This window comes from Manis pentadactyla, chromosome 17 (genome assembly GCF_030020395.1).
Source record: "Manis pentadactyla isolate mManPen7 chromosome 17, mManPen7.hap1, whole genome shotgun sequence".
NCBI lineage: Eukaryota > Metazoa > Chordata > Mammalia > Pholidota > Manidae > Manis > Manis pentadactyla.
The window spans coordinates 1,978,130-2,050,218 of record NC_080035.1 but is presented as its reverse complement, the minus strand read 5'-3'; positions in this window follow the sequence as shown (position 1 = coordinate 2,050,218).

The window sequence follows — 72,089 nt, the reverse complement described above, 5'->3', positions numbered from 1 at the left end:
ATTCCACAGCATTGCACTCCATACCCCAGCACTCCACCGTGTTCAATCGTGTTCCATTCTGCAAAGGAAGGCTCCACTCTTATCCCAAACAATCAGGAACTGTCTCTTGCATCAGATTACATTACATTACATTACACTGTATTCCACAACTCTTCACTTCATTTAGCTACATTCCACTGTAGTCTTTTCCATTCCATTCCTACAAAGAAGACTCCATTCTCTTCCCACCCTTTAAGGACGGTCTGTTGCATCATATCAAATGAAATTCCACTACATTCTACAAGATTCTACAAAATTTCACCACGTTATATATTGCATTCCATTCTTTCAAATAAGGCTCCGTTCCTTTCCAAAAGAATGAGGAACACTCTACTGCATCACATTATGCACTATTCCAGTCCATTTAACATTGCACGCCTTTCCTGAACATCTCACCATGTTCTGTGGCTTTCCATTCCACCCAGGAGAGCTGCATTTGCTTCGAGACCACTCAGGACATCTATATTGTTTCACAGTACACGCGATTCTACACGAATCTACAAAATTGCACTGAACTCCACAAAATTCCACCACGTCCTATAGCGTTCTGTTGTTTCAAAGAAGGCTCCATTCGTTTCCAAAACAATCTGTAACACTCTATGGCATAACATAACACTACATTCTGCTCCATTCCACAACATTTCACTCCATTCCCCAATATGCCAGCACATTCATTTGCTTTACTCTCCGGCAAAGGAGGCACCATTCGCTTCCAAACAAGTCTGGAGACATTTATTATGTCACATTACAGCCGATTCCACTCCATTCCACAACATTGCCCTCCATTAGACAACATTATACCACGTTCTATTGCGTTCCATTATGCCAAAGAAAGTTGCATTTGGTTCCAAGAAATCCACGAACTTCATGTTGTGTCACTTCGCAAGCCATTTCTCCCAATTCCACAATATTCTACTCTATTCCCCAACAATCCAGCAAGTTCTACTGAGTTCCATTTTGACAAAGTAGGAAGCATTCTTATCAAGCAACCCAAACAACCCAGGAACTCTCTGTTGCATCACAGAAAACCACTTTCTACTCAATAAAACAGCATTGCACTCCATTGGGCAACATTCCACCACATTAAATTGCATTACATTGTGTAAAAGAAGGCCCCATTGCTTCCAAGACATTCAGGGACAGCCTACTGTGTCAATTCACATGCCATCCCACAAGATTCTACTCCATTGCAAACACTCAGAAACACGCGATTCTACACCAATATACAAAATTGCACTGAACTCCACAAAATTCCACCACGTTCTATAGCGCTCTGTTCTCTCAAGGAAGGATCCATTCATTTCCGAAATAATTTGTAACACTCTGTGGCATCAAAATACACTCCATTCCGCTAAATTCCACTATATTTTACTCCATTTCCCAGTATGCCGGCACATTCATCTGCTTTACACTCCGGCAAAGTAGGCACCATTTGTTTCCAAACCAGTCTGGAGACCTTTATTTTCATATTACAGCCGATTCCACTTCATTCCACAACATTATACCACGTTCTACTGCGTTCCATTCTGCCAGGGAATGCTCCATTTGGTTCCAAGCAACTCAGCAACTCCGTATTGTGTCACTTCACATGCCATTCCTCTACATTCCACAGGATTCTACTCTATTCCCCAACAATCCAACAAGTTCTACTGAGTTCCATTGCGACAAAGTAGGAAGCATTCTTATCCAAACAACCCAGGAACTCTCTGCTCCGTCACATAACACCACTTACCCCTCAGTAAAAGAGCATTGCACTCCATTGGGCAACATTCCACCACATTCCATTGCATTCCATTCTGTAAAAGAAGGCCCAATTTCTTTCAATCCATTCAGGAGCAGCCTATTGCATCAATTCCCATGACATTCCACACGATTCCAGAAGATTCTACTCCATTGCAAACATTCCATTGCATTCTGTGGCTTTCTATTTTTACAGAGAAGATATCCTCCTATACAAAATCTCTCAGGATCCCTACTTTGGAACACATTACACCCCATTAGAAACCATTTCACAACCTTCCACTCTATTCTGTAACATTTCACCGCATTCTATTACGTTTGCTTCCATCCACCAAGGCTGCATTTGCTTCCAAATCACTAGGGAACCCTATATTGCATCACATTACAACGGATTCAACACCACTCCACAACATTACACTCCAGACCCCAGCAATCCACCGTGTTCTATCGTGTTCCATTCTACAAAAGAATGCTCCACTCTTTTCCCAATCAGGAACCGTCTCTTGCGTCACATTACACCCGATTACACTGCATTCCACAGCTCTCCACTTCATTTTGCTACATTCCACTGTATTCTTTTGCATTCCATTCCTACAAAGAAACATCGATTCACTTCCAGCGCATTAAGGACGGTCTATTGCATCACATCAAATGCCATTCCACTCCATTCTTCAAGATTCTACTAAACTAAACCACGTTATATTGCATTCCATTCTGTCAAATAAGGCTCCGTTCCTTTCCAAAACAACGAGGAACTCTCCACTGCGTCGCACTACGCACGATTCCAGTCGATTTTACAGCATAGCACTCCATTTGTCAACATCTCGTTGTGTTCTGTAGCTTTCCATCAATTACAAGAGAGCTACATTAGCTTCGAGACCACTCAAGAACTCTATATTGTGTCACATTATATGCGATTCTACACCAATCTAAAAAATTGCACTGCACTCCACAAAATTCCACCACGTTCTGTAGCGTTCTGTTCTGTCAAAGAAGGCTGCATTCTTTTCCAAAACGATCTTTAACACTCTATGGCATCACGTGACACTCCATTCCGCTCCATTCCACAACATTTTACTCCATTCCCAAATACGCCAGCACATTCATTTGCTTTACACTGTGCCAAAGGAGGAACCATTCGCTTCCAAACCACTCTGGAGTCCTTTATTATGTCACAATACAGCAGATTCCACTAGATTACAGAACATTGCCCTTCATTCCACAATATTATACCACGTTCTATTGCTTTTAATTCTGCCAAAGAAAGCTAAATTTGGTTCCAAGCAATTCAAGAACTTTGTATTGCGTCTCTTCAAATGCCATTCCTCTCCATTCCACAAGATTCTACTCTATTCCCTGACAATCCAACAAGTTCTACTGAGTTCCTTTGTGAAAAAGTAGGAAGCCTTTTCATCCAAACAACTCAGGACTCCCTATTGCATCACATAACACCACATTCCACTCAATAAAACTTAGTTGCACTCCATTGGGCAACATTCCACCACATTCCTTTGCATTCCATTCTGAGTAAGAAGGGCCCATTGCTTCCAAACTATTCAGGAACAGCCTATTGCGTCAATTCACATGACATTCCACACGATTCCACTAGATTCTTCTCCCTTCAAAACACTCTAATGCATCCTATGGCACTCCATTGTTAAAAATTACACACCGTTCTCTTCAAAATCACTCAGTATCCCTCTGCAGACCACATTTCACACCATTATACTCAACTTCACAACCTTCCTCTCTATTGCGCAACATTCCACCACGTTCTATTACGTTTGATTCCATCCAGCAAGGTTGCATTCGCTTCCAAATCACAAGGGAACCCTTTATTGCGTCACATTACAATGGATTCAACACAATTCCACAGCATTGCACTCCATACCCCAGCACTCCACCGTGTTCAATCGTGTTCCATTCTGCAAAGGAAGGCTCCACTCTTATCCCAAACAATCAGGAACTGTCTCTTGCATCAGATTACATTACATTACATTACACTGCATTCCACAACTCTTCACTTCATTTAGATACATTCCACTGTAGTCTTTTCCATTCCATTCCTACAAAGAAGACTCCATTCTCTTCCCACCCTTTAAGGACGGTCTGTTGCATCATATCAAATGAAATTCCACTACATTCTACAAGATTCTACAAAATTTCACCACGTTATATATTGCATTCCATTCTTTCAAATAAGGCTCCGTTCCTTTCCAAAAGAATGAGGAACACTCTACTGCATCACATTATGCACTATTCCAGTCCATTTAACATTGCACGCCTTTCCTGAACATCTCACCATGTTCTGTGGCTTTCCATTCCACCCAGGAGAGCTGCATTTGCTTCGAGACCACTCAGGACATCTATATTGTTTCACAGTACACGCGATTCTACACGAATCTACAAAATTGCACTGAACTCCACAAAATTCCACCACGTCCTATAGCGTTCTGTTGTTTCAAAGAAGGCTCCATTCGTTTCCAAAACAATCTGTAACACTCTATGGCATAACATAACACTACATTCTGCTCCATTCCACAACATTTCACTCCATTCCCCAATATGCCAGCACATTCATTTGCTTTACTCTCCGGCAAAGGAGGCACCATTCGCTTCCAAACAAGTCTGGAGACATTTATTATGTCACATTACAGCCGATTCCACTCCATTCCACAACATTGCCCTCCATTAGACAACATTATACCACGTTCTATTGCGTTCCATTCTGCCAAAGAAAGCTGCATTTGGTTCCAAGAAATCCAAGAACTTCATGTTGTGTCACTTCGCAAGCCATTTCTCCCAATTCCACAATATTCTACTCTATTCCCCAACAATCCAGCAAGTTCTACTGAGTTCCATTTTGACAAAGTAGGAAGCATTCTTATCAAGCAACCCAAACAACCCAGGAACTCTCTGTTGCATCACAGAAAACCACTTTCTACTCAATAAAACAGCATTGCACTCCATTGGGCAACATTCCACCACATTAAATTGCATTACATTGTGTAAAAGAAGGCCCCATTGCTTCCAAGACATTCAGGGACAGCCTACTGTGTCAATTCACATGCCATCCCACAAGATTCTACTCCATTGCAAACACTCAGAAACACGCGATTCTACACCAATATACAAAATTGCACTGAACTCCACAAAATTCCACCACGTTCTATAGCGCTCTGTTCTCTCAAGGAAGGATCCATTCATTTCCGAAATAATTTGTAACACTCTGTGGCATCAAAATACACTCCATTCCGCTAAATTCCACTATATTTTACTCCATTTCCCAGTATGCCGGCACATTCATCTGCTTTACACTCCGGCAAAGTAGGCACCATTTGTTTCCAAACCAGTCTGGAGACCTTTATTTTCATATTACAGCCGATTCCACTTCATTCCACAACATTATACCACGTTCTACTGCGTTCCATTCTGCCAGGGAATGCTCCATTTGGTTCCAAGCAACTCAGCAACTCCGTATTGTGTCACTTCACATGCCATTCCTCTACATTCCACAGGATTCTACTCTATTCCCCAACAATCCAACAAGTTCTACTGAGTTCCATTGCGACAAAGTAGGAAGCATTCTTATCCAAACAACCCAGGAACTCTCTGCTCCGTCACATAACACCACTTACCCCTCAGTAAAAGAGCATTGCACTCCATTGGGCAACATTCCACCACATTCCATTGCATTCCATTCTGTAAAAGAAGGCCCAATTTCTTTCAATCCATTCAGGAGCAGCCTATTGCATCAATTCCCATGACATTCCACACGATTCCAGAAGATTCTACTCCATTGCAAACATTCCATTGCATTCTGTGGCTTTCTATTTTTACAGAGAAGATATCCTCCTATACAAAATCTCTCAGGATCCCTACTTTGGAACACATTACACCCCATTAGAAACCATTTCACAACCTTCCACTCTATTCTGTAACATTTCACCGCATTCTATTACGTTTGCTTCCATCCACCAAGGCTGCATTTGCTTCCAAATCACTAGGGAACCCTATATTGCATCACATTACAACGGATTCAACACCACTCCACAACATTACACTCCAGACCCCAGCAATCCACCGTGTTCTATCGTGTTCCATTCTACAAAAGAATGCTCCACTCTTTTCCCAATCAGGAACCGTCTCTTGCGTCACATTACACCCGATTACACTGCATTCCACAGCTCTCCACTTCATTTTGCTACATTCCACTGTATTCTTTTGCATTCCATTCCTACAAAGAAACATCGATTCACTTCCAGCGCATTAAGGACGGTCTATTGCATCACATCAAATGCCATTCCACTCCATTCTTCAAGATTCTACTAAACTAAACCACGTTATATTGCATTCCATTCTGTCAAATAAGGCTCCGTTCCTTTCCAAAACAACGAGGAACTCTCCACTGCGACGCACTACGCACGATTCCAGTCGATTTTACAGCATAGCACTCCATTTGTCAACATCTCGTTGTGTTCTGTAGCTTTCCATCAATTACAAGAGAGCTACATTAGCTTCGAGACCACTCAAGAACTCTATATTGTGTCACATTATATGCGATTCTACACCAATCTAAAAAATTGCACTGCACTCCACAAAATTCCACCACGTTCTGTAGCGTTCTGTTCTGTCAAAGAAGGCTGCATTCTTTTCCAAAACGATCTTTAACACTCTATGGCATCACGTGACACTCCATTCCGCTCCATTCCACAACATTTTACTCCATTCCCAAATACGCCAGCACATTCATTTGCTTTACACTGTGCCAAAGGAGGAACCATTCGCTTCCAAACCACTCTGGAGTCCTTTATTATGTCACAATACAGCAGATTCCACTAGATTACAGAACATTGCCCTTCATTCCACAATATTATACCACGTTCTATTGCTTTTAATTCTGCCAAAGAAAGCTAAATTTGGTTCCAAGCAATTCAAGAACTTTGTATTGCGTCTCTTCAAATGCCATTCCTCTCCATTCCACAAGATTCTACTCTATTCCCTGACAATCCAACAAGTTCTACTGAGTTCCTTTGTGAAAAAGTAGGAAGCCTTTTCATCCAAACAACTCAGGACTCCCTATTGCATCACATAACACCACATTCCACTCAATAAAACTTAGTTGCACTCCATTGGGCAACATTCCACCACATTCCTTTGCATTCCATTCTGAGTAAGAAGGGCCCATTGCTTCCAAACTATTCAGGAACAGCCTATTGCGTCAATTCACATGACATTCCACACGATTCCACTAGATTCTTCTCCCTTCAAAACACTCTAATGCATCCTATGGCACTCCATTGTTAAAAATTACACACCGTTCTCTTCAAAATCACTCAGTATCCCTCTGCAGACCACATTTCACACCATTATACTCAACTTCACAACCTTCCTCTCTATTGCGCAACATTCCACCACGTTCTATTACGTTTGATTCCATCCAGCAAGGTTGCATTCGCTTCCAAATCACAAGGGAACCCTTTATTGCGTCACATTACAATGGATTCAACACAATTCCACAGCATTGCACTCCATACCCCAGCACTCCACCGTGTTCAATCGTGTTCCATTCTGCAAAGGAAGGCTCCACTCTTATCCCAAACAATCAGGAACTGTCTCTTGCATCAGATTACATTACATTACATTACACTGCATTCCACAACTCTTCACTTCATTTAGATACATTCCACTGTAGTCTTTTCCATTCCATTCCTACAAAGAAGACTCCATTCTCTTCCCACCCTTTAAGGACGGTCTGTTGCATCATATCAAATGAAATTCCACTACATTCTACAAGATTCTACAAAATTTCACCACGTTATATATTGCATTCCATTCTTTCAAATAAGGCTCCGTTCCTTTCCAAAAGAATGAGGAACACTCTACTGCATCACATTATGCACTATTCCAGTCCATTTAACATTGCACGCCTTTCCTGAACATCTCACCATGTTCTGTGGCTTTCCATTCCACCCAGGAGAGCTGCATTTGCTTCGAGACCACTCAGGACATCTATATTGTTTCACAGTACACGCGATTCTACACGAATCTACAAAATTGCACTGAACTCCACAAAATTCCACCACGTCCTATAGCGTTCTGTTGTTTCAAAGAAGGCTCCATTCGTTTCCAAAACAATCTGTAACACTCTATGGCATAACATAACACTACATTCTGCTCCATTCCACAACATTTCACTCCATTCCCCAATATGCCAGCACATTCATTTGCTTTACTCTCCGGCAAAGGAGGCACCATTCGCTTCCAAACAAGTCTGGAGACATTTATTATGTCACATTACAGCCGATTCCACTCCATTCCACAACATTGCCCTCCATTAGACAACATTATACCACGTTCTATTGCGTTCCATTCTGCCAAAGAAAGCTGCATTTGGTTCCAAGAAATCCAAGAACTTCATGTTGTGTCACTTCGCAAGCCATTTCTCCCAATTCCACAATATTCTACTCTATTCCCCAACAATCCAGCAAGTTCTACTGAGTTCCATTTTGACAAAGTAGGAAGCATTCTTATCAAGCAACCCAAACAACCCAGGAACTCTCTGTTGCATCACAGAAAACCACTTTCTACTCAATAAAACAGCATTGCACTCCATTGGGCAACATTCCACCACATTAAATTGCATTACATTGTGTAAAAGAAGGCCCCATTGCTTCCAAGACATTCAGGGACAGCCTACTGTGTCAATTCACATGCCATTCCACAAGATTCTACTCCATTGCAAACACTCAGAAACACGCGATTCTACACCAATATACAAAATTGCACTGAACTCCACAAAATTCCACCACGTTCTATAGCGCTCTGTTCTCTCAAGGAAGGATCCATTCATTTCCGAAATAATTTGTAACACTCTGTGGCATCAAAATACACTCCATTCCGCTAAATTCCACTATATTTTACTCCATTTCCCAGTATGCCGGCACATTCATCTGCTTTACACTCCGGCAAAGTAGGCACCATTTGTTTCCAAACCAGTCTGGAGACCTTTATTTTCATATTACAGCCGATTCCACTTCATTCCACAACATTATACCACGTTCTACTGCGTTCCATTCTGCCAGGGAAAGCTCCATTTGGTTCCAAGCAATTCAGCAACTCCGTATTGTGTCACTTCACATGCCATTCCTCTACATTCCACAGGATTCTACTCTATTCCCCAACAATCCAACAAGTTCTACTGAGTTCCATTGCGACAAAGTAGGAAGCATTCTTATCCAAACAACCCAGGAACTCTCTGCTCCGTCACATAACACCACTTACCCCTCAGTAAAAGAGCATTGCACTCCATTGGGCAACATTCCACCACATTCCATTGCATTCCATTCTGTAAAAGAAGGCCCAATTTCTTTCAATCCATTCAGGAGCAGCCTATTGCATCAATTCCCATGACATTCCACACGATTCCAGAAGATTCTACTCCATTGCAAACATTCCATTGCATTCTGTGGCTTTCTATTTTTACAGAGAAGATATCCTCCTATACAAAATCTCTCAGGATCCCTACTTTGGAACACATTACACCCCATTAGAAACCATTTCACAACCTTCCACTCTATTCTGCAACATTTCACCGCATTCTATTACGTTTGCTTCCATCCACCAAGGCTGCATTTGCTTCCAAATCACTAGGGAACCCTATATTGCATCACATTACAACGGATTCAACACCACTCCACAACATTACACTCCAGACCCCAGCAATCCACCGTGTTCTATCGTGTTCCATTCTACAAAAGAATGCTCCACTCTTTTCCCAATCAGGAACCGTCTCTTGCGTCACATTACACCCGATTACACTGCATTCCACAGCTCTCCACTTCCTTTTGCTACATTCCACTGTATTCTTTTGCATTCCATTCCTACAAAGAAACATCGATTCACTTCCAGCGCATTAAGGACGGTCTATTGCATCACATCAAATGCCATTCCACTCCATTCTTCAAGATTCTACTAAACTAAACCACGTTATATTGCATTCCATTCTGTCAAATAAGGCTCCGTTCCTTTCCAAAACAACGAGGAACTCTCCACTGCGTCGCACTACGCACGATTCCAGTCGATTTTACAGCATAGCACTCCATTTGTCAACATCTCATTGTGTTCTGTAGCTTTCCATCAATTACAAGAGAGCTACATTAGCTTCGAGATCACCCAAGAACTCTATATTGTGTCACATTATATGCGATTCTACACCAATCTAAAAAATTGCACTGCACTCCACAAAATTCCACCACGTTCTGTAGCGTTCTGCTCTGTCAAAGAAGGCTGCATTCTTTTCCAAAACGATCTTTAACACTCTATGGCATCACGTGACACTCCATTCCGCTCCATTCCACAACATTTTACTCCATTCCCAAATACGCCAGCACATTCATTTGCTTTACACTGTGCCAAAGGAGGAACCATTCGCTTCCAAACCACTCTGGAGACCTTTATTATGTCACAATACAGCAGATTCCACTAGATTACAGAACATTGCCCTTCATTCCACAATATTATACCACGTTCTATTGCTTTTAATTCTGCCAAAGAAAGCTAAATTTGGTTCCAAGCAATTCACGAACTTCGTATTGCGTCTCTTCAAATGCCATTCCTCTCCATTCCACAAGATTCTACTCTATTCCCTAACAATCCAACAAGTTCTACTGAGTTCCATTGTGAAAAAGTAGGGAGCCTTTTCATCCAAACAACTCAGGACTCCCTATTGCATCACATAACACCACATTCCACTCAATAAAACTTAATTGCACTCCATTGGGCAACATTCCACCACATTCCTTTGCATTCCATTCTGTGTAAGAAGGGCCCATTCCTTCCAAACAATTCAGGAACAGCCTATTGCGTCAATTCACATGACATTCCACACGATTCCACTAGATTCTTCTCCCTTCAAAACATTCTAATGCATCCTATGGCACTCCATTGTTATAAAGAACACACCGTTCTCTACAAAATCACTCAGTATCCCTCTACAGATCACATTTCACACCATTATACTCAACTTCACAACCTTCCTCTCTATTGCGCAACATTCCACCACGTTCTATTACGTTTGATTCCATCCAGCAAGGTTGCATTCGCTTCCAAATCACAAGGGAACCCTTTATTGCGTCACATTACAATGGATTCAACACAATTCCACAGCATTGCACTCCATACCCCAGCACTCCACCGTGTTCAATCGTGTTCCATTCTGCAAAGGAAGGCTCCACTCTTATCCCAAACAATCAGGAACTGTCTCTTGCATCAGATTACATTACATTACATTACACTGTATTCCACAACTCTTCACTTCATTTAGCTACATTCCACTGTAGTCTTTTCCATTCCATTCCTACAAAGAAGACTCCATTCTCTTCCCACCCTTTAAGGACGGTCTGTTGCATCATATCAAATGAAATTCCACTACATTCTACAAGATTCTACAAAATTTCACCACGTTATATATTGCATTCCATTCTTTCAAATAAGGCTCCGTTCCTTTCCAAAAGAATGAGGAACACTCTACTGCATCACATTATGCACTATTCCAGTCCATTTAACATTGCACGCCTTTCCTGAACATCTCACCATGTTCTGTGGCTTTCCATTCCACCCAGGAGAGCTGCATTTGCTTCGAGACCACTCAGGACATCTATATTGTTTCACAGTACACGCGATTCTACACGAATCTACAAAATTGCACTGAACTCCACAAAATTCCACCACGTCCTATAGCGTTCTGTTGTTTCAAAGAAGGCTCCATTCGTTTCCAAAACAATCTGTAACACTCTATGGCATAACATAACACTACATTCTGCTCCATTCCACAACATTTCACTCCATTCCCCAATATGCCAGCACATTCATTTGCTTTACTCTCCGGCAAAGGAGGCACCATTCGCTTCCAAACAAGTCTGGAGACATTTATTATGTCACATTACAGCCGATTCCACTCCATTCCACAACATTGCCCTCCATTAGACAACATTATACCACGTTCTATTGCGTTCCATTATGCCAAAGAAAGTTGCATTTGGTTCCAAGAAATCCACGAACTTCATGTTGTGTCACTTCGCAAGCCATTTCTCCCAATTCCACAATATTCTACTCTATTCCCCAACAATCCAGCAAGTTCTACTGAGTTCCATTTTGACAAAGTAGGAAGCATTCTTATCAAGCAACCCAAACAACCCAGGAACTCTCTGTTGCATCACAGAAAACCACTTTCTACTCAATAAAACAGCATTGCACTCCATTGGGCAACATTCCACCACATTAAATTGCATTACATTGTGTAAAAGAAGGCCCCATTGCTTCCAAGACATTCAGGGACAGCCTACTGTGTCAATTCACATGCCATCCCACAAGATTCTACTCCATTGCAAACACTCAGAAACACGCGATTCTACACCAATATACAAAATTGCACTGAACTCCACAAAATTCCACCACGTTCTATAGCGCTCTGTTCTCTCAAGGAAGGATCCATTCATTTCCGAAATAATTTGTAACACTCTGTGGCATCAAAATACACTCCATTCCGCTAAATTCCACTATATTTTACTCCATTTCCCAGTATGCCGGCACATTCATCTGCTTTACACTCCGGCAAAGTAGGCACCATTTGTTTCCAAACCAGTCTGGAGACCTTTATTTTCATATTACAGCCGATTCCACTTCATTCCACAACATTATACCACGTTCTACTGCGTTCCATTCTGCCAGGGAATGCTCCATTTGGTTCCAAGCAACTCAGCAACTCCGTATTGTGTCACTTCACATGCCATTCCTCTACATTCCACAGGATTCTACTCTATTCCCCAACAATCCAACAAGTTCTACTGAGTTCCATTGCGACAAAGTAGGAAGCATTCTTATCCAAACAACCCAGGAACTCTCTGCTCCGTCACATAACACCACTTACCCCTCAGTAAAAGAGCATTGCACTCCATTGGGCAACATTCCACCACATTCCATTGCATTCCATTCTGTAAAAGAAGGCCCAATTTCTTTCAATCCATTCAGGAGCAGCCTATTGCATCAATTCCCATGACATTCCACACGATTCCAGAAGATTCTACTCCATTGCAAACATTCCATTGCATTCTGTGGCTTTCTATTTTTACAGAGAAGATATCCTCCTATACAAAATCTCTCAGGATCCCTACTTTGGAACACATTACACCCCATTAGAAACCATTTCACAACCTTCCACTCTATTCTGTAACATTTCACCGCATTCTATTACGTTTGCTTCCATCCACCAAGGCTGCATTTGCTTCCAAATCACTAGGGAACCCTATATTGCATCACATTACAACGGATTCAACACCACTCCACAACATTACACTCCAGACCCCAGCAATCCACCGTGTTCTATCGTGTTCCATTCTACAAAAGAATGCTCCACTCTTTTCCCAATCAGGAACCGTCTCTTGCGTCACATTACACCCGATTACACTGCATTCCACAGCTCTCCACTTCATTTTGCTACATTCCACTGTATTCTTTTGCATTCCATTCCTACAAAGAAACATAGATTCACTTCCAGCGCATTAAGGACGGTCTATTGCATCACATCAAATGCCATTCCACTCCAATCTTCAAGATACTACTAAACTAAACCACGTTATATTGCATTCCATTCTGTCAAATAAGGCTCCGTTCCTTTCCAAAACAACGAGGAACTCTCCACTGCGTCGCACTACGCACGATTCCAGTCGATTTTACAGCATAGCACTCCATTTGTCAACATCTCATTGTGTTCTGTAGCTTTCCATCAATTACAAGAGAGCTACATTAGCTTCGAGACCCCTCAAGAACTCTATACTGTGTCACATTATATGCGATTCTACACCAATCTAAAAAATTGCACTGCACTCCACAAAATTCCACCACGTTCTGTAGCGTTCTGCTCTGTCAAAGAAGGCTGCATTCTTTTCCAAAACGATCTTTAACACTCTATGGCATCACGTGACACTCCATTCCGCTCCATTCCACAACATTTTACTCCATTCCCAAATACGCCAGCACATTCATTTGCTTTACACTGTGCCAAAGGAGGAACCATTCGCTTCCAAACCACTCTGGAGACCTTTATTATGTCACAATACAGCAGATTCCACTAGATTACAGAACATTGCCCTTCATTCCACAATATTATACCACGTTCTATTGCTTTTAATTCTGCCAAAGAAAGCTAAATTTGGTTCCAAGCAATTCACGAACTTCGTATTGCGTCTCTTCAAATGCCATTCCTCTCCATTCCACAAGATTCTACTCTATTCCCTAACAATCCAACAAGTTCTACTGAGTTCCATTGTGAAAAAGTAGGGAGCCTTTTCATCCAAACAACTCAGGACTCCCTATTGCATCACATAACACCACATTCCACTCAATAAAACTTAATTGCACTCCATTGGGCAACATTCCACCACATTCCTTTGCATTCCATTCTGTGTAAGAAGGGCCCATTGCTTCCAAACAATTCAGGAACAGCCTATTGCGTCAATTCACATGACATTCCACACGATTCCACTAGATTCTTCTCCCTTCAAAACATTCTAATGCATCCTATGGCACTCCATTGTTATAAAGAACACACCGTTCTCTACAAAATCACTCAGTATCCCTCTACAGATTACATTTCACACCATTATACTCACCTTCACAACCTTCCTCTCTATTGCGCAACATTCCACCACGTTCTATTACGTTTGATTCCATCCAGCAAGGTTGCATTCGCTTCCAAATCACAAGGGAACCCTTTATTGCGTCACATTACAATGGATTCAACACAATTCCACAGCATTGCACTCCATACCCCAGCACTCCACCGTGTTCAATCGTGTTCCATTCTGCAAAGGAAGGCTCCACTCTTATCCCAAACAATCAGGAACTGTCTCTTGCATCAGATTACATTACATTACATTACACTGCATTCCACAACTCTTCACTTCATTTAGCTACATTCCATTGTAGTCTTTTCCATTCCATTCCTACAAAGAAGACTCCATTCTCTTCCCACCCTTTAAGGACGGTCTGTTGCATCATATCAAATGAAATTCCACTACATTCTACAAGATTCTACAAAATTTCACCACGTTATATATTGCATTCCATTCTTTCAAATAAGGCTCCGTTCCTTTCCAAAAGAATGAGGAACACTCTACTGCATCACATTATGCACTATTCCAGTCCATTTAACATTGCACGCCTTTCCTGAACATCTCACCATGTTCTGTGGCTTTCCATTCCACCCAGGAGAGCTGCATTTGCTTCGAGACCACTCAGGACATCTATATTGTTTCACAGTACACGCGATTCTACACGAATCTACAAAATTGCACTGAACTCCACAAAATTCCACCACGTCCTATAGCGTTCTGTTGTTTCAAAGAAGGCTCCATTCGTTTCCAAAACAATCTGTAACACTCTATGGCATAACATAACACTACATTCTGCTCCATTCCACAACATTTCACTCCATTCCCCAATATGCCAGCACATTCATTTGCTTTACTCTCCAGCAAAGGAGGCACCATTCGCTTCCAAACAAGTCTGGAGACATTTATTATGTCACATTACAGCCGATTCCACTCCATTCCACAACATTGCCCTCCATTAGACAACATTATACCACGTTCTATTGCGTTCCATTCTGCCAAAGAAAGCTGCATTTGGTTCCAAGAAATCCAAGAACTTCATGTTGTGTCACTTCGCAAGCCATTTCTCCCAATTCCACAATATTCTACTCTATTCCCCAACAATCCAGCAAGTTCTACTGAGTTCCATTTTGACAAAGTAGGAAGCATTCTTATCAAGCAACCCAAACAACCCAGGAACTCTCTGTTGCATCACAGAAAACCACTTTCTACTCAATAAAACAGCATTGCACTCCATTGGGCAACATTCCACCACATTAAATTGCATTACATTGTGTAAAAGAAGGCCCCATTGCTTCCAAGACATTCAGGGACAGCCTACTGTGTCAATTCACATGCCATCCCACAAGATTCTACTCCATTGCAAACACTCAGAAACACGCGATTCTACACCAATATACAAAATTGCACTGAACTCCACAAAATTCCACCACGTTCTATAGCGCTCTGTTCTCTCAAGGAAGGATCCATTCATTTCCGAAATAATTTGTAACACTCTGTGGCATCAAAATACACTCCATTCCGCTAAATTCCACTATATTTTACTCCATTTCCCAGTATGCCGGCACATTCATCTGCTTTACACTCCGGCAAAGTAGGCACCATTTGTTTCCAAACCAGTCTGGAGACCTTTATTTTCATATTACAGCCGATTCCACTTCATTCCACAACATTATACCACGTTCTACTGCGTTCCATTCTGCCAGGGAATGCTCCATTTGGTTCCAAGCAACTCAGCAACTCCGTATTGTGTCACTTCACATGCCATTCCTCTACATTCCACAGGATTCTACTCTATTCCCCAACAATCCAACAAGTTCTACTGAGTTCCATTGCGACAAAGTAGGAAGCATTCTTATCCAAACAACCCAGGAACTCTCTGCTCCGTCACATAACACCACTTACCCCTCAGTAAAAGAGCATTGCACTCCATTGGGCAACATTCCACCACATTCCATTGCATTCCATTCTGTAAAAGAAGGCCCAATTTCTTTCAATCCATTCAGGAGCAGCCTATTGCATCAATTCCCATGACATTCCACACGATTCCAGAAGATTCTACTCCATTGCAAACATTCCATTGCATTCTGTGGCTTTCTATTTTTACAGAGAAGATATCCTCCTATACAAAATCTCTCAGGATCCCTACTTTGGAACACATTACACCCCATTAGAAACCATTTCACAACCTTCCACTCTATTCTGTAACATTTCACCGCATTCTATTACGTTTGCTTCCATCCACCAAGGCTGCATTTGCTTCCAAATCACTAGGGAACCCTATATTGCATCACATTACAACGGATTCAACACCACTCCACAACATTACACTCCAGACCCCAGCAATCCACCGTGTTCTATCGTGTTCCATTCTACAAAAGAATGCTCCACTCTTTTCCCAATCAGGAACCGTCTCTTGCGTCACATTACACCCGATTACACTGCATTCCACAGCTCTCCACTTCATTTTGCTACATTCCACTGTATTCTTTTGCATTCCATTCCTACAAAGAAACATAGATTCACTTCCAGCGCATTAAGGACGGTCTATTGCATCACATCAAATGCCATTCCACTCCAATCTTCAAGATACTACTAAACTAAACCACGTTATATTGCATTCCATTCTGTCAAATAAGGCTCCGTTCCTTTCCAAAACAACGAGGAACTCTCCACTGCGTCGCACTACGCACGATTCCAGTCGATTTTACAGCATAGCACTCCATTTGTCAACATCTCATTGTGTTCTGTAGCTTTCCATCAATTACAAGAGAGCTACATTAGCTTCGAGACCCCTCAAGAACTCTATACTGTGTCACATTATATGCGATTCTACACCAATCTAAAAAATTGCACTGCACTCCACAAAATTCCACCACGTTCTGTAGCGTTCTGCTCTGTCAAAGAAGGCTGCATTCTTTTCCAAAACGATCTTTAACACTCTATGGCATCACGTGACACTCCATTCCGCTCCATTCCACAACATTTTACTCCATTCCCAAATACGCCAGCACATTCATTTGCTTTACACTGTGCCAAAGGAGGAACCATTCGCTTCCAAACCACTCTGGAGACCTTTATTATGTCACAATACAGCAGATTCCACTAGATTACAGAACATTGCCCTTCATTCCACAATATTATACCACGTTCTATTGCTTTTAATTCTGCCAAAGAAAGCTAAATTTGGTTCCAAGCAATTCACGAACTTCGTATTGCGTCTCTTCAAATGCCATTCCTCTCCATTCCACAAGATTCTACTCTATTCCCTAACAATCCAACAAGTTCTACTGAGTTCCATTGTGAAAAAGTAGGGAGCCTTTTCATCCAAACAACTCAGGACTCCCTATTGCATCACATAACACCACATTCCACTCAATAAAACTTAATTGCACTCCATTGGGCAACATTCCACCACATTCCTTTGCATTCCATTCTGTGTAAGAAGGGCCCATTGCTTCCAAACAATTCAGGAACAGCCTATTGCGTCAATTCACATGACATTCCACACGATTCCACTAGATTCTTCTCCCTTCAAAACATTCTAATGCATCCTATGGCACTCCATTGTTATAAAGAACACACCGTTCTCTACAAAATCACTCAGTATCCCTCTACAGATTACATTTCACACCATTATACTCACCTTCACAACCTTCCTCTCTATTGCGCAACATTCCACCACGTTCTATTACGTTTGATTCCATCCAGCAAGGTTGCATTCGCTTCCAAATCACAAGGGAACCCTTTATTGCGTCACATTACAATGGATTCAACACAATTCCACAGCATTGCACTCCATACCCCAGCACTCCACCGTGTTCAATCGTGTTCCATTCTGCAAAGGAAGGCTCCACTCTTATCCCAAACAATCAGGAACTGTCTCTTGCATCAGATTACATTACATTACATTACACTGCATTCCACAACTCTTCACTTCATTTAGCTACATTCCATTGTAGTCTTTTCCATTCCATTCCTACAAAGAAGACTCCATTCTCTTCCCACCCTTTAAGGACGGTCTGTTGCATCATATCAAATGAAATTCCACTACATTCTACAAGATTCTACAAAATTTCACCACGTTATATATTGCATTCCATTCTTTCAAATAAGGCTCCGTTCCTTTCCAAAAGAATGAGGAACACTCTACTGCATCACATTATGCACTATTCCAGTCCATTTAACATTGCACGCCTTTCCTGAACATCTCACCATGTTCTGTGGCTTTCCATTCCACCCAGGAGAGCTGCATTTGCTTCGAGACCACTCAGGACATCTATATTGTTTCACAGTACACGCGATTCTACACGAATCTACAAAATTGCACTGAACTCCACAAAATTCCACCACGTCCTATAGCGTTCTGTTGTTTCAAAGAAGGCTCCATTCGTTTCCAAAACAATCTGTAACACTCTATGGCATAACATAACACTACATTCTGCTCCATTCCACAACATTTCACTCCATTCCCCAATATGCCAGCACATTCATTTGCTTTACTCTCCAGCAAAGGAGGCACCATTCGCTTCCAAACAAGTCTGGAGACATTTATTATGTCACATTACAGCCGATTCCACTCCATTCCACAACATTGCCCTCCATTAGACAACATTATACCACGTTCTATTGCGTTCCATTCTGCCAAAGAAAGCTGCATTTGGTTCCAAGAAATCCAAGAACTTCATGTTGTGTCACTTCGCAAGCCATTTCTCCCAATTCCACAATATTCTACTCTATTCCCCAACAATCCAGCAAGTTCTACTGAGTTCCATTTTGACAAAGTAGGAAGCATTCTTATCAAGCAACCCAAACAACCCAGGAACTCTCTGTTGCATCACAGAAAACCACTTTCTACTCAATAAAACAGCATTGCACTCCATTGGGCAACATTCCACCACATTAAATTGCATTACATTGTGTAAAAGAAGGCCCCATTGCTTCCAAGACATTCAGGGACAGCCTACTGTGTCAATTCACATGCCATCCCACAAGATTCTACTCCATTGCAAACACTCAGAAACACGCGATTCTACACCAATATACAAAATTGCACTGAACTCCACAAAATTCCACCACGTTCTATAGCGCTCTGTTCTCTCAAGGAAGGATCCATTCATTTCCGAAATAATTTGTAACACTCTGTGGCATCAAAATACACTCCATTCCGCTAAATTCCACTATATTTTACTCCATTTCCCAGTATGCCGGCACATTCATCTGCTTTACACTCCGGCAAAGTAGGCACCATTTGTTTCCAAACCAGTCTGGAGACCTTTATTTTCATATTACAGCCGATTCCACTTCATTCCACAACATTATACCACGTTCTACTGCGTTCCATTCTGCCAGGGAATGCTCCATTTGGTTCCAAGCAACTCAGCAACTCCGTATTGTGTCACTTCACATGCCATTCCTCTACATTCCACAGGATTCTACTCTATTCCCCAACAATCCAACAAGTTCTACTGAGTTCCATTGCGACAAAGTAGGAAGCATTCTTATCCAAACAACCCAGGAACTCTCTGCTCCGTCACATAACACCACTTACCCCTCAGTAAAAGAGCATTGCACTCCATTGGGCAACATTCCACCACATTCCATTGCATTCCATTCTGTAAAAGAAGGCCCAATTTCTTTCAATCCATTCAGGAGCAGCCTATTGCATCAATTCCCATGACATTCCACACGATTCCAGAAGATTCTACTCCATTGCAAACATTCCATTGCATTCTGTGGCTTTCTATTTTTACAGAGAAGATATCCTCCTATACAAAATCTCTCAGGATCCCTACTTTGGAACACATTACACCCCATTAGAAACCATTTCACAACCTTCCACTCTATTCTGTAACATTTCACCGCATTCTATTACGTTTGCTTCCATCCACCAAGGCTGCATTTGCTTCCAAATCACTAGGGAACCCTATATTGCATCACATTACAACGGATTCAACACCACTCCACAACATTACACTCCAGACCCCAGCAATCCACCGTGTTCTATCGTGTTCCATTCTACAAAAGAATGCTCCACTCTTTTCCCAATCAGGAACCGTCTCTTGCGTCACATTACACCCGATTACACTGCATTCCACAGCTCTCCACTTCATTTTGCTACATTCCACTGTATTCTTTTGCATTCCATTCCTACAAAGAAACATAGATTCACTTCCAGCGCATTAAGGACGGTCTATTGCATCACATCAAATGCCATTCCACTCCAATCTTCAAGATACTACTAAACTAAACCACGTTATATTGCATTCCATTCTGTCAAATAAGGCTCCGTTCCTTTCCAAAACAACGAGGAACTCTCCACTGCGTCGCACTACGCACGATTCCAGTCGATTTTACAGCATAGCACTCCATTTGTCAACATCTCATTGTGTTCTGTAGCTTTCCATCAATTACAAGAGAGCTACATTAGCTTCGAGACCCCTCAAGAACTCTATACTGTGTCACATTATATGCGATTCTACACCAATCTAAAAAATTGCACTGCACTCCACAAAATTCCACCACGTTCTGTAGCGTTCTGCTCTGTCAAAGAAGGCTGCATTCTTTTCCAAAACGATCTTTAACACTCTATGGCATCACGTGACACTCCATTCCGCTCCATTCCACAACATTTTACTCCATTCCCAAATACGCCAGCACATTCATTTGCTTTACACTGTGCCAAAGGAGGAACCATTCGCTTCCAAACCACTCTGGAGACCTTTATTATGTCACAATACAGCAGATTCCACTAGATTACAGAACATTGCCCTTCATTCCACAATATTATACCACGTTCTATTGCTTTTAATTCTGCCAAAGAAAGCTAAATTTGGTTCCAAGCAATTCACGAACTTCGTATTGCGTCTCTTCAAATGCCATTCCTCTCCATTCCACAAGATTCTACTCTATTCCCTAACAATCCAACAAGTTCTACTGAGTTCCATTGTGAAAAAGTAGGGAGCCTTTTCATCCAAACAACTCAGGACTCCCTATTGCATCACATAACACCACATTCCACTCAATAAAACTTAATTGCACTCCATTGGGCAACATTCCACCACATTCCTTTGCATTCCATTCTGTGTAAGAAGGGCCCATTGCTTCCAAACAATTCAGGAACAGCCTATTGCGTCAATTCACATGACATTCCACACGATTCCACTAGATTCTTCTCCCTTCAAAACATTCTAATGCATCCTATGGCACTCCATTGTTATAAAGAACACACCGTTCTCTACAAAATCACTCAGTATCCCTCTACAGATTACATTTCACACCATTATACTCACCTTCACAACCTTCCTCTCTATTGCGCAACATTCCACCACGTTCTATTACGTTTGATTCCATCCAGCAAGGTTGCATTCGCTTCCAAATCACAAGGGAACCCTTTATTGCGTCACATTACAATGGATTCAACACAATTCCACAGCATTGCACTCCATACCCCAGCACTCCACCGTGTTCAATCGTGTTCCATTCTGCAAAGGAAGGCTCCACTCTTATCCCAAACAATCAGGAACTGTCTCTTGCATCAGATTACATTACATTACATTACACTGCATTCCACAACTCTTCACTTCATTTAGCTACATTCCATTGTAGTCTTTTCCATTCCATTCCTACAAAGAAGACTCCATTCTCTTCCCACCCTTTAAGGACGGTCTGTTGCATCATATCAAATGAAATTCCACTACATTCTACAAGATTCTACAAAATTTCACCACGTTATATATTGCATTCCATTCTTTCAAATAAGGCTCCGTTCCTTTCCAAAAGAATGAGGAACACTCTACTGCATCACATTATGCACTATTCCAGTCCATTTAACATTGCACGCCTTTCCTGAACATCTCACCATGTTCTGTGGCTTTCCATTCCACCCAGGAGAGCTGCATTTGCTTCGAGACCACTCAGGACATCTATATTGTTTCACAGTACACGCGATTCTACACGAATCTACAAAATTGCACTGAACTCCACAAAATTCCACCACGTCCTATAGCGTTCTGTTGTTTCAAAGAAGGCTCCATTCGTTTCCAAAACAATCTGTAACACTCTATGGCATAACATAACACTACATTCTGCTCCATTCCACAACATTTCACTCCATTCCCCAATATGCCAGCACATTCATTTGCTTTACTCTCCAGCAAAGGAGGCACCATTCGCTTCCAAACAAGTCTGGAGACATTTATTATGTCACATTACAGCCGATTCCACTCCATTCCACAACATTGCCCTCCATTAGACAACATTATACCACGTTCTATTGCGTTCCATTCTGCCAAAGAAAGCTGCATTTGGTTCCAAGAAATCCAAGAACTTCATGTTGTGTCACTTCGCAAGCCATTTCTCCCAATTCCACAAAATTCTACTCTATTCCCCAACAATCCAGCAAGTTCTACTGAGTTCCATTTTGACAAAGTAGGAAGCATTCTTATCAAGCAACCCAAACAACCCAGGAACTCTCTGTTGCATCACAGAAAACCACTTTCTACTCAATAAAACAGCATTGCACTCCATTGGGCAACATTCCACCACATTAAATTGCATTACATTGTGTAAAAGAAGGCCCCATTGCTTCCAAGATATTCAGGGACAGCCTACTGTGTCAATTCACATGCCATCCCACAAGATTCTACTCCATTGCAAACACTCAGAAACACGCGATTCTACACCAATATACAAAATTGCACTGAACTCCACACAATTCCACCACGTTCTATAGCGCTCTGTTCTCTCAAGGAAGGATCCATTCATTTCCGAAATAATTTGTAACACTCTGTGGCATCAAAATACACTCCATTCCGCTAAATTCCACTATATTTTACTCCATTTCCCAGTATGCCGGCACATTCATCTGCTTTACACTCCGGCAAAGTAGGCACCATTTGTTTCCAATCCAGTCTGGAGACCTTTATTTTCATATTACAGCCGATTCCACTTCATTCCACAACATTATACCACGTTCTACTGCGTTCCATTCTGCCAGGGAAAGCTCCATTTGGTTCCAAGCAATTCAGCAACTCCGTATTGTGTCACTTCACATGCCATTCCTCTACATTCCACAGGATTCTACTCTATTCCCCAACAATCCAACAAGTTCTACTGAGTTCCATTGCGACAAAGTAGGAAGCATTCTTATCCAAACAACCCAGGAACTCTCTGCTCCGTCACATAACACCACTTACCCCTCAGTAAAAGAGCATTGCACTCCATTGGGCAACATTCCACCACATTCCATTGCATTCCATTCTGTAAAAGAAGGCCCAATTTCTTTCAATCCATTCAGGAGCAGCCTATTGCATCAATTCCCATGACATTCCACACGATTCCAGAAGATTCTACTCCATTGCAAACATTCCATTGCATTCTGTGGCTTTCTATTTTTACAGAGAAGATATCCTCCTATACAAAATCTCTCAGGATCCCTACTTTGGAACACATTACTCCCCATTAGAAACCATTTCACCACCTTCCACTCTATTCTGCAACATTTCACCGCATTCTATTACGTTTGCTTCCATCCACCAAGGCTGCATTTGCTTCCAAATCACTAGGGAACCCTATATTGCATCACATTACAACGGATTCAACACCACTCCACAACATTACACTCCAGACCCCAGCAATCCACCGTGTTCTATCGTGTTCCATTCTACAAAAGAATGCTCCACTCTTTTCCCAATCAGGAACCGTCTCTTGCATCACATTACACCCGATTACACTGCATTCCACAGCTCTCCACTTCCTTTTGCTACATTCCACTGTATTCTTTTGCATTCCATTCCTACAAAGAAACATCGATTCACTTCCAGCGCATTAAGGACGGTCTATTGCATCACATCAAATGCCATTCCACTCCAATCTTCAAGATACTACTAAACTAAACCACGTTATATTGCATTCCATTCTGTCAAATAAGGCTCCGTTCCTTTCCAAAACAACGAGGAACTCTCCACTGCGTCGCACTACGCACGATTCCAGTCGATTTTACAGCATAGCACTCCATTTGTCAACATCTCGTTGTGTTCTGTAGCTTTCCATCAATTACAAGAGAGCTACATTAGCTTCGAGACCCCTCAAGAACTCTATACTGTGTCACATTATATGCGATTCTACACCAATCTAAAAAATTGCACTGCACTCCACAAAATTCCACCACGTTCTGTAGCGTTCTGCTCTGTCAAAGAAGGCTGCATTCTTTTCCAAAACGATCTTTAACACTCTATGGCATCACGTGACACTCCATTCCGCTCCATTCCACAACATTTTACTCCATTCCCAAATACGCCAGCACATTCATTTGCTTTACACTGTGCCAAAGGAGGAACCATTCGCTTCCAAACCACTCTGGAGACCTTTATTATGTCACAATACAGCAGATTCCACTAGATTACAGAACATTGCCCTTCATTCCACAATATTATACCACGTTCTATTGCTTTTAATTCTGCCAAAGAAAGCTAAATTTGGTTCCAAGCAATTCACGAACTTCGTATTGCGTCTCTTCAAATGCCATTCCTCTCCATTCCACAAGATTCTACTCTATTCCCTAACAATCCAACAAGTTCTACTGAGTTCCATTGTGAAAAAGTAGGGAGCCTTTTCATCCAAACAACTCAGGACTCCCTATTGCATCACATAACACCACATTCCACTCAATAAAACTTAATTGCACTCCATTGGGCAACATTCCACCACATTCCTTTGCATTCCATTCTGTGTAAGAAGGGCCCATTGCTTCCAAACAATTCAGGAACAGCCTATTGCGTCAATTCACATGACATTCCACACGATTCCACTAGATTCTTCTCCCTTCAAAACATTCTAATGCATCCTATGGCACTCCATTGTTATAAAGAACACACCGTTCTCTACAAAATCACTCAGTATCCCTCTACAGATTACATTCACACCATTATACTCACCTTCACAACCTTCCTCTCTATTGCGCAACATTCCACCACGTTCTATTACGTTTGATTCCATCCAGCAAGGTTGCATTCGCTTCCAAATCACAAGGGAACCCTTTATTGCGTCACATTACAATGGATTCAACACAATTCCACAGCATTGCACTCCATACCCCAGCACTCCACCGTGTTCAATCGTGTTCCATTCTGCAAAGGAAGGCTCCACTCTTATCCCAAACAATCAGGAACTGTCTCTTGCATCGGATTACATTACATTACATTACACTGCATTCCACAACTCTTCACTTCATTTAGCTACATTCCACTGTAGTCTTTTCCATTTCATTCCTACAAAGAAGACTCCATTCTCTTCCCGCTCTTTAAGGACGGTCTGTTGCATCATATCAAATGAAATTCCACTACATTCTACAAGATTCTACAAAATTTCACCACGTTATATATTGCATTCCATTCTTTCAAATAAGGCTCCGTTCCTTTCCAAAAGATGAGGAACACTCTACTGCATCACATTATGCACTATTCCAGTCCATTTAACATTGCACGCCTTTCCTGAACATCTCACCATGTTCTGTGGCTTTCCATTCCACTCAGGAGAGTTGCATTTGCTTCGAGACCACTCAGGACATCTATATTGTTTCACAGTACACGCGATTCTACACGAATCCCCAAAAATTGCACTGAACTCCACAAAATTCCACCACGTCCTATAGCATTCTGTTGATTCAAAGAAGGCTCCATTCGTTTCCAAAACAATCTGTAACACTCTATGGCAAAACATAACACTACATTCTGCTCCATTCCACAACATTTCACTCCATTCCCCAATATGCCAGCACATTCATTTGCTTTACTCTCTGGCAAAGGAGGCACCATTCGCTTCCAAACAAGTCTGGAGACATTTATTATGTCACATTACAGCCGATTCCACTCCATTCCACAACATTGCCCTCCATTAGACAACATTATACCACGTTCTATTGCGTTCCATTCTGCCAAAGAAAGTTGCATTTGGTTCCAAGAAATCCACGAACTTCATGTTGTGTCACTTCGCAAGCCATTTCTCCCAATTCCACAAAATTCTACTCTATTCCCCAACAATCCAGCAAGTTCTACAGAGTTCCATTTTGACAAAGTAGGAAGCATTCTTATCAAGCAACCCAAACAACCCAGGAACTCTCTGTTGCATCACAGAAAACCACTTTCTACTCAATAAAACAGCATTGCACTCCATTGGGCAACATTCCACCACATTAAATTGCATTACATTGTGTAAAAGAAGGCCCCATTGCTTCCAAGACATTCAGGGACAGCCTACTGTGTCAATTCACATGCCATTCCACAAGATTCTACTCCATTGCAAACACTCAGAAACACGCGATTCTACACCAATATACAAAATTGCACTGAACTCCACAAAATTCCACCACGTTCTATAGCGCTCTGTTCTCTCAAGGAAGGATCCATTCATTTCCGAAATAATTTGTAACACTCTGTGGCATCAAAATACACTCCATTCCGCTAAATTCCACTATATTTTACTCCATTTCCCAGTATGCCGGCACATTCATCTGCTTTACACTCCGGCAAAGTAGGCACCATTTGTTTCCAAACCAGTCTGGAGACCTTTATTTTCATATTACAGCCGATTCCACTTCATTCCACAACATTATACCACGTTCTACTGCGTTCCATTCTGCCAGAGAAAGCTCCATTTGGTTCCAAGCAACTCAGCAACTCCGTATTGTGTCACTTCACATGCCATTCCTCTACATTCCACAGGATTCTACTCTATTCCCCAACAATCCAACAAGTTCTACTGAGTTCCATTGCGACAAAGTAGGAAGCATTCTTATCCAAACAACCCAGGAACTCTCTGCTCCGTCACATAACACCACTTACCCCTCAGTAAAAGAGCATTGCACTCCATTGGGCAACATTCCACCACATTCCATTGCATTCCATTCTGTAAAAGAAGGCCCAATTTCTTTCAATCCATTCAGGAGCAGCCTATTGCATCAATTCCCATGACATTCCACAGGATTCCAGAAGATTCTACTCCATTGCAAACATTCCATTGCATTCTGTGGCTTTCTATTTTTACAGAGAAGATATCCTCCTATACAAAATCTCTCAGGATCCCTACTTTGGAAAACATTACTCCCCATTAGAAACCATTTCACCACCTTCCACTCTATTCTGCAACATTTCACCGCATTCTATTACGTTTGCTTCCATCCACCAAGGCTGCATTTGCTTCCAAATCACTAGGGAACCCTATATTGCATCACATTACAACGGATTCAACACCACTCCACAACATTACACTCCAGACCCCAGCAATCCACCGTGTTCTATCGTGTTCCATTCTACAAAAGAATGCTCCACTCTTTTCCCAATCAGGAACCGTCTCTTGCGTCACATTACACCCGATTACACTGCATTCCACAGCTCTCCACTTCCTTTTGCTACATTCCACTGTATTCTTTTGCATTCCATTCCTACAAAGAAACATCGATTCACTTCCAGCGCATTAAGGACGGTCTATTGCATCACATCAAATGCCATTCCACTCCAATCTTCAAGATACTACTAAACTAAACCACGTTATATTGCATTCCATTCTGTCAAATAAGGCTCCGTTCCTTTCCAAAACAACGAGGAACTCTCCACTGCGTCGCACTACGCACGATTCCAGTCGATTTTACAGCATAGCACTCCATTTGTCAACATCTCATTGTGTTCTGTAGCTTTCCATCAATTACAAGAGAGCTACATTAGCTTCGAGACCACTCAAGAACTCTATACTGTGTCACATTATATGCGTTTCTACACCAATCTAAAAAATTGCACTGCACTCCACAAAATTCCACCACGTTCTGTAGCGTTCTGCTCTGTCAAAGAAGGCTGCATTCTTTTCCAAAACGATCTTTAACACTCTATGGCATCACGTGACACTCCATTCCGCTCCATTCCACAACATTTTACTCCATTCCCAAATACGCCAGCACATTCATTTGCTTTACACTGTGCCAAAGGAGGAACCATTCGCTTCCAAACCACTCTGGAGACCTTTATTATGTCACAATACAGCAGATTCCACTAGATTACAGAACATTGCCCTTCATTCCACAATATTATACCACGTTCTATTGCTTTTAATTCTGCCAAAGAAAGCTAAATTTGGTTCCAAGCAATTCACGAACTTCGTATTGCGTCTCTTCAAATGCCATTCCTCTCCATTCCACAAGATTCTACTCTATTCCCTAACAATCCAACAAGTTCTACTGAGTTCCATTGTGAAAAAGTAGGGAGCCTTTTCATCCAAACAACTCAGGACTCCCTATTGCATCACATAACACCACATTCCACTCAATAAAACTTAATTGCACTCCATTGGGCAACATTCCACCACATTCCTTTGCATTCCATTCTGTGTAAGAAGGGCCCATTGCTTCCAAACAATTCAGGAACAGCCTATTGCGTCAATTCACATGACATTCCACACGATTCCACTAGATTCTTCTCCCTTCAAAACATTCTAATGCATCCTATGGCACTCCATTGTTATAAAGAACACACCGTTCTCTACAAAATCACTCAGTATCCCTCTACAGATTACATTTCACACCATTATACTCACCTTCACAACCTTCCTCTCTATTGCGCAACATTCCACCACGTTCTATTACGTTTGATTCCATCCAGCAAGGTTGCATTCGCTTCCAAATCACAAGGGAACCCTTTATTGCGTCACATTACAATGGATTCAACACAATTCCACAGCATTGCACTCCATACCCCAGCACTCCACCGTGTTCAATCGTGTTCCATTCTGCAAAGGAAGGCTCCACTCTTATCCCAAACAATCAGGAACTGTCTCTTGCATCAGATTACATTACATTACATTACACTGCATTCCACAACTCTTCACTTCATTTAGCTACATTCCATTGTAGTCTTTTCCATTCCATTCCTACAAAGAAGACTCCATTCTCTTCCCACCCTTTAAGGACGGTCTGTTGCATCATATCAAATGAAATTCCACTACATTCTACAAGATTCTACAAAATTTCACCACGTTATATATTGCATTCCATTCTTTCAAATAAGGCTCCGTTCCTTTCCAAAAGAATGAGGAACACTCTACTGCATCACATTATGCACTATTCCAGTCCATTTAACATTGCACGCCTTTCCTGAACATCTCACCATGTTCTGTGGCTTTCCATTCCACCCAGGAGAGCTGCATTTGCTTCGAGACCACTCAGGACATCTATATTGTTTCACAGTACACGCGATTCTACACGAATCTACAAAATTGCACTGAACTCCACAAAATTCCACCACGTCCTATAGCGTTCTGTTGTTTCAAAGAAGGCTCCATTCGTTTCCAAAACAATCTGTAACACTCTATGGCATAACATAACACTACATTCTGCTCCATTCCACAACATTTCACTAAATACCCCAATATGCCAGCACATTCATTTGTTTTACTCTCCGGCAAAGGAGGCACCATTCGCTTCCAAACAAGTCTGGAGACATTTATTATGTCACATTACAGCCGATTCCACTCCATTCCACAACATTGCCCTCCATTAGACAACATTATACCACGTTCTATTGCGTTCCATTCTGCCAAAGAAAGCTGCATTTGGTTCCAAGAAATCCACGAACTTCATGTTGTGTCACTTCGCAAGCCATTTCTCCCAATTCCACAATATTCTACTCTATTCCCCAACAATCCAGCAAGTTCTACTGAGTTCCATTTTGACAAAGTAGGAAGCATTCTTATCAAGCAACCCAAACAACCCAGGAACTCTCTGTTGCATCACAGAAAACCACTTTCTACTCAATAAAACAGCATTGCACTCCATTGGGCAACATTCCACCACATTAAATTGCATTACATTGTGTAAAAGAAGGCCCCATTGCTTCCAAGACATTCAGGGACAGCCTACTGTGTCAATTCACATGCCATTCCACAAGATTCTACTCCATTGCAAACACTCAGAAACACGCGATTCTACACCAATATACAAAATTGCACTGAACTCCACAAAATTCCACCACGTTCTATAGCGCTCTGTTCTCTCAAGGAAGGATCCATTCATTTCCGAAATAATTTGTAACACTCTGTGGCATCAAAATACACTCCATTCCGCTAAATTCCACTATATTTTACTCCATTTCCCAGTATGCCGGCACATTCATCTGCTTTACACTCCGGCAAAGTAGGCACCATTTGTTTCCAATCCAGTCTGGAGACCTTTATTTTCATATTACAGCCGATTCCACTTCATTCCACAACATTATACCACGTTCTACTGCGTTCCATTCTGCCAGGGAAAGCTCCATTTGGTTCCAAGCAATTCAGCAACTCCGTATTGTGTCACTTCACATGCCATTCCTCTACATTCCACAGGATTCTACTCTATTCCCCAACAATCCAACAAGTTCTACTGAGTTCCATTGCGACAAAGTAGGAAGCATTCTTATCCAAACAACCCAGGAACTCTCTGCTCCGTCACATAACACCACTTACCCCTCAGTAAAAGAGCATTGCACTCCATTGGGCAACATTCCACCACATTCCATTGCATTCCATTCTGTAAAAGAAGGCCCAATTTCTTTCAATCCATTCAGGAGCAGCCTATTGCATCAATTCCCATGACATTCCACACGATTCCAGAAGATTCTACTCCATTGCAAACATTCCATTGCATTCTGTGGCTTTCTATTTTTACAGAGAAGATATCCTCCTATACAAAATCTCTCAGGATCCCTACTTTGGAACACATTACTCCCCATTAGAAACCATTTCACCACCTTCCACTCTATTCTGCAACATTTCACCGCATTCTATTACGTTTGCTTCCATCCACCAAGGCTGCATTTGCTTCCAAATCACTAGGGAACCCTATATTGCATCACATTACAACGGATTCAACACCACTCCACAACATTACACTCCAGACCCCAGCAATCCACCGTGTTCTATCGTGTTCCATTCTACAAAAGAATGCTCCACTCTTTTCCCAATCAGGAACCGTCTCTTGCGTCACATTACACCCGATTACACTGCATTCCACAGCTCTCCACTTCCTTTTGCTACATTCCACTGTATTCTTTTGCATTCCATTCCTACAAAGAAACATCGATTCACTTCCAGCGCATTAAGGACGGTCTATTGCATCACATCAAATGCCATTCCACTCCAATCTTCAAGATACTACTAAACTAAACCACGTTATATTGCATTCCATTCTGTCAAATAAGGCTCCGTTCCTTTCCAAAACAACGAGGAACTCTCCACTGCATCGCACTACGCACGATTCCAGTCGATTTTACAGCATAGCACTCCATTTGTCAACATCTCATTGTGTTCTGTAGCTTTCCATCAATTACAAGAGAGCTACATTAGCTTCGAGACCACTCAAGAACTCTATACTGTGTCACATTATATGCGATTCTACACCAATCTAAAAAATTGCACTGCACTCCACAAAATTCCACCACGTTCTGTAGCGTTCTGCTCTGTCAAAGAAGGCTGCATTCTTTTCCAAAACGATCTTTAACACTCTATGGCATCACGTGACACTCCATTCCGCTCCATTCCACAACATTTTACTCCATTCCCAAATACGCCAGCACATTCGTTTGCTTTACACTGTGCCAAAGGAGGAACCATTCGCTTCCAAACCACTCTGGAGACCTTTATTATGTCACAATACAGCAGATTCCACTAGATTACAGAACATTGCCCTTCATTCCACAATATTATACCACGTTCTATTGCTTTTAATTCTGCCAAAGAAAGCTAAATTTGGTTCCAAGCAATTCACGAACTTCGTATTGCGTCTCTTCAAATGCCATTCCTCTCCATTCCACAAGATTCTACTCTATTCCCTAACAATCCAACAAGTTCTACTGAGTTCCATTGTGAAAAAGTAGGGAGCCTTTTCATCCAAACAACTCAGGACTCCCTATTGCATCACATAACACCACATTCCACTCAATAAAACTTAATTGCACTCCATTGGGCAACATTCCACCACATTCCTTTGCATTCCATTCTGTGTAAGAAGGGCCCATTGCTTCCAAACAATTCAGGAACAGCCTATTGCGTCAATTCACATGACATTCCACACGATTCCACTAGATTCTTCTCCCTTCAAAACATTCTAATGCATCCTATGGCACTCCATTGTTATAAAGAACACACCGTTCTCTACAAAATCACTCAGTATCCCTCTACAGATTACATTCACACCATTATACTCACCTTCACAACCTTCCTCTCTATTGCGCAACATTCCACCACGTTCTATTACGTTTGATTCCATCCAGCAAGGTTGCATTCGCTTCCAAATCACAAGGGAACCCTTTATTGCGTCACATTACAATGGATTCAACACAATTCCACAGCATTGCACTCCATACCCCAGCACTCCACCGTGTTCAATCGTGTTCCATTCTGCAAAGGAAGGCTCCACTCTTATCCCAAACAATCAGGAACTGTCTCTTGCATCGGACTACATTACATTACATTACACTGCATTCCACAACTCTTCACTTCATTTAGCTACATTCCACTGTAGTCTTTTCCATTTCATTCCTACAAAGAAGACTCCATTCTCTTCCCGCTCTTTAAGGACGGTCTGTTGCATCATATCAAATGAAATTCCACTACATTCTACAAGATTCTACAAAATTTCACCACGTTATATATTGCATTCCATTCTTTCAAATAAGGCTCCGTTCCTTTCCAAAAGATGAGGAACACTCTACTGCATCACATTATGCACTATTCCAGGCCATTTAACATTGCACGCCTTTCCTGAACATCTCACCATGTTCTGTGGCTTTCCATTCCACCCAGGAGAGCTGCATTTGCTTCGAGACCACTCAGGACATCTATATTGTTTCACAGTACACGCGATTCTACACGAATCCCCAAAAATTGCACTGAACTCCACAAAATTCCACCACGTCCTATAGCATTCTGTTGATTCAAAGAAGGCTCCATTCGTTTCCAAAACAATCTGTAACACTCTATGGCAAAACGTAACACTACATTCTGCTCCATTCCACAACATTTCACTCCATTCCCCAATATGCCAGCACATTCATTTGCTTTACTCTCTGGCAAAGGAGGCACCATTCGCTTCCAAACAAGTCTGGAGACATTTATTATGTCACATTACAGCCGATTCCACTCCATTCCACAACATTGCCCTCCATTAGACAACATTATACCACGTTCTATTGCGTTCCATTCTGCCAAAGAAAGTTGCATTTGGTTCCAAGAAATCCACGAACTTCATGTTGTGTCACTTCGCAAGCCATTTCTCCCAATTCCACAAAATTCTACTCTATTCCCCAACAATCCAGCAAGTTCTACAGAGTTCCATTTTGACAAAGTAGGAAGCATTCTTATCAAGCAACCCAAACAACCCAGGAACTCTCTGTTGCATCACAGAAAACCACTTTCTACTCAATAAAACAGCATTGCACTCCATTGGGCAACATTCCACCACATTAAATTGCATTACATTGTGTAAAAGAAGGCCCCATTGCTTCCAAGACATTCAGGGACAGCCTACTGTGTCAATTCACATGCCATTCCACAAGATTCTACTCCATTGCAAACACTCAGAAACACGCGATTCTACACCAATATACAAAATTGCACTGAACTCCACAAAATTCCACCACGTTCTATAGCGCTCTGTTCTCTCAAGGAAGGATCCATTCATTTCCGAAATAATTTGTAACACTCTGTGGCATCAAAATACACTCCATTCCGCTAAATTCCACTATATTTTACTCCATTTCCCAGTATGCCGGCACATTCATCTGCTTTACACTCCGGCAAAGTAGGCACCATTTGTTTCCAAACCAGTCTGGAGACCTTTATTTTCATATTACAGCCGATTCCACTTCATTCCACAACATTATACCACGTTCTACTGCGTTCCATTCTGCCAGAGAAAGCTCCATTTGGTTCCAAGCAACTCAGCAACTCCGTATTGTGTCACTTCACATGCCATTCCTCTACATTCCACAGGATTCTACTCTATTCCCCAACAATCCAACAAGTTCTACTGAGTTCCATTGCGACAAAGTAGGAAGCATTCTTATCCAAACAACCCAGGAACTCTCTGCTCCGTCACATAACACCACTTACCCCTCAGTAAAAGAGCATTGCACTCCATTGGGCAACATTCCACCACATTCCATTGCATTCCATTCTGTAAAAGAAGGCCCAATTTCTTTCAATCCATTCAGGAGCAGCCTATTGCATCAATTCCCATGACATTCCACAGGATTCCAGAAGATTCTACTCCATTGCAAACATTCCATTGCATTCTGTGGCTTTCTATTTTTACAGAGAAGATATCCTCCTATACAAAATCTCTCAGGATCCCTACTTTGGAAAACATTACTCCCCATTAGAAACCATTTCACCACCTTCCACTCTATTCTGCAACATTTCACCGCATTCTATTACGTTTGCTTCCATCCACCAAGGCTGCATTTGCTTCCAAATCACTAGGGAACCCTTTATTGCATCACATTACAACGGATTCAACACCACTCCACAACATTACACTCCAGACCCCAGCAATCCACCGTGTTCTATCGTGCTCCATTCTACAAAAGAATGCTCCACTCTTTTCCGAATCAGGAACCGTCTCTTGCGTCACATTACACCCGATTACACTGCATTCCACAGCTCTCCACTTCATTTTGCTACATTCCACTGTATTCTTTTGCATTCCATTCCTACAAAGAAACATCGATTCACTTCCAGCGCATTAAGGACGGTCTATTGCATCACATCAAATGCCATTCCACTCCATTCTTCAAGATTCTACTAAACTAAACCACGTTATATTGCATTCCATTCTGTCAAATAAGGCTCCGTTCCTTTCCAAAACAACGAAGAACTCTCCACTACGTCGCATTACGCACAATTCCAGTCGATTTTACAGCATAGCACTCCATTTGTCAACATCTCATTGTGTTCTGTAGCTTTCCATCAATTACGAGAGCTCCATTAGCTTCGAGACCACTCAAGAACTCTATATTGTGTCACATTATATGCGATTCTACACCAATCTAAAAAATTGCACTGCACTCCACAAAATTCCACCACGTTCTGTAGCGTTCTGTTCTGTCAAAGAAGGCTGCATTCTTTTCCAAAACGATCTTTAACACTCTATGGCATCACGTGACACTCCATTCCGCTCCATTCCACAACATTTTACTCCATTCCCAAATAAGCCAGCACATTCATTTGCTTTACACTGTGCCAAAGGAGGAACCATTCGCTTCCAAACCACTCTGGAGACCTTTATTATGTCACAATACAGCAGATTCCACTAGATTACAGAACATTGCCCTTCATTCCACAATATTATACCACGTTCTATTGCTTTTAATTCTGCCAAAGAAAGCTAAATTTGGTTCCAAGCAATTCAAGAACTTTGTATTGCGTCTCTTCAAATGCCATTCCTCTCCATTCCACAAGATTCTACTCTATTCCCTGACAATCCAACAAGTTCTACTGAGTTCCTTTGTGAAAAAGTAGGAAGCCTTTTCATCCAAACAACTCAGGACTCCCTATTGCATCACATAACACCACATTCCACTCAATAAAACTTAGTTGCACTCCATTGGGCAACATTCCACCACATTCCTTTGCATTCCATTCTGAGTAAGAAGGGCCCATTGCTTCCAAACTATTCAGGAACAGCCTATTGCGTCAATTCACATGACATTCCACACGATTCCACTAGATTCTTCTCCCTTCAAAACACTCTAATGCATCCTATGGCACTCCATTGTTAAAAAGAACACACCGTTCTCTTCAAAATCACTCAGTATCCCTCTGCAGACCACATTTCACACCATTATACTCAACTTCACAACCTTCCTCTCTATTGCGCAACATTCCACCACGTTCTATTACGTTTGATTCCATCCAGCAAGGTTGCATTCGCTTCCAAATCACAAGGGAACCCTTTATTGCGTCACATTACAATGGATTCAACACAATTCCACAGCATTGCACTCCATACCCCAGCACTCCACCGTGTTCAATCGTGTTCCATTCTGCAAAGGAAGGCTCCACTCTTATCCCAAACAATCAGGAACTGTCTCTTGCATCAGATTACATTACATTACATTACACTGCATTCCACAACTCTTCACTTCATTTAGATACATTCCACTGTAGTCTTTTCCATTCCATTCCTACAAAGAAGACTCCATTCTCTTCCCACCCTTTAAGGACGGTCTGTTGCATCATATCAAATGAAATTCCACTACATTCTACAAGATTCTACAAAATTTCACCACGTTATATATTGCATTCCATTCTTTCAAATAAGGCTCCGTTCCTTTCCAAAAGAATGAGGAACACTCTACTGCATCACATTATGCACTATTCCAGTCCATTTAACATTGCACGCCTTTCCTGAACATCTCACCATGTTCTGTGGCTTTCCATTCCACCCAGGAGAGCTGCATTTGCTTCGAGACCACTCAGGACATCTATATTGTTTCACAGTACACGCGATTCTACACGAATCTACAAAATTGCACTGAACTCCACAAAATTCCACCACGTCCTATAGCGTTCTGTTGTTTCAAAGAAGGCTCCATTCGTTTCCAAAACAATCTGTAACACTCTATGGCATAACATAACACTACATTCTGCTCCATTCCACAACATTTCACTACATTCCCCAATATGCCAGCACATTCATTTGTTTTACTCTCCGGCAAAGGAGGCACCATTCGCTTCCAAACAAGTCTGGAGACATTTATTATGTCACATTACAGCCGATTCCACTCCATTCCACAACATTGCCCTCCATTAGACAACATTATACCACGTTCTATTGCGTTCCATTCTGCCAAAGAAAGCTGCATTTGGTTCCAAGAAATCCAAGAACTTCATGTTGTGTCACTTCGCAAGCCATTTCTCCCAATTCCACAATATTCTACTCTATTCCCCAACAATCCAGCAAGTTCTACTGAGTTCCATTTTGACAAAGTAGGAAGCATTCTTATCAAGCAACCCAAACAACCCAGGAACTCTCTGTTGCATCACAGAAAACCACTTTCTACTCAATAAAACAGCATTGCACTCCATTGGGCAACATTCCACCACATTAAATTGCATTACATTGTGTAAAAGAAGGCCCCATTGCTTCCAAGACATTCAGGGACAGCCTACTGTGTCAATTCACATGCCATTCCACAAGATTCTACTCCATTGCAAACACTCAGAAACACGCGATTCTACACCAATATACAAAATTGCACTGAACTCCACAAAATTCCACCACGTTCTATAGCGCTCTGTTCTCTCAAGGAAGGATCCATTCATTTCCGAAATAATTTGTAACACTCTGTGGCATCAAAATACACTCCATTCCGCTAAATTCCACTATATTTTACTCCATTTCCCAGTATGCCGGCACATTCATCTGCTTTACACTCCGGCAAAGTAGGCACCATTTGTTTCCAAACCAGTCTGGAGACCTTTATTTTCATATTACAGCCGATTCCACTTCATTCCACAACATTATACCACGTTCTACTGCGTTCCATTCTGCCAGGGAAAGCTCCATTTGGTTCCAAGCAATTCAGCAACTCCGTGTTGTGTCACTTCACATGCCATTCCTCTACATTCCACAGGATTCTACTCTATTCCCCAACAATCCAACAAGTTCTACTGAGTTCCATTGCGACAAAGTAGGAAGCATTCTTATCCAAACAACCCAGGAACTCTCTGCTCCGTCACATAACACCACTTACCCCTCAGTAAAAGAGCATTGCACTCCATTGGGCAACATTCCACCACATTCCATTGCATTCCATTCTGTAAAAGAAGGCCCAATTTCTTTCAATCCATTCAGGAGCAGCCTATTGCATCAATTCCCATGACATTCCACACGATTCCAGAAGATTCTACTCCATTGCAAACATTCCATTGCATTCTGTGGCTTTCTATTTTTACAGAGAAGATATCCTCCTATACAAAATCTCTCAGGATCCCTACTTTGGAACACATTACACCCCATTAGAAACCATTTCAAAACCTTCCACTCTATTCTGCAACATTTCACCGCATTCTATTACGTTTGCTTCCATCCACCAAGGCTGCATTTGCTTCCAAATCACTAGGGAACCCTATATTGCATCACATTACAACGGATTCAACACCACTCCACAACATTACACTCCAGACCCCAGCAATCCACCGTGTTCTATCGTGTTCCATTCTACAAAAGAATGCTCCACTCTTTTCCCAATCAGGAACCGTCTCTTGCGTCACATTACACCCGATTACACTGCATTCCACAGCTCTCCACTTCCTTTTGCTACATTCCACTGTATTCTTTTGCATTCCATTCCTACAAAGAAACATCGATTCACTTCCAGCGCATTAAGGACGGTCTATTGCATCACATCAAATGCCATTCCACTCCATTCTTCAAGATTCTACTAAACTAAACCACGTTATATTGCATTCCATTCTGTCAAATAAGGCTCCGTTCCTTTCCAAAACAACGAGGAACTCTCCACTGCGTCGCACTACGCACGATTCCAGTCGATTTTACAGCATAGCACTCCATTTGTCAACATCTCATTGTGTTCTGTAGCTTTCCATCAATTACAAGAGAGCTACATTAGCTTCGAGATCACCCAAGAACTCTATATTGTGTCACATTATATGCGATTCTACACCAATCTAAAAAATTGCACTGCACTCCACAAAATTCCACCACGTTCTGTAGCGTTCTGCTCTGTCAAAGAAGGCTGCATTCTTTTCCAAAACGATCTTTAACACTCTATGGCATCACGTGACACTCCATTCCGCTCCATTCCACAACATTTTACTCCATTCCCAAATACGCCAGCACATTCATTTGCTTTACACTGTGCCAAAGGAGGAACCATTCGCTTCCAAACCACTCTGGAGACCTTTATTATGTCACAATACAGCAGATTCCACTAGATTACAGAACATTGCCCTTCATTCCACAATATTATACCACGTTCTATTGCTTTTAATTCTGCCAAAGAAAGCTAAATTTGGTTCCAAGCAATTCACGAACTTCGTATTGCGTCTCTTCAAATGCCATTCCTCTCCATTCCACAAGATTCTACTCTATTCCCTAACAATCCAACAAGTTCTACTGAGTTCCATTGTGAAAAAGTAGGGAGCCTTTTCATCCAAACAACTCAGGACTCCCTATTGCATCACATAACACCACATTCCACTCAATAAAACTTAATTGCACTCCATTGGGCAACATTCCACCACATTCCTTTGCATTCCATTCTGTGTAAGAAGGGCCCATTCCTTCCAAACAATTCAGGAACAGCCTATTGCGTCAATTCACATGACATTCCACACGATTCCACTAGATTCTTCTCCCTTCAAAACATTCTAATGCATCCTATGGCACTCCATTGTTATAAAGAACACACCGTTCTCTACAAAATCACTCAGTATCCCTCTACAGATCACATTTCACACCATTATACTCAACTTCACAACCTTCCTCTCTATTGCGCAACATTCCACCACGTTCTATTACGTTTGATTCCATCCAGCAAGGTTGCATTCGCTTCCAAATCACAAGGGAACCCTTTATTGCGTCACATTACAATGGATTCAACACAATTCCACAGCATTGCACTCCATACCCCAGCACTCCACCGTGTTCAATCGTGTTCCATTCTGCAAAGGAAGGCTCCACTCTTATCCCAAACAATCAGGAACTGTCTCTTGCATCAGATTACATTACATTACATTACACTGTATTCCACAACTCTTCACTTCATTTAGCTACATTCCACTGTAGTCTTTTCCATTCCATTCCTACAAAGAAGACTCCATTCTCTTCCCACCCTTTAAGGACGGTCTGTTGCATCATATCAAATGAAATTCCACTACATTCTACAAGATTCTACAAAATTTCACCACGTTATATATTGCATTCCATTCTTTCAAATAAGGCTCCGTTCCTTTCCAAAAGAATGAGGAACACTCTACTGCATCACATTATGCACTATTCCAGTCCATTTAACATTGCACGCTTTTCCTGAACATCTCACCATGTTCTGTGGCTTTCCATTCCACCCAGGAGAGCTGCATTTGCTTCGAGACCACTCAGGACATCTATATTGTTTCACAGTACACGCGATTCTACACGAATCTACAAAATTGCACTGAACTCCACAAAATTCCACCACGTCCTATAGCGTTCTGTTGTTTCAAAGAAGGCTCCATTCGTTTCCAAAACAATCTGTAACACTCTATGGCATAACATAACACTACATTCTGCTCCATTCCACAACATTTCACTCCATTCCCCAATATGCCAGCACATTCATTTGCTTTACTCTCCGGCAAAGGAGGCACCATTCGCTTCCAAACAAGTCTGGAGACATTTATTATGTCACATTACAGCCGATTCCACTCCATTCCACAACATTGCCCTCCATTAGACAACATTATACCACGTTCTATTGCGTTCCATTATGCCAAAGAAAGTTGCATTTGGTTCCAAGAAATCCACGAACTTCATGTTGTGTCACTTCGCAAGCCATTTCTCCCAATTCCACAATATTCTACTCTATTCCCCAACAATCCAGCAAGTTCTACTGAGTTCCATTTTGACAAAGTAGGAAGCATTCTTATCAAGCAACCCAAACAACCCAGGAACTCTCTGTTGCATCACAGAAAACCACTTTCTACTCAATAAAACAGCATTGCACTCCATTGGGCAACATTCCACCACATTAAATTGCATTACATTGTGTAAAAGAAGGCCCCATTGCTTCCAAGACATTCAGGGACAGCCTACTGTGTCAATTCACATGCCATCCCACAAGATTCTACTCCATTGCAAACACTCAGAAACACGCGATTCTACACCAATATACAAAATTGCACTGAACTCCACAAAATTCCACCACGTTCTATAGCGCTCTGTTCTCTCAAGGAAGGATCCATTCATTTCCGAAATAATTTGTAACACTCTGTGGCATCAAAATACACTCCATTCCGCTAAATTCCACTATATTTTACTCCATTTCCCAGTATGCCGGCACATTCATCTGCTTTACACTCCGGCAAAGTAGGCACCATTTGTTTCCAAACCAGTCTGGAGACCTTTATTTTCATATTACAGCCGATTCCACTTCATTCCACAACATTATACCACGTTCTACTGCGTTCCATTCTGCCAGGGAATGCTCCATTTGGTTCCAAGCAACTCAGCAACTCCGTATTGTGTCACTTCACATGCCATTCCTCTACATTCCACAGGATTCTACTCTATTCCCCAACAATCCAACAAGTTCTACTGAGTTCCATTGCGACAAAGTAGGAAGCATTCTTATCCAAACAACCCAGGAACTCTCTGCTCCGTCACATAACACCACTTACCCCTCAGTAAAAGAGCATTGCACTCCATTGGGCAACATTCCACCACATTCCATTGCATTCCATTCTGTAAAAGAAGGCCCAATTTCTTTCAATCCATTCAGGAGCAGCCTATTGCATCAATTCCCATGACATTCCACACGATTCCAGAAGATTCTACTCCATTGCAAACATTCCATTGCATTCTGTGGCTTTCTATTTTTACAGAGAAGATATCCTCCTATACAAAATCTCTCAGGATCCCTACTTTGGAACACATTACACCCCATTAGAAACCATTTCACCACCTTCCACTCTATTCTGCAACATTTCACCGCATTCTATTACGTTTGCTTCCATCCACCAAGGCTGCATTTGCTTCCAAATCACTAGGGAACCCTATATTGCATCACATTACAACGGATTCAACACCACTCCACAACATTACACTCCAGACCCCAGCAATCCACCGTGTTCTATCGTGTTCCATTCTACAAAAGAATGCTCCACTCTTTTCCCAATCAGGAACCGTCTCTTGCGTCACATTACACCCGATTACACTGCATTCCACAGCTCTCCACTTCCTTTTGCTACATTCCACTGTATTCTTTTGCATTCCATTCCTACAAAGAAACATCGATTCACTTCCAGCGCATTAAGGACGGTCTATTGCATCACATCAAATGCCATTCCACTCCATTCTTCAAGATTCTACTAAACTAAACCACGTTATATTGCATTCCATTCTGTCAAATAAGGCTCCGTTCCTTTCCAAAACAACGAGGAACTCTCCACTGCATCGCACTACGCACGATTCCAGTCGATTTTACAGCATAGCACTCCATTTGTCAACATCTCATTGTGTTCTGTAGCTTTCCATCAATTACAAGAGAGCTACATTAGCTTCGAGACCACTCAAGAACTCTATACTGTGTCACATTATATGCGATTCTACACCAATCTAAAAAATTGCACTGCACTCCACAAAATTCCACCACGTTCTGTAGCGTCCTGTTCTGTCAAAGAAGGCTGCATTCTTTTCCAAAACGATCTTTAACACTCTATGGCATCACGTGACACTCCATTCCGCTCCATTCCACAACATTTTACTCCATTCCCAAATACGCCAGCACATTCGTTTGCTTTACACTGTGCCAAAGGAGGAACCATTCGCTTCCAAACCACTCTGGAGTCCTTTATTATGTCACAATACAGCAGATTCCACTAGATTACAGAACATTGCCCTTCATTCCACAATATTATACCACGTTCTATTGCTTTTAATTCTGCCAAAGAAAGCTAAATTTGGTTCCAAGCAATTCACGAACTTTGTATTGCGTCTCTTCAAATGCCATTCCTCTCCATTCCACAAGATTCTACTCTATTCCCTGACAATAAAACAAGTTCTACTGAGTTCCTTTGTGAAAAAATAGGAAGCCTTTTCATCCAAACAACTCAGGACTCCCTATTGCATCACATAACACCACATTCCACTCAATAAAACTTAGTTGCACTCCATTGGGCAACATTCCACCACATTCCTTTGCATTCCATTCTGTGTAAGAAGGGCCCATTCCTTCCAAACAATTCAGGAACAGCCTATTGCGTCAATTCACATGACATTCCACACGATTCCACTAGATTCTTCTCCCTTCAAAACATTCTAATGCATCCTATGGCACTCCATTGTTATAAAGAACACACCGTTCTCTACAAAATCACTCAGTATCCCTCTGCAGACCACATTTCACACCATTATACTCAACTTCACAACCTTCCTCTCTATTGCGCAACATTCCACCACGTTCTATTACGTTTGATTCCATCCAGCAAGGTTGCATTCGCTTCCAAATCACAAGGGAACCCTTTATTGCGTCACATTACAATGGATTCAACACAATTCCACAGCATTGCACTCCATACCCCAGCACTCCACCGTGTTCAATCGTGTTCCATTCTGCAAAGGAAGGCTCCACTCTTATCCCAAACAATCAGGAACTGTCTCTTGCATCAGATTACATTACATTACATTACACTGCATTCCACAACTCTTCACTTCATTTAGATACATTCCACTGTAGTCTTTTCCATTCCATTCCTACAAAGAAGACTCCATTCTCTTCCCACCCTTTAAGGACGGTCTGTTGCATCATATCAAATGAAATTCCACTACATTCTACAAGATTCTACAAAATTTCACCACGTTATATATTGCATTCCATTCTTTCAAATAAGGCTCCGTTCCTTTCCAAAAGAATGAGGAACACTCTACTGCATCACATTATGCACTATTCCAGTCCATTTAACATTGCACGCCTTTCCTGAACATCTCACCATGTTCTGTGGCTTTCCATTCCACCCAGGAGAGCTGCATTTGCTTCGAGACCACTCAGGACATCTATATTGTTTCACAGTACACGCGATTCTACACGAATCTACAAAATTGCACTGAACTCCACAAAATTCCACCACGTCCTATAGCGTTCTGTTGTTTCAAAGAAGGCTCCATTCGTTTCCAAAACAATCTGTAACACTCTATGGCATAACATAACACTACATTCTGCTCCATTCCACAACATTTCACTACATTCCCCAATATGCCAGCACATTCATTTGTTTTACTCTCCGGCAAAGGAGGCACCATTCGCTTCCAAACAAGTCTGGAGACATTTATTATGTCACATTACAGCCGATTCCACTCCATTCCACAACATTGCCCTCCATTAGACAACATTATACCACGTTCTATTGCGTTCCATTCTGCCAAAGAAAGCTGCATTTGGTTCCAAGAAATCCAAGAACTTCATGTTGTGTCACTTCGCAAGCCATTTCTCCCAATTCCACAATATTCTACTCTATTCCCCAACAATCCAGCAAGTTCTACTGAGTTCCATTTTGACAAAGTAGGAAGCATTCTTATCAAGCAACCCAAACAACCCAGGAACTCTCTGTTGCATCACAGAAAACCACTTTCTACTCAATAAAACAGCATTGCACTCCATTGGGCAACATTCCACCACATTAAATTGCATTACATTGTGTAAAAGAAGGCCCCATTGCTTCCAAGACATTCAGGGACAGCCTACTGTGTCAATTCACATGCCATTCCACAAGATTCTACTCCATTGCAAACACTCAGAAACACGCGATTCTACACCAATATACAAAATTGCACTGAACTCCACACAATTCCACCACGTTCTATAGCGCTCTGTTCTCTCAAGGAAGGATCCATTCATTTCCGAAATAATTTGTAACACTCTGTGGCATCAAAATACACTCCATTCCGCTAAATTCCACTATATTTTACTCCATTTCCCAGTATGCCGGCACATTCATCTGCTTTACACTCCGGCAAAGTAGGCACCATTTGTTTCCAAACCAGTCTGGAGACCTTTATTTTCATATTACAGCCGATTCCACTTCATTCCACAACATTATACCACGTTCTACTGCGTTCCATTCTGCCAGGGAAAGCTCCATTTGGTTCCAAGCAATTCAGCAACTCCGTATTGTGTCACTTCACATGCCATTCCTCTACATTCCACAGGATTCTACTCTATTCCCCAACAATCCAACAAGTTCTACTGAGTTCCATTGCGACAAAGTAGGAAGCATTCTTATCCAAACAACCCAGGAACTCTCTGCTCCGTCACATAACACCACTTACCCCTCAGTAAAAGAGCATTGCACTCCATTGGGCAACATTCCACCACATTCCATTGCATTCCATTCTGTAAAAGAAGGCCCAATTTCTTTCAATCCATTCAGAAGCAGCCTATTGCATCAATTCCCATGACATTCCACAGGATTTCAGAAGATTCTACTCCATTGCAAACATTCCATTGCATTCTGTGGCTTTCTATTTTTACAGAGAAGATATCCTCCTATACAAAATCTCTCAGGATCCCTACTTTGGAAAACATTACACCCCATTAGAAACCATTTCACAACCTTCCACTCTATTCTGCAACATTTCACCGCATTCTATTACGTTTGCTTCCATCCACCAAGGCTGCATTTGCTTCCAAATCACTAGGGAACCCTATATTGCATCACATTACAACGGATTCAACACCACTCCACAACATTACACTCCAGACCCCAGCAATCCACCGTGTTCTATCGTGCTCCATTCTACAAAAGAATGCTCCACTCTTTTCCCAATCAGGAACCGTCTCTTGCGTCACATTACACCCGATTACACTGCATTCCACAGCTCTCCACTTCATTTTGCTACATTCCACTGTATTCTTTTGCATTCCATTCCTACAAAGAAACATCGATTCACTTCCAGCGTATTAAGGACGGTCTATTGCATCACATCAAATGCCATTCCACTCCATTCTTCAAGATTCTACTAAACTAAACCACGTTATATTGCATTCCATTCTGTCAAATAAGGCTCCGTTCCTTTCCAAAACAACGAAGAGCTCTCCACTACGTCGCATTACGCACAATTCCAGTCGATTTTACAGCATAGCACTCCATTTGTCAACATCTCATTGTGTTCTGTAGCTTTCCATCAATTACAAAAGAGCTCCATTAGCTTCGAGACCACTCAAGAACTCTATATTGTGTCACATTATATGCGATTCTACACCAATCTAAAAAATTGCACTGCACTCCACAAAATTCCACCACGTTCTGTAGCGTTCTGTTCTGTCAAAGAAGGCTGCATTCTTTTCCAAAACGATCTTTAACACTCTATGGCATCACGTGACACTCCATTCCGCTCCATTCCACAACATTTTACTCCATTCCCAAATACGCCAGCACATTCGTTTGCTTTACACTGTGCCAAAGGAGGAACCATTCGCTTCCAAACCACTCTGGAGTCCTTTATTATGTCACAATACAGCAGATTCCACTAGATTACAGAACATTGCCCTTCATTCCACAATATTATACCACGTTCTATTGCTTTTAATTCTGCCAAAGAAAGCTAAATTTGGTTCCAAGCAATTCACGAACTTTGTATTGCGTCTCTTCAAATGCCATTCCTCTCCATTCCACAAGATTCTACTCTATTCCCTGACAATCCAACAAGTTCTACTGAGTTCCTTTGTGAAAAAGTAGGAAGCCTTTTCATCCAAACAACTCAGGACTCCCTATTGCATCACATAACACCACATTCCACTCAATAAAACTTAGTTGCACTCCATTGGGCAACATTCCACCACATTCCTTTGCATTCCATTCTGAGTAAGAAGGGCCCATTGCTTCCAAACAATTCAGGAACAGCCTATTGCGTCAATTCACATGACATTCCACACGATTCCACTAGATTCTTCTCCCTTCAAAACATTCTAATGCATCCTATGGCACTCCATTGTTAAAAAGAACACACCGTTCTCTACAAAATCACTCAGTATCCCTCTGCAGACCACATTTCACACCATTATACTCAACTTCACAACCTTCCTCTCTATTGCGCAACATTCCACCACGTTCTATTACGTTTGATTCCATCCAGCAAGGTTGCATTCGCTTCCAAATCACAAGGGAACCCTTTATTGCGTCACATTACAATGGATTCAACACAATTCCACAGCATTGCACTCCATACCCCAGCACTCCACCGTGTTCAATCGTGTTCCATTCTGCAAAGGAAGGCTCCACTCTTATCCCAAACAATCAGGAACTGTCTCTTGCATCAGATTACATTACATTACATTACACTGCATTCCACAACTCTTCACTTCATTTAGCTACATTCCATTGTAGTCTTTTCCATTCCATTCCTACAAAGAAGACTCCATTCTCTTCCCACCCTTTAAGGACGGTCTGTTGCATCATATCAAATGAAATTCCACTACATTCTACAAGATTCTACAAAATTTCACCACGTTATATATTGCATTCCATTCTTTCAAATAAGGCTCCGTTCCTTTCCAAAAGAATGAGGAACACTCTACTGCATCACATTATGCACTATTCCAGTCCATTTAACATTGCACGCCTTTCCTGAACATCTCACCATGTTCTGTGGCTTTCCATTCCACCCAGGAGAGCTGCATTTGCTTCGAGACCACTCAGGACATCTATATTGTTTCACAGTACACGCGATTCTACACGAATCTACAAAATTGCACTGAACTCCACAAAATTCCACCACGTCCTATAGCGTTCTGTTGTTTCAAAGAAGGCTCCATTCGTTTCCAAAACAATCTGTAACACTCTATGGCATAACATAACACTACATTCTGCTCCATTCCACAACATTTCACTAAATTCCCCAATATGCCAGCACATTCATTTGTTTTACTCTCCGGCAAAGGAGGCACCATTCGCTTCCAAACAAGTCTGGAGACATTTATTATGTCACATTACAGCCGATTCCACTCCATTCCACAACATTGCCCTCCATTAGACAACATTATACCACGTTCTATTGCGTTCCATTCTGCCAAAGAAAGCTGCATTTGGTTCCAAGAAATCCAAGAACTTCATGTTGTGTCACTTCGCAAGCCATTTCTCCCAATTCCACAATATTCTACTCTATTCCCCAACAATCCAGCAAGTTCTACTGAGTTCCATTTTGACAAAGTAGGAAGCATTCTTATCAAGCAACCCAAACAACCCAGGAACTCTCTGTTGCATCACAGAAAACCACTTTCTACTCAATAAAACAGCATTGCACTCCATTGGGCAACATTCCACCACATTAAATTGCATTACATTGTGTAAAAGAAGGCCCCATTGCTTCCAAGACATTCAGGGACAGCCTACTGTGTCAATTCACATGCCATCCCACAAGATTCTACTCCATTGCAAACACTCAGAAACACGCGATTCTACACCAATATACAAAATTGCACTGAACTCCACACAATTCCACCACGTTCTATAGCGCTCTGTTCTCTCAAGGAAGGATCCATTCATTTCCGAAATAATTTGTAACACTCTGTGGCATCAAAATACACTCCATTCCGCTAAATTCCACTATATTTTACTCCATTTCCCAGTATGCCGGCACATTCATCTGCTTTACACTCCGGCAAAGTAGGCACCATTTGTTTCCAAACCAGTCTGGAGACCTTTATTTTCATATTACAGCCGATTCCACTTCATTCCACAACATTATACCACGTTCTACTGCGTTCCATTCTGCCAGGGAAAGCTCCATTTGGTTCCAAGCAATTCAGCAACTCCGTATTGTGTCACTTCACATGCCATTCCTCTACATTCCACAGGATTCTACTCTATTCCCCAACAATCCAACAAGTTCTACTGAGTTCCATTGCGACAAAGTAGGAAGCATTCTTATCCAAACAACCCAGGAACTCTCTGCTCCGTCACATAACACCACTTACCCCTCAGTAAAAGAGCATTGCACTCCATTGGGCAACATTCCACCACATTCCATTGCATTCCATTCTGTAAAAGAAGGCCCAATTTCTTTCAATCCATTCAGAAGCAGCCTATTGCATCAATTCCCATGACATTCCACAGGATTTCAGAAGATTCTACTCCATTGCAAACATTCCATTGCATTCTGTGGCTTTCTATTTTTACAGAGAAGATATCCTCCTATACAAAATCTCTCAGGATCCCTACTTTGGAAAACATTACACCCCATTAGAAACCATTTCACAACCTTCCACTCTATTCTGCAACATTTCACCGCATTCTATTACGTTTGCTTCCATCCACCAAGGCTGCATTTGCTTCCAAATCACTAGGGAACCCTATATTGCATCACATTACAACGGATTCAACACCACTCCACAACATTACACTCCAGACCCCAGCAATCCACCGTGTTCTATCGTGCTCCATTCTACAAAAGAATGCTCCACTCTTTTCCCAATCAGGAACCGTCTCTTGCGTCACATTACACCCGATTACACTGCATTCCACAGCTCTCCACTTCATTTTGCTACATTCCACTGTATTCTTTTGCATTCCATTCCTACAAAGAAACATCGATTCACTTCCAGCGTATTAAGGACGGTCTATTGCATCACATCAAATGCCATTCCACTCCATTCTTCAAGATTCTACTAAACTAAACCACGTTATATTGCATTCCATTCTGTCAAATAAGGCTCCGTTCCTTTCCAAAACAACGAAGAGCTCTCCACTACGTCGCATTACGCACAATTCCAGTCGATTTTACAGCATAGCACTCCATTTGTCAACATCTCATTGTGTTCTGTAGCTTTCCATCAATTACAAAAGAGCTCCATTAGCTTCGAGACCACTCAAGAACTCTATATTGTGTCACATTATATGCGATTCTACACCAATCTAAAAAATTGCACTGCACTCCACAAAATTCCACCACGTTCTGTAGCGTTCTGTTCTGTCAAAGAAGGCTGCATTCTTTTCCAAAACGATCTTTAACACTCTATGGCATCACGTGACACTCCATTCCGCTCCATTCCACAACATTTTACTCCATTCCCAAATACGCCAGCACATTCGTTTGCTTTACACTGTGCCAAAGGAGGAACCATTCGCTTCCAAACCACTCTGGAGTCCTTTATTATGTCACAATACAGCAGATTCCACTAGATTACAGAACATTGCCCTTCATTCCACAATATTATACCACGTTCTATTGCTTTTAATTCTGCCAAAGAAAGCTAAATTTGGTTCCAAGCAATTCACGAACTTTGTATTGCGTCTCTTCAAATGCCATTCCTCTCCATTCCACAAGATTCTACTCTATTCCCTGACAATCCAACAAGTTCTACTGAGTTCCTTTGTGAAAAAGTAGGAAGCCTTTTCATCCAAACAACTCAGGACTCCCTATTGCATCACATAACACCACATTCCACTCAATAAAACTTAGTTGCACTCCATTGGGCAACATTCCACCACATTCCTTTGCATTCCATTCTGAGTAAGAAGGGCCCATTGCTTCCAAACAATTCAGGAACAGCCTATTGCGTCAATTCACATGACATTCCACACGATTCCACTAGATTCTTCTCCCTTCAAAACACTCTAATGCATCCTATGGCACTCCATTGTTAAAAAGAACACACCGTTCTCTACAAAATCACTCAGTATCCCTCTGCAGACCACATTTCACACCATTATACTCAACTTCACAACCTTCCTCTCTATTGCGCAACATTCCACCACGTTCTATTACGTTTGATTCCATCCAGCAAGGTTGCATTCGCTTCCAAATCACAAGGGAACCCTTTATTGCGTCACATTACAATGGATTCAACACAATTCCACAGCATTGCACTCCATACCCCAGCACTCCACCGTGTTCAATCGTGTTCCATTCTGCAAAGGAAGGCTCCACTCTTATCCCAAACAATCAGGAACTGTCTCTTGCATCAGATTACATTACATTACATTACACTGCATTCCACAACTCTTCACTTCATTTAGCTACATTCCATTGTAGTCTTTTCCATTCCATTCCTACAAAGAAGACTCCATTCTCTTCCCACCCTTTAAGGACGGTCTGTTGCATCATATCAAATGAAATTCCACTACATTCTACAAGATTCTACAAAATTTCACCACGTTATATATTGCATTCCATTCTTTCAAATAAGGCTCCGTTCCTTTCCAAAAGAATGAGGAACACTCTACTGCATCACATTATGCACTATTCCAGTCCATTTAACATTGCACGCCTTTCCTGAACATCTCACCATGTTCTGTGGCTTTCCATTCCACCCAGGAGAGCTGCATTTGCTTCGAGACCACTCAGGACATCTATATTGTTTCACAGTACACGCGATTCTACACGAATCTACAAAATTGCACTGAACTCCACAAAATTCCACCACGTCCTATAGCGTTCTGTTGTTTCAAAGAAGGCTCCATTCGTTTCCAAAACAATCTGTAACACTCTATGGCATAACATAACACTACATTCTGCTCCATTCCACAACATTTCACTAAATTCCCCAATATGCCAGCACATTCATTTGTTTTACTCTCCGGCAAAGGAGGCACCATTCGCTTCCAAACAAGTCTGGAGACATTTATTATGTCACATTACAGCCGATTCCACTCCATTCCACAACATTGCCCTCCATTAGACAACATTATACCACGTTCTATTGCGTTCCATTCTGCCAAAGAAAGCTGCATTTGGTTCCAAGAAATCCAAGAACTTCATGTTGTGTCACTTCGCAAGCCATTTCTCCCAATTCCACAATATTCTACTCTATTCCCCAACAATCCAGCAAGTTCTACTGAGTTCCATTTTGACAAAGTAGGAAGCATTCTTATCAAGCAATCCAAACAACCCAGGAACTCTCTGTTGCATCACAGAAAACCACTTTCTACTCAATAAAACAGCATTGCACTCCATTGGGCAACATTCCACCACATTAAATTGCATTACATTGTGTAAAAGAAGGCCCCATTGCTTCCAAGACATTCAGGGACAGCCTACTGTGTCAATTCACATGCCATCCCACAAGATTCTACTCCATTGCAAACACTCAGAAACACGCGATTCTACACCAATATACAAAATTGCACTGAACTCCACACAATTCCACCACGTTCTATAGCGCTCTGTTCTCTCAAGGAAGGATCCATTCATTTCCGAAATAATTTGTAACACTCTGTGGCATCAAAATACACTCCATTCCGCTAAATTCCACTATATTTTACTCCATTTCCCAGTATGCCGGCACATTCATCTGCTTTACACTCCGGCAAAGTAGGCACCATTTGTTTCCAAACCAGTCTGGAGACCTTTATTTTCATATTACAGCCGATTCCACTTCATTCCACAACATTATACCACGTTCTACTGCGTTCCATTCTGCCAGGGAAAGCTCCATTTGGTTCCAAGCAATTCAGCAACTCCGTATTGTGTCACTTCACATGCCATTCCTCTACATTCCACAGGATTCTACTCTATTCCCCAACAATCCAACAAGTTCTACTGAGTTCCATTGCGACAAAGTAGGAAGCATTCTTATCCAAACAACCCAGGAACTCTCTGCTCCGTCACATAACACCACTTACCCCTCAGTAAAAGAGCATTGCACTCCATTGGGCAACATTCCACCACATTCCATTGCATTCCATTCTGTAAAAGAAGGCCCAATTTCTTTCAATCCATTCAGAAGCAGCCTATTGCATCAATTCCCATGACATTCCACAGGATTTCAGAAGATTCTACTCCATTGCAAACATTCCATTGCATTCTGTGGCTTTCTATTTTTACAGAGAAGATATCCTCCTATACAAAATCTCTCAGGATCCCTACTTTGGAAAACATTACACCCCATTAGAAACCATTTCACAACCTTCCACTCTATTCTGCAACATTTCACCGCATTCTATTACGTTTGCTTCCATCCACCAAGGCTGCATTTGCTTCCAAATCACTAGGGAACCCTATATTGCATCACATTACAACGGATTCAACACCACTCCACAACATTACACTCCAGACCCCAGCAATCCACCGTGTTCTATCGTGCTCCATTCTACAAAAGAATGCTCCACTCTTTTCCCAATCAGGAACCGTCTCTTGCGTCACATTACACCCGATTACACTGCATTCCACAGCTCTCCACTTCATTTTGCTACATTCCACTGTATTCTTTTGCATTCCATTCCTACAAAGAAACATCGATTCACTTCCAGCGTATTAAGGACGGTCTATTGCATCACATCAAATGCCATTCCACTCCATTCTTCAAGATTCTACTAAACTAAACCACGTTATATTGCATTCCATTCTGTCAAATAAGGCTCCGTTCCTTTCCAAAACAACGAAGAGCTCTCCACTACGTCGCATTACGCACAATTCCAGTCGATTTTACAGCATAGCACTCCATTTGTCAACATCTCATTGTGTTCTGTAGCTTTCCATCAATTACAAAAGAGCTCCATTAGCTTCGAGACCACTCAAGAACTCTATATTGTGTCACATTATATGCGATTCTACACCAATCTAAAAAATTGCACTGCACTCCACAAAATTCCACCACGTTCTGTAGCGTTCTGTTCTGTCAAAGAAGGCTGCATTCTTTTCCAAAACGATCTTTAACACTCTATGGCATCACGTGACACTCCATTCCGCTCCATTCCACAACATTTTACTCCATTCCCAAATACGCCAGCACATTCGTTTGCTTTACACTGTGCCAAAGGAGGAACCATTCGCTTCCAAACCACTCTGGAGTCCTTTATTATGTCACAATACAGCAGATTCCACTAGATTACAGAACATTGCCCTTCATTCCACAATATTATACCACGTTCTATTGCTTTTAATTCTGCCAAAGAAAGCTAAATTTGGTTCCAAGCAATTCACGAACTTTGTATTGCGTCTCTTCAAATGCCATTCCTCTCCATTCCACAAGATTCTACTCTATTCCCTGACAATCCAACAAGTTCTACTGAGTTCCTTTGTGAAAAAGTAGGAAGCCTTTTCATCCAAACAACTCAGGACTCCCTATTGCATCACATAACACCACATTCCACTCAATAAAACTTAGTTGCACTCCATTGGGCAACATTCCACCACATTCCTTTGCATTCCATTCTGAGTAAGAAGGGCCCATTGCTTCCAAACAATTCAGGAACAGCCTATTGCGTCAATTCACATGACATTCCACACGATTCCACTAGATTCTTCTCCCTTCAAAACACTCTAATGCATCCTATGGCACTCCATTGTTAAAAAGAACACACCGTTCTCTACAAAATCACTCAGTATCCCTCTGCAGACCACATTTCACACCATTATACTCAACTTCACAACCTTCCTCTCTATTGCGCAACATTCCACCACGTTCTATTACGTTTGATTCCATCCAGCAAGGTTGCATTCGCTTCCAAATCACAAGGGAACCCTTTATTGCGTCACATTACAATGGATTCAACACAATTCCACAGCATTGCACTCCATACCCCAGCACTCCACCGTGTTCAATCGTGTTCCATTCTGCAAAGGAAGGCTCCACTCTTATCCCAAACAATCAGGAACTGTCTCTTGCATCAGATTACATTACATTACATTACACTGCATTCCACAACTCTTCACTTCATTTAGCTACATTCCATTGTAGTCTTTTCCATTCCATTCCTACAAAGAAGACTCCATTCTCTTCCCACCCTTTAAGGACGGTCTGTTGCATCATATCAAATGAAATTCCACTACATTCTACAAGATTCTACAAAATTTCACCACGTTATATATTGCATTCCATTCTTTCAAATAAGGCTCCGTTCCTTTCCAAAAGAATGAGGAACACTCTACTGCATCACATTATGCACTATTCCAGTCCATTTAACATTGCACGCCTTTCCTGAACATCTCACCATGTTCTGTGGCTTTCCATTCCACCCAGGAGAGCTGCATTTGCTTCGAGACCACTCAGGACATCTATATTGTTTCACAGTACACGCGATTCTACACGAATCTACAAAATTGCACTGAACTCCACAAAATTCCACCACGTCCTATAGCGTTCTGTTGTTTCAAAGAAGGCTCCATTCGTTTCCAAAACAATCTGTAACACTCTATGGCATAACATAACACTACATTCTGCTCCATTCCACAACATTTCACTAAATTCCCCAATATGCCAGCACATTCATTTGTTTTACTCTCCGGCAAAGGAGGCACCATTCGCTTCCAAACAAGTCTGGAGACATTTATTATGTCACATTACAGCCGATTCCACTCCATTCCACAACATTGCCCTCCATTAGACAACATTATACCACGTTCTATTGCGTTCCATTCTGCCAAAGAAAGCTGCATTTGGTTCCAAGAAATCCAAGAACTTCATGTTGTGTCACTTCGCAAGCCATTTCTCCCAATTCCACAATATTCTACTCTATTCCCCAACAATCCAGCAAGTTCTACTGAGTTCCATTTTGACAAAGTAGGAAGCATTCTTATCAAGCAACCCAAACAACCCAGGAACTCTCTGTTGCATCACAGAAAACCACTTTCTACTCAATAAAACAGCATTGCACTCCATTGGGCAACATTCCACCACATTAAATTGCATTACATTGTGTAAAAGAAGGCCCCATTGCTTCCAAGACATTCAGGGACAGCCTACTGTGTCAATTCACATGCCATCCCACAAGATTCTACTCCATTGCAAACACTCAGAAACACGCGATTCTACACCAATATACAAAATTGCACTGAACTCCACACAATTCCACCACGTTCTATAGCGCTCTGTTCTCTCAAGGAAGGATCCATTCATTTCCGAAATAATTTGTAACACTCTGTGGCATCAAAATACACTCCATTCCGCTAAATTCCACTATATTTTACTCCATTTCCCAGTATGCCGGCACATTCATCTGCTTTACACTCCGGCAAAGTAGGCACCATTTGTTTCCAAACCAGTCTGGAGACCTTTATTTTCATATTACAGCCGATTCCACTTCATTCCACAACATTATACCACGTTCTACTGCGTTCCATTCTGCCAGGGAAAGCTCCATTTGGTTCCAAGCAATTCAGCAACTCCGTATTGTGTCACTTCACATGCCATTCCTCTACATTCCACAGGATTCTACTCTATTCCCCAACAATCCAACAAGTTCTACTGAGTTCCATTGCGACAAAGTAGGAAGCATTCTTATCCAAACAACCCAGGAACTCTCTGCTCCGTCACATAACACCACTTACCCCTCAGTAAAAGAGCATTGCACTCCATTGGGCAACATTCCACCACATTCCATTGCATTCCATTCTGTAAAAGAAGGCCCAATTTCTTTCAATCCATTCAGAAGCAGCCTATTGCATCAATTCCCATGACATTCCACAGGATTTCAGAAGATTCTACTCCATTGCAAACATTCCATTGCATTCTGTGGCTTTCTATTTTTACAGAGAAGATATCCTCCTATACAAAATCTCTCAGGATCCCTACTTTGGAAAACATTACACCCCATTAGAAACCATTTCACAACCTTCCACTCTATTCTGCAACATTTCACCGCATTCTATTACGTTTGCTTCCATCCACCAAGGCTGCATTTGCTTCCAAATCACTAGGGAACCCTATATTGCATCACATTACAACGGATTCAACACCACTCCACAACATTACACTCCAGACCCCAGCAATCCACCGTGTTCTATCGTGCTCCATTCTACAAAAGAATGCTCCACTCTTTTCCCAATCAGGAACCGTCTCTTGCGTCACATTACACCCGATTACACTGCATTCCACAGCTCTCCACTTCATTTTGCTACATTCCACTGTATTCTTTTGCATTCCATTCCTACAAAGAAACATCGATTCACTTCCAGCGTATTAAGGACGGTCTATTGCATCACATCAAATGCCATTCCACTCCATTCTTCAAGATTCTACTAAACTAAACCACGTTATATTGCATTCCATTCTGTCAAATAAGGCTCCGTTCCTTTCCAAAACAACGAAGAGCTCTCCACTACGTCGCATTACGCACAATTCCAGTCGATTTTACAGCATAGCACTCCATTTGTCAACATCTCATTGTGTTCTGTAGCTTTCCATCAATTACAAAAGAGCTCCATTAGCTTCGAGACCACTCAAGAACTCTATATTGTGTCACATTATATGCGATTCTACACCAATCTAAAAAATTGCACTGCACTCCACAAAATTCCACCACGTTCTGTAGCGTTCTGTTCTGTCAAAGAAGGCTGCATTCTTTTCCAAAACGATCTTTAACACTCTATGGCATCACGTGACACTCCATTCCGCTCCATTCCACAACATTTTACTCCATTCCCAAATACGCCAGCACATTCGTTTGCTTTACACTGTGCCAAAGGAGGAACCATTCGCTTCCAAACCACTCTGGAGTCCTTTATTATGTCACAATACAGCAGATTCCACTAGATTACAGAACATTGCCCTTCATTCCACAATATTATACCACGTTCTATTGCTTTTAATTCTGCCAAAGAAAGCTAAATTTGGTTCCAAGCAATTCACGAACTTTGTATTGCGTCTCTTCAAATGCCATTCCTCTCCATTCCACAAGATTCTACTCTATTCCCTGACAATCCAACAAGTTCTACTGAGTTCCTTTGTGAAAAAGTAGGAAGCCTTTTCATCCAAACAACTCAGGACTCCCTATTGCATCACATAACACCACATTCCACTCAATAAAACTTAGTTGCACTCCATTGGGCAACATTCCACCACATTCCTTTGCATTCCATTCTGAGTAAGAAGGGCCCATTGCTTCCAAACAATTCAGGAACAGCCTATTGCGTCAATTCACATGACATTCCACACGATTCCACTAGATTCTTCTCCCTTCAAAACACTCTAATGCATCCTATGGCACTCCATTGTTAAAAAGAACACACCGTTCTCTACAAAATCACTCAGTATCCCTCTGCAGACCACATTTCACACCATTATACTCAACTTCACAACCTTCCTCTCTATTGCGCAACATTCCACCACGTTCTATTACGTTTGATTCCATCCAGCAAGGTTGCATTCGCTTCCAAATCACAAGGGAACCCTTTATTGCGTCACATTACAATGGATTCAACACAATTCCACAGCATTGCACTCCATACCCCAGCACTCCACCGTGTTCAATCGTGTTCCATTCTGCAAAGGAAGGCTCCACTCTTATCCCAAACAATCAGGAACTGTCTCTTGCATCAGATTACATTACATTACATTACACTGCATTCCACAACTCTTCACTTCATTTAGCTACATTCCATTGTAGTCTTTTCCATTCCATTCCTACAAAGAAGACTCCATTCTCTTCCCACCCTTTAAGGACGGTCTGTTGCATCATATCAAATGAAATTCCACTACATTCTACAAGATTCTACAAAATTTCACCACGTTATATATTGCATTCCATTCTTTCAAATAAGGCTCCGTTCCTTTCCAAAAGAATGAGGAACACTCTACTGCATCACATTATGCACTATTCCAGTCCATTTAACATTGCACGCCTTTCCTGAACATCTCACCATGTTCTGTGGCTTTCCATTCCACCCAGGAGAGCTGCATTTGCTTCGAGACCACTCAGGACATCTATATTGTTTCACAGTACACGCGATTCTACACGAATCTACAAAATTGCACTGAACTCCACAAAATTCCACCACGTCCTATAGCGTTCTGTTGTTTCAAAGAAGGCTCCATTCGTTTCCAAAACAATCTGTAACACTCTATGGCATAACATAACACTACATTCTGCTCCATTCCACAACATTTCACTAAATTCCCCAATATGCCAGCACATTCATTTGTTTTACTCTCCGGCAAAGGAGGCACCATTCGCTTCCAAACAAGTCTGGAGACATTTATTATGTCACATTACAGCCGATTCCACTCCATTCCACAACATTGCCCTCCATTAGACAACATTATACCACGTTCTATTGCGTTCCATTCTGCCAAAGAAAGCTGCATTTGGTTCCAAGAAATCCAAGAACTTCATGTTGTGTCACTTCGCAAGCCATTTCTCCCAATTCCACAATATTCTACTCTATTCCCCAACAATCCAGCAAGTTCTACTGAGTTCCATTTTGACAAAGTAGGAAGCATTCTTATCAAGCAACCCAAACAACCCAGGAACTCTCTGTTGCATCACAGAAAACCACTTTCTACTCAATAAAACAGCATTGCACTCCATTGGGCAACATTCCACCACATTAAATTGCATTACATTGTGTAAAAGAAGGCCCCATTGCTTCCAAGACATTCAGGGACAGCCTACTGTGTCAATTCACATGCCATCCCACAAGATTCTACTCCATTGCAAACACTCAGAAACACGCGATTCTACACCAATATACAAAATTGCACTGAACTCCACACAATTCCACCACGTTCTATAGCGCTCTGTTCTCTCAAGGAAGGATCCATTCATTTCCGAAATAATTTGTAACACTCTGTGGCATCAAAATACACTCCATTCCGCTAAATTCCACTATATTTTACTCCATTTCCCAGTATGCCGGCACATTCATCTGCTTTACACTCCGGCAAAGTAGGCACCATTTGTTTCCAAACCAGTCTGGAGACCTTTATTTTCATATTACAGCCGATTCCACTTCATTCCACAACATTATACCACGTTCTACTGCGTTCCATTCTGCCAGGGAAAGCTCCATTTGGTTCCAAGCAATTCAGCAACTCCGTATTGTGTCACTTCACATGCCATTCCTCTACATTCCACAGGATTCTACTCTATTCCCCAACAATCCAACAAGTTCTACTGAGTTCCATTGCGACAAAGTAGGAAGCATTCTTATCCAAACAACCCAGGAACTCTCTGCTCCGTCACATAACACCACTTACCCCTCAGTAAAAGAGCATTGCACTCCATTGGGCAACATTCCACCACATTCCATTGCATTCCATTCTGTAAAAGAAGGCCCAATTTCTTTCAATCCATTCAGAAGCAGCCTATTGCATCAATTCCCATGACATTCCACAGGATTTCAGAAGATTCTACTCCATTGCAAACATTCCATTGCATTCTGTGGCTTTCTATTTTTACAGAGAAGATATCCTCCTATACAAAATCTCTCAGGATCCCTACTTTGGAAAACATTACACCCCATTAGAAACCATTTCACAACCTTCCACTCTATTCTGCAACATTTCACCGCATTCTATTACGTTTGCTTCCATCCACCAAGGCTGCATTTGCTTCCAAATCACTAGGGAACCCTATATTGCATCACATTACAACGGATTCAACACCACTCCACAACATTACACTCCAGACCCCAGCAATCCACCGTGTTCTATCGTGCTCCATTCTACAAAAGAATGCTCCACTCTTTTCCCAATCAGGAACCGTCTCTTGCGTCACATTACACCCGATTACACTGCATTCCACAGCTCTCCACTTCATTTTGCTACATTCCACTGTATTCTTTTGCATTCCATTCCTACAAAGAAACATCGATTCACTTCCAGCGTATTAAGGACGGTCTATTGCATCACATCAAATGCCATTCCACTCCATTCTTCAAGATTCTACTAAACTAAACCACGTTATATTGCATTCCATTCTGTCAAATAAGGCTCCGTTCCTTTCCAAAACAACGAAGAGCTCTCCACTACGTCGCATTACGCACAATTCCAGTCGATTTTACAGCATAGCACTCCATTTGTCAACATCTCATTGTGTTCTGTAGCTTTCCATCAATTACAAAAGAGCTCCATTAGCTTCGAGACCACTCAAGAACTCTATATTGTGTCACATTATATGCGATTCTACACCAATCTAAAAAATTGCACTGCACTCCACAAAATTCCACCACGTTCTGTAGCGTTCTGTTCTGTCAAAGAAGGCTGCATTCTTTTCCAAAACGATCTTTAACACTCTATGGCATCACGTGACACTCCATTCCGCTCCATTCCACAACATTTTACTCCATTCCCAAATACGCCAGCACATTCGTTTGCTTTACACTGTGCCAAAGGAGGAACCATTCGCTTCCAAACCACTCTGGAGTCCTTTATTATGTCACAATACAGCAGATTCCACTAGATTACAGAACATTGCCCTTCATTCCACAATATTATACCACGTTCTATTGCTTTTAATTCTGCCAAAGAAAGCTAAATTTGGTTCCAAGCAATTCACGAACTTTGTATTGCGTCTCTTCAAATGCCATTCCTCTCCATTCCACAAGATTCTACTCTATTCCCTGACAATCCAACAAGTTCTACTGAGTTCCTTTGTGAAAAAGTAGGAAGCCTTTTCATCCAAACAACTCAGGACTCCCTATTGCATCACATAACACCACATTCCACTCAATAAAACTTAGTTGCACTCCATTGGGCAACATTCCACCACATTCCTTTGCATTCCATTCTGAGTAAGAAGGGCCCATTGCTTCCAAACAATTCAGGAACAGCCTATTGCGTCAATTCACATGACATTCCACACGATTCCACTAGATTCTTCTCCCTTCAAAACACTCTAATGCATCCTATGGCACTCCATTGTTAAAAAGAACACACCGTTCTCTACAAAATCACTCAGTATCCCTCTGCAGACCACATTTCACACCATTATACTCAACTTCACAACCTTCCTCTCTATTGCGCAACATTCCACCACGTTCTATTACGTTTGATTCCATCCAGCAAGGTTGCATTCGCTTCCAAATCACAAGGGAACCCTTTATTGCGTCACATTACAATGGATTCAACACAATTCCACAGCATTGCACTCCATACCCCAGCACTCCACCGTGTTCAATCGTGTTCCATTCTGCAAAGGAAGGCTCCACTCTTATCCCAAACAATCAGGAACTGTCTCTTGCATCAGATTACATTACATTACATTACACTGCATTCCACAACTCTTCACTTCATTTAGCTACATTCCATTGTAGTCTTTTCCATTCCATTCCTACAAAGAAGACTCCATTCTCTTCCCACCCTTTAAGGACGGTCTGTTGCATCATATCAAATGAAATTCCACTACATTCTACAAGATTCTACAAAATTTCACCACGTTATATATTGCATTCCATTCTTTCAAATAAGGCTCCGTTCCTTTCCAAAAGAATGAGGAACACTCTACTGCATCACATTATGCACTATTCCAGTCCATTTAACATTGCACGCCTTTCCTGAACATCTCACCATGTTCTGTGGCTTTCCATTCCACCCAGGAGAGCTGCATTTGCTTCGAGACCACTCAGGACATCTATATTGTTTCACAGTACACGCGATTCTACACGAATCTACAAAATTGCACTGAACTCCACAAAATTCCACCACGTCCTATAGCGTTCTGTTGTTTCAAAGAAGGCTCCATTCGTTTCCAAAACAATCTGTAACACTCTATGGCATAACATAACACTACATTCTGCTCCATTCCACAACATTTCACTAAATTCCCCAATATGCCAGCACATTCATTTGTTTTACTCTCCGGCAAAGGAGGCACCATTCGCTTCCAAACAAGTCTGGAGACATTTATTATGTCACATTACAGCCGATTCCACTCCATTCCACAACATTGCCCTCCATTAGACAACATTATACCACGTTCTATTGCGTTCCATTCTGCCAAAGAAAGCTGCATTTGGTTCCAAGAAATCCAAGAACTTCATGTTGTGTCACTTCGCAAGCCATTTCTCCCAATTCCACAATATTCTACTCTATTCCCCAACAATCCAGCAAGTTCTACTGAGTTCCATTTTGACAAAGTAGGAAGCATTCTTATCAAGCAACCCAAACAACCCAGGAACTCTCTGTTGCATCACAGAAAACCACTTTCTACTCAATAAAACAGCATTGCACTCCATTGGGCAACATTCCACCACATTAAATTGCATTACATTGTGTAAAAGAAGGCCCCATTGCTTCCAAGACATTCAGGGACAGCCTACTGTGTCAATTCACATGCCATCCCACAAGATTCTACTCCATTGCAAACACTCAGAAACACGCGATTCTACACCAATATACAAAATTGCACTGAACTCCACACAATTCCACCACGTTCTATAGCGCTCTGTTCTCTCAAGGAAGGATCCATTCATTTCCGAAATAATTTGTAACACTCTGTGGCATCAAAATACACTCCATTCCGCTAAATTCCACTATATTTTACTCCATTTCCCAGTATGCCGGCACATTCATCTGCTTTACACTCCGGCAAAGTAGGCACCATTTGTTTCCAAACCAGTCTGGAGACCTTTATTTTCATATTACAGCCGATTCCACTTCATTCCACAACATTATACCACGTTCTACTGCGTTCCATTCTGCCAGGGAAAGCTCCATTTGGTTCCAAGCAATTCAGCAACTCCGTATTGTGTCACTTCACATGCCATTCCTCTACATTCCACAGGATTCTACTCTATTCCCCAACAATCCAACAAGTTCTACTGAGTTCCATTGCGACAAAGTAGGAAGCATTCTTATCCAAACAACCCAGGAACTCTCTGCTCCGTCACATAACACCACTTACCCCTCAGTAAAAGAGCATTGCACTCCATTGGGCAACATTCCACCACATTCCATTGCATTCCATTCTGTAAAAGAAGGCCCAATTTCTTTCAATCCATTCAGAAGCAGCCTATTGCATCAATTCCCATGACATTCCACAGGATTTCAGAAGATTCTACTCCATTGCAAACATTCCATTGCATTCTGTGGCTTTCTATTTTTACAGAGAAGATATCCTCCTATACAAAATCTCTCAGGATCCCTACTTTGGAAAACATTACACCCCATTAGAAACCATTTCACAACCTTCCACTCTATTCTGCAACATTTCACCGCATTCTATTACGTTTGCTTCCATCCACCAAGGCTGCATTTGCTTCCAAATCACTAGGGAACCCTATATTGCATCACATTACAACGGATTCAACACCACTCCACAACATTACACTCCAGACCCCAGCAATCCACCGTGTTCTATCGTGCTCCATTCTACAAAAGAATGCTCCACTCTTTTCCCAATCAGGAACCGTCTCTTGCGTCACATTACACCCGATTACACTGCATTCCACAGCTCTCCACTTCATTTTGCTACATTCCACTGTATTCTTTTGCATTCCATTCCTACAAAGAAACATCGATTCACTTCCAGCGTATTAAGGACGGTCTATTGCATCACATCAAATGCCATTCCACTCCATTCTTCAAGATTCTACTAAACTAAACCACGTTATATTGCATTCCATTCTGTCAAATAAGGCTCCGTTCCTTTCCAAAACAACGAAGAGCTCTCCACTACGTCGCATTACGCACAATTCCAGTCGATTTTACAGCATAGCACTCCATTTGTCAACATCTCATTGTGTTCTGTAGCTTTCCATCAATTACAAAAGAGCTCCATTAGCTTCGAGACCACTCAAGAACTCTATATTGTGTCACATTATATGCGATTCTACACCAATCTAAAAAATTGCACTGCACTCCACAAAATTCCACCACGTTCTGTAGCGTTCTGTTCTGTCAAAGAAGGCTGCATTCTTTTCCAAAACGATCTTTAACACTCTATGGCATCACGTGACACTCCATTCCGCTCCATTCCACAACATTTTACTCCATTCCCAAATACGCCAGCACATTCGTTTGCTTTACACTGTGCCAAAGGAGGAACCATTCGCTTCCAAACCACTCTGGAGTCCTTTATTATGTCACAATACAGCAGATTCCACTAGATTACAGAACATTGCCCTTCATTCCACAATATTATACCACGTTCTATTGCTTTTAATTCTGCCAAAGAAAGCTAAATTTGGTTCCAAGCAATTCACGAACTTTGTATTGCGTCTCTTCAAATGCCATTCCTCTCCATTCCACAAGATTCTACTCTATTCCCTGACAATCCAACAAGTTCTACTGAGTTCCTTTGTGAAAAAGTAGGAAGCCTTTTCATCCAAACAACTCAGGACTCCCTATTGCATCACATAACACCACATTCCACTCAATAAAACTTAGTTGCACTCCATTGGGCAACATTCCACCACATTCCTTTGCATTCCATTCTGAGTAAGAAGGGCCCATTGCTTCCAAACAATTCAGGAACAGCCTATTGCGTCAATTCACATGACATTCCACACGATTCCACTAGATTCTTCTCCCTTCAAAACACTCTAATGCATCCTATGGCACTCCATTGTTAAAAAGAACACACCGTTCTCTACAAAATCACTCAGTATCCCTCTGCAGACCACATTTCACACCATTATACTCAACTTCACAACCTTCCTCTCTATTGCGCAACATTCCACCACGTTCTATTACGTTTGATTCCATCCAGCAAGGTTGCATTCGCTTCCAAATCACAAGGGAACCCTTTATTGCGTCACATTACAATGGATTCAACACAATTCCACAGCATTGCACTCCATACCCCAGCACTCCACCGTGTTCAATCGTGTTCCATTCTGCAAAGGAAGGCTCCACTCTTATCCCAAACAATCAGGAACTGTCTCTTGCATCAGATTACATTACATTACATTACACTGCATTCCACAACTCTTCACTTCATTTAGCTACATTCCATTGTAGTCTTTTCCATTCCATTCCTACAAAGAAGACTCCATTCTCTTCCCACCCTTTAAGGACGGTCTGTTGCATCATATCAAATGAAATTCCACTACATTCTACAAGATTCTACAAAATTTCACCACGTTATATATTGCATTCCATTCTTTCAAATAAGGCTCCGTTCCTTTCCAAAAGAATGAGGAACACTCTACTGCATCACATTATGCACTATTCCAGTCCATTTAACATTGCACGCCTTTCCTGAACATCTCACCATGTTCTGTGGCTTTCCATTCCACCCAGGAGAGCTGCATTTGCTTCGAGACCACTCAGGACATCTATATTGTTTCACAGTACACGCGATTCTACACGAATCTACAAAATTGCACTGAACTCCACAAAATTCCACCACGTCCTATAGCGTTCTGTTGTTTCAAAGAAGGCTCCATTCGTTTCCAAAACAATCTGTAACACTCTATGGCATAACATAACACTACATTCTGCTCCATTCCACAACATTTCACTAAATTCCCCAATATGCCAGCACATTCATTTGTTTTACTCTCCGGCAAAGGAGGCACCATTCGCTTCCAAACAAGTCTGGAGACATTTATTATGTCACATTACAGCCGATTCCACTCCATTCCACAACATTGCCCTCCATTAGACAACATTATACCACGTTCTATTGCGTTCCATTCTGCCAAAGAAAGCTGCATTTGGTTCCAAGAAATCCAAGAACTTCATGTTGTGTCACTTCGCAAGCCATTTCTCCCAATTCCACAATATTCTACTCTATTCCCCAACAATCCAGCAAGTTCTACTGAGTTCCATTTTGACAAAGTAGGAAGCATTCTTATCAAGCAACCCAAACAACCCAGGAACTCTCTGTTGCATCACAGAAAACCACTTTCTACTCAATAAAACAGCATTGCACTCCATTGGGCAACATTCCACCACATTAAATTGCATTACATTGTGTAAAAGAAGGCCCCATTGCTTCCAAGACATTCAGGGACAGCCTACTGTGTCAATTCACATGCCATCCCACAAGATTCTACTCCATTGCAAACACTCAGAAACACGCGATTCTACACCAATATACAAAATTGCACTGAACTCCACACAATTCCACCACGTTCTATAGCGCTCTGTTCTCTCAAGGAAGGATCCATTCATTTCCGAAATAATTTGTAACACTCTGTGGCATCAAAATACACTCCATTCCGCTAAATTCCACTATATTTTACTCCATTTCCCAGTATGCCGGCACATTCATCTGCTTTACACTCCGGCAAAGTAGGCACCATTTGTTTCCAAACCAGTCTGGAGACCTTTATTTTCATATTACAGCCGATTCCACTTCATTCCACAACATTATACCACGTTCTACTGCGTTCCATTCTGCCAGGGAAAGCTCCATTTGGTTCCAAGCAATTCAGCAACTCCGTATTGTGTCACTTCACATGCCATTCCTCTACATTCCACAGGATTCTACTCTATTCCCCAACAATCCAACAAGTTCTACTGAGTTCCATTGCGACAAAGTAGGAAGCATTCTTATCCAAACAACCCAGGAACTCTCTGCTCCGTCACATAACACCACTTACCCCTCAGTAAAAGAGCATTGCACTCCATTGGGCAACATTCCACCACATTCCATTGCATTCCATTCTGTAAAAGAAGGCCCAATTTCTTTCAATCCATTCAGAAGCAGCCTATTGCATCAATTCCCATGACATTCCACAGGATTTCAGAAGATTCTACTCCATTGCAAACATTCCATTGCATTCTGTGGCTTTCTATTTTTACAGAGAAGATATCCTCCTATACAAAATCTCTCAGGATCCCTACTTTGGAAAACATTACTCCCCATTAGAAACCATTTCACCACCTTCCACTCTATTCTGCAACATTTCACCGCATTCTATTACGTTTGCTTCCATCCACCAAGGCTGCATTTGCTTCCAAATCACTAGGGAACCCTATATTGCATCACATTACAACGGATACAACACCACTCCACAACATTACACTCCAGACCCCAGCAATCCACCGTGTTCTATCGTGTTCCATTCTACAAAAGAATGCTCCACTCTTTTCCCAATCAGGAACCGTCTCTTGCGTCACATTACACCCGATTACACTGCATTCCACAGCTCTCCACTTCATTTTGCTACATTCCACTGTATTCTTTTGCATTCCATTCCTACAAAGAAACATCGATTCACTTCCAGCGCATTAAGGACGGTCTATTGCATCATATCAAATGCCATTCCACTCCATTCTTCAAGATTCTACTAAACTAAACCACGTTATATTGCATTCCATTCTGTCAAATAAGGCTCCGTTCCTTTCCAAAACAACGAAGAGCTCTCCACTACGTCGCATTACGCACAATTCCAGTCGATTTTACAGCATAGCACTCCATTTGTCAACATCTCATTGTGTTCTGTAGCTTTCCATCAATTACAAAAGAGCTCCATTAGCTTCGAGACCACTCAAGAACTCTATATTGTGTCACATTATATGCGATTCTACACCAATCTAAAAAATTGCACTGCACTCCACAAAATTCCACCACGTTCTGTAGCGTTCTGTTCTGTCAAAGAAGGCTGCATTCTTTTCCAAAACGATCTTTAACACTCTATGGCATCACGTGACACTCCATTCCGCTCCATTCCACAACATTTTACTCCATTCCCAAATACGCCAGCACATTCGTTTGCTTTACACTGTGCCAAAGGAGGAACCATTCGCTTCCAAACCACTCTGGAGTCCTTTATTATGTCACAATACAGCAGATTCCACTAGATTACAGAACATTGCCCTTCATTCCACAATATTATACCACGTTCTATTGCTTTTAATTCTGCCAAAGAAAGCTAAATTTGGTTCCAAGCAATTCACGAACTTTGTATTGCGTCTCTTCAAATGCCATTCCTCTCCATTCCACAAGATTCTACTCTATTCCCTGACAATCCAACAAGTTCTACTGAGTTCCTTTGTGAAAAAGTAGGAAGCCTTTTCATCCAAACAACTCAGGACTCCCTATTGCATCACATAACACCACATTCCACTCAATAAAACTTAGTTGCACTCCATTGGGCAACATTCCACCACATTCCTTTGCATTCCATTCTGAGTAAGAAGGGCCCATTGCTTCCAAACAATTCAGGAACAGCCTATTGCGTCAATTCACATGACATTCCACACGATTCCACTAGATTCTTCTCCCTTCAAAACACTCTAATGCATCCTATGGCACTCCATTGTTAAAAAGAACACACCGTTCTCTACAAAATCACTCAGTATCCCTCTGCAGACCACATTTCACACCATTATACTCAACTTCACAACCTTCCTCTCTATTGCGCAACATTCCACCACGTTCTATTACGTTTGATTCCATCCAGCAAGGTTGCATTCGCTTCCAAATCACAAGGGAACCCTTTATTGCGTCACATTACAATGGATTCAACACAATTCCACAGCATTGCACTCCATACCCCAGCACTCCACCGTGTTCAATCGTGTTCCATTCTGCAAAGGAAGGCTCCACTCTTATCCCAAACAATCAGGAACTGTCTCTTGCATCAGATTACATTACATTACATTACACTGCATTCCACAACTCTTCACTTCATTTAGCTACATTCCATTGTAGTCTTTTCCATTCCATTCCTACAAAGAAGACTCCATTCTCTTCCCACCCTTTAAGGACGGTCTGTTGCATCATATCAAATGAAATTCCACTACATTCTACAAGATTCTACAAAATTTCACCACGTTATATATTGCATTCCATTCTTTCAAATAAGGCTCCGTTCCTTTCCAAAAGAATGAGGAACACTCTACTGCATCACATTATGCACTATTCCAGTCCATTTAACATTGCACGCCTTTCCTGAACATCTCACCATGTTCTGTGGCTTTCCATTCCACCCAGGAGAGCTGCATTTGCTTCGAGACCACTCAGGACATCTATATTGTTTCACAGTACACGCGATTCTACACGAATCTACAAAATTGCACTGAACTCCACAAAATTCCACCACGTCCTATAGCGTTCTGTTGTTTCAAAGAAGGCTCCATTCGTTTCCAAAACAATCTGTAACACTCTATGGCATAACATAACACTACATTCTGCTCCATTCCACAACATTTCACTAAATTCCCCAATATGCCAGCACATTCATTTGTTTTACTCTCCGGCAAAGGAGGCACCATTCGCTTCCAAACAAGTCTGGAGACATTTATTATGTCACATTACAGCCGATTCCACTCCATTCCACAACATTGCCCTCCATTAGACAACATTATACCACGTTCTATTGCGTTCCATTCTGCCAAAGAAAGCTGCATTTGGTTCCAAGAAATCCAAGAACTTCATGTTGTGTCACTTCGCAAGCCATTTCTCCCAATTCCACAATATTCTACTCTATTCCCCAACAATCCAGCAAGTTCTACTGAGTTCCATTTTGACAAAGTAGGAAGCATTCTTATCAAGCAACCCAAACAACCCAGGAACTCTCTGTTGCATCACAGAAAACCACTTTCTACTCAATAAAACAGCATTGCACTCCATTGGGCAACATTCCACCACATTAAATTGCATTACATTGTGTAAAAGAAGGCCCCATTGCTTCCAAGACATTCAGGGACAGCCTACTGTGTCAATTCACATGCCATCCCACAAGATTCTACTCCATTGCAAACACTCAGAAACACGCGATTCTACACCAATATACAAAATTGCACTGAACTCCACACAATTCCACCACGTTCTATAGCGCTCTGTTCTCTCAAGGAAGGATCCATTCATTTCCGAAATAATTTGTAACACTCTGTGGCATCAAAATACACTCCATTCCGCTAAATTCCACTATATTTTACTCCATTTCCCAGTATGCCGGCACATTCATCTGCTTTACACTCCGGCAAAGTAGGCACCATTTGTTTCCAAACCAGTCTGGAGACCTTTATTTTCATATTACAGCCGATTCCACTTCATTCCACAACATTATACCACGTTCTACTGCGTTCCATTCTGCCAGGGAAAGCTCCATTTGGTTCCAAGCAATTCAGCAACTCCGTATTGTGTCACTTCACATGCCATTCCTCTACATTCCACAGGATTCTACTCTATTCCCCAACAATCCAACAAGTTCTACTGAGTTCCATTGCGACAAAGTAGGAAGCATTCTTATCCAAACAACCCAGGAACTCTCTGCTCCGTCACATAACACCACTTACCCCTCAGTAAAAGAGCATTGCACTCCATTGGGCAACATTCCACCACATTCCATTGCATTCCATTCTGTAAAAGAAGGCCCAATTTCTTTCAATCCATTCAGAAGCAGCCTATTGCATCAATTCCCATGACATTCCACAGGATTTCAGAAGATTCTACTCCATTGCAAACATTCCATTGCATTCTGTGGCTTTCTATTTTTACAGAGAAGATATCCTCCTATACAAAATCTCTCAGGATCCCTACTTTGGAAAACATTACTCCCCATTAGAAACCATTTCACCACCTTCCACTCTATTCTGCAACATTTCACCGCATTCTATTACGTTTGCTTCCATCCACCAAGGCTGCATTTGCTTCCAAATCACTAGGGAACCCTATATTGCATCACATTACAACGGATACAACACCACTCCACAACATTACACTCCAGACCCCAGCAATCCACCGTGTTCTATCGTGTTCCATTCTACAAAAGAATGCTCCACTCTTTTCCCAATCAGGAACCGTCTCTTGCGTCACATTACACCCGATTACACTGCATTCCACAGCTCTCCACTTCATTTTGCTACATTCCACTGTATTCTTTTGCATTCCATTCCTACAAAGAAACATCGATTCACTTCCAGCGCATTAAGGACGGTCTATTGCATCATATCAAATGCCATTCCACTCCATTCTTCAAGATTCTACTAAACTAAACCACGTTATATTGCATTCCATTCTGTCAAATAAGGCTCCGTTCCTTTCCAAAACAACGAAGAGCTCTCCACTACGTCGCATTACGCACAATTCCAGTCGATTTTACAGCATAGCACTCCATTTGTCAACATCTCATTGTGTTCTGTAGCTTTCCATCAATTACAAAAGAGCTCCATTAGCTTCGAGACCACTCAAGAACTCTATATTGTGTCACATTATATGCGATTCTACACCAATCTAAAAAATTGCACTGCACTCCACAAAATTCCACCACGTTCTGTAGCGTTCTGTTCTGTCAAAGAAGGCTGCATTCTTTTCCAAAACGATCTTTAACACTCTATGGCATCA